The 70,598-nt window shown below is 44.3% G+C and overlaps 2 protein-coding genes across 3 annotated transcripts in view; both read left to right on the top strand.

Annotated features, from left to right (window-relative positions):
- Nucleotides 1-22,509, top strand: part of sema4c (sema domain, immunoglobulin domain (Ig), transmembrane domain (TM) and short cytoplasmic domain, (semaphorin) 4C) — a 111,217-nt gene extending 88,708 nt beyond the window's left edge. For both annotated transcript variants that reach the window (XM_080498785.1, XM_080498786.1), the window contains 9 exons: nucleotides 1-14; nucleotides 2,732-2,883; nucleotides 8,277-8,452; nucleotides 11,066-11,210; nucleotides 11,924-12,137; nucleotides 17,524-17,639; nucleotides 19,864-20,021; nucleotides 21,284-21,375; nucleotides 21,594-22,509. The exon at nucleotides 1-14 is cut by the window's left edge and continues 106 nt beyond it. In XM_080498785.1, the coding sequence (XP_080354911.1) occupies nucleotides 1-14; nucleotides 2,732-2,883; nucleotides 8,277-8,452; nucleotides 11,066-11,210; nucleotides 11,924-12,137; nucleotides 17,524-17,639; nucleotides 19,864-20,021; nucleotides 21,284-21,375; nucleotides 21,594-22,489 (1,963 nt within the window). In that variant the 3' untranslated portion in view covers nucleotides 22,490-22,509. The remainder of the gene's footprint in view (nucleotides 15-2,731; nucleotides 2,884-8,276; nucleotides 8,453-11,065; nucleotides 11,211-11,923; nucleotides 12,138-17,523; nucleotides 17,640-19,863; nucleotides 20,022-21,283; nucleotides 21,376-21,593) is intronic.
- Nucleotides 22,510-31,000: 8,491 nt separating this feature from the next.
- Nucleotides 31,001-54,639, top strand: cdca2 (cell division cycle associated 2; the record flags this gene model as incomplete). Its single annotated transcript, XM_080499219.1, has 16 exons — nucleotides 31,001-31,053; nucleotides 31,283-31,343; nucleotides 33,617-33,791; nucleotides 36,273-36,409; nucleotides 43,697-43,862; nucleotides 44,246-44,397; nucleotides 44,737-44,883; nucleotides 47,688-47,817; nucleotides 48,906-49,189; nucleotides 49,333-49,384; nucleotides 49,488-49,562; nucleotides 49,932-50,080; nucleotides 50,428-50,550; nucleotides 50,793-50,864; nucleotides 53,208-53,373; nucleotides 53,453-54,639. The coding sequence occupies 16 exons, from the start codon at nucleotides 31,001-31,003 to the stop codon at nucleotides 54,121-54,123; spliced, it is 2,613 nt and encodes an 870-aa protein (XP_080355345.1). The 3' UTR covers nucleotides 54,124-54,639.
- Nucleotides 54,640-70,598: the final 15,959 nt, after the last annotated feature.

A 70,598-nucleotide genomic window follows, 5' to 3' on the forward strand; every position in this document is an offset into this window, starting at 1 on the left:
CGCCTGGCTGAATGGTGAGTGAAGGGGAGGACGTGGGAACCACTGGGAAGAAAAGCAGCGTGTCGCCTGCCAGCTGGAGGAGAGGGACGATGGGAGGGAAGGGAATCATGTGAAAAGAGCAAATGACGTAAGAAAATGCAGGGTTTTTTTCTGTTCAAGCTTCCAGGCGTGATAAAGTCATGCTTTCCAGGCAGTTTGTAGTTGTGGTTGAACTACTGGTCCACTATTTAACCAGTTGGTAGCCAAGATAATAACCAATAGTCACCCATGTCATCATGGCTCATCGCGTCATGGATCAACACAGGAAATGACCTGAGCGGTGTGTTCAGGGGCGGAGCTTCAGAAGGTCAGGAGATCAAAGACCATAGTTTACATTCAACCTCATCATTCATATGAACGTGTTTCTGCAGGATTCTATTAGAGAGGAAAGCTGAACCAGGGGGGGCAATAACAGTTTGGGCCTTTTTCAATGTAATATATCACCACATGTATTAATTTACTAATGGTGTAATAAGATAGTTGATCCATTATTGAAAGAATATTTGACAATAGTATAAAATATATGACTGAGGTAGCGTCACAAACTGCTTTGAAAATGTAATAACTGCAGCCAATAATGTAGTATTGCATACATAGGACAGCATTTCCTGGAAATGTAGTGTTTTTTGCAGATTTGCTTTTCACAAATAGATATAGTTGATGAGATAGTCGTCATATCAATCCATTGAGGATACATGCTGCATACTCAATCATGGTTGTGAAAAATTTCTATTTCTTTAACTATTTTAGTACATTTTTGGAGCATTATTTAGTCATGGGCTTTATTGCATTCAGTATGGACAAGTTTACTACATTATGAGTTATTATTATGTTATTGGTTGTTACAGCCTGTGAAATGAACTATGACTTTGATTCGTCCTTGAGTGCATCAGTTTAAACCAACCAGTTACAAGATAAGCAAAGAAAGACGCACTCACATTCAAGTGTATTTTTGTTTTTGAAAATTGAAGAACTACCCCCCCACACACACACACACACACACACACACACACACACACACATATGGTGAACATGCAAACGCCATGCAGAAACTATCCCCTAAACCTAAACTAATCTGGGAAAATGTCTTTTTGATTTGCACCAAAAAATATAGTTCAAGTACTTTCTTATGTTAAATGTGTCCTTTCCTCTTTCTGAAGTCGACCATCAAGGGGTCCAAACTGGCCAAACCCACAAGTTTGCGTTAAGAGACGTCGTCCTGCACTGGAGCGCGTTCCGAAACAAATAGAAAAGCACACGTCGCTCCTCAATTGTGGCACTGGCTTGTATAACAGCTGGAGCTGGCAGGGGTGTCTGACCTATTTATGGTGCGAAATGCTAATGGGAACGTCAATCAAATCTGGAGCACGCCACCTCAAATTGAGCCTCTTTTTTTTCCCCGGGAATATACAAAAATGAAGAAGCTCTCCACTGTGTTTTTACGGGATTTTTAATAAAAAACCTGTACTGCTGGTTGCAGAAGGCTGGGAGTTCTGGAGAGCCTGCAGAGAGACAACGTGAACATTTGTAGAGAAATAGCAGTTCTTTTTAAGTCGCGCTTGAAATGCATCAGTTCAGTTTTAAGAGCTTTTTTCCCCCCCTAGATGCTGTGATACCGACAAATTAAATATGTATTCAAATTAAAGAATACTCGGCAGAGGTTGATAACACGGGCTTCTTTTTAAGGGAATTTCATTAAAAGAACAGGAGCCTGAAACATGCCAAAGAACAAGAGGAACCGAAATGATTGGTAGGAAATGAAGCTCGGGCCTTGGCTGCAGCAGAAGATCGTTATCTCTCCTCTTTTTCTTTTTCTTTTTTTCCTCCCAAGCTGGGGAGGTAGGGAGATGAGTGAGGCACTTGCGGAGAAATGAAGGGTAGAAAAGAGGATGAAGTCACAGCGGGAGAAATGGGTGATGAGAGAACAGACATTAAGATTGGTGATGAAAAGATAAAACGAGCGGTGAGGGGAATGGAGACGGGGGAAGGAGGAGGGAGGAACATACAGATGAGGTCGACGCTGGACTGATAGCTCTGTTTATTATTCATGCCGCTACGTCGCACTTATTTAAAAACTAGACCTGCGATGGAGCTCGTGTCGCCTTAATTTAAGCAGCTTCTGACCGGCCCTAAAAGCGTTTAATTGGCCTGGGTTTTAGTGGAGATTTGTTGTGTCTCACAATGGCTTAGAGTGCTGCTCCGGAGGATTATATACTAGAAAGGACAGTCCATCTGGGGAACCACCGAATCCTTGTAATATTAAAAAGTAAAATACTTGTGCATAAAACTGGTGGAGTTTAAAGCCCCCAGCAGTCAGAAAAATGTCTGTTTAAAAACATATAATTCAGTAACTAATGAGGACTGGATACTGAAGGAATCTGAGAAAGACAGCAGCAGCAGCAACATGAGGAAGTGGAAGAAGAAAAAACACACACACACACACAAAATGGGCCACTAATAGGGAGCATGGGAGAGACGGAGAGCGAGAAATGACTGGAGAAGACATGAGGCGAAGGAGAGTGATGACAGGAAATAGGCAAAGAGGTGAGAAGGGCCGGCAGGGACTGAGATGGAGGCGTCAAACCTGCATCAGTGTGTGCGTCATGTTCCAGTCCTGCAGCTGCAACTGCCTGTTTCTTCACAGTCTTTATCGTTTGTTTGTGTGTGTGTGTGTGTGTGTGTGTGCGTGCAGAGCCAGACTTTGTGGGCTCGGCCCTGGTGAGGGAGAGCGGCGGCAGCAAAGACGGAGACGACGACAAGATCTACTTCTTCTTCAGCGAGCGAGCGCTGGAGCTGGACTGCGACACGGAGCTGATGGTGGCCCGGGTGGCCCGAGTCTGCAAGGTAACGGGCAGGAAGACGTCCGTCGGTCGGTGGGAGGGAGGGAGACGCTCTGCACCCTGCACAGAGACAACAACTTACTCACTTACTCTCAGACCTCCCAACAAGTTATACAACATGTTGTTTCTCTGCACAGGAACGATTTGGGATGTCTCACTCTGAGGAAAACAAACTAAAACCTGCACATCATCGATTCCCCAACTCGGGGGTGTAGAGAGTGGGGGGGGGTCTGAAGTCTTCTAGATTTCAAGGGGTAGAACATTTTTTTGTTGTTTTATAACGTCAGCATTTCATTGGTTTCACAGGTTGGTTTTCTCATGATGTGTTCTTTCAATAGTAACAATGGTGTGTGAATGTGTGTGCGTGTGAATGGGTGGATGTTATTAGCGATGTAAAGTGCTTTGGGATTGCTCCAGCAGTTAAAAAAATGCTTATATAAGTAAAAATCCATTTACCATTTCATTCATTCCTGTCACAAAACTACCAAGTTTAAGGGTTTACGTCAAAAGGGTATCATTGATTTCTATATTTTCCTTCAACTAAGTATATCCGATATACACACCAGTCAGCTCGCAAAGCAGTGGGAGGAAAAATGGCCCACGATGAAGTTAAATCTGTCAAAAAGAAAACAAGTGTACCAAGAGAGTTCCAAAGAATATGGCTTCATAGAAGCAATTGACAAAATTAGAGTTGAATTGTGGCTAAAAATGGGCAAGTTTGAAACTGAAGTGGCACCAGTCCACCCAAAGAGCTCGTCCTGTTTCACACATCATGAGTTACGGGGTTCATTCGCCGTTTTCTTGTAGAGGTACGAGGTGTGGCGGGGTCGCCCAGGTTTACAAGGCCGAGAAAAGGAGGCCCTGAAGAAGAAGGTTGGGAAACACTGCGAAACGCCACAGAGCAGACCGTCGCACATGACAATCCAAACCAATCCTGGATTTAATTATGAATCAGCTTAAACAGCCAGATTCTCACTCACAACGACCGGCATCGGCGGACACACTTTAGTGAGAAAAACCCAAATTTCAAGCTGTAATCGACGATGAGTGCGGCGGGACAATTTGGACATAAAAATCAACATTTCGTGCTGGAAATCACCTGTTTTCCTATTTTCTCCAGCTGTTCTGGCAGATGTTTCTGAGCACTTAATAATGTGAGACAGCGCTTGCTCACTGTTCCAGGCTTCAGCAGGAGATGCCCGTACAAGGAAGCAGCTGCTGGGGCTGCTCGCAGCGACACATGTAGGGAAAACAGTTCTGAATTTAAAGTTGATGAAGAACTCTGGGAATAGCCTTGATGCCACTGTATTTAAGCCAAACCCAACAACACTTGTGTCTCGTTTTAACTGGATTTTCTTGTCAGGGATCAAATATTTTTTCCAAAAAAGTAATGATAAAGCTGCCAAAGCGGAGAGCGCCCACAACTTTGTAGATCCCCTAACATGGGAGCCACGGCTGTTTACTGAAATAGGTAGCTTTAGTTCTTCAAAGGACTCGTAAGATCAGCAGTGCTGGGATTAGTTTGAGGACTTATTGTTGGCTCTTTGTCAGCACTAAACTCCAATCTCAAACTAATTTAGATTAAGCTGCTTTGCTCTGTTTATCTGTCATAAAAAAAAAAAAAAATTGCAGTTTTGTTGATTCAAAAAAAAAGTTTTTCCATGAAAGAATGAGAAAACTAAAACAATCCCCACTTCTTCCCCGCCACTTGATCCACGTATGTTCTGGAGTCGGCTGTGGACGAAGGCGAATCCCACCGACAGGCAATCTTCTAGTCGGAAGTCAAAGTAAACACACAGGGACAAAATGCAAACTTTGTCCAGACGTCCTGCGGTCCCGGACTCGGACCGGGGTTCCTCTCACTGCGAGAAGAGCTGCTCACTCTGATCCAGCAAAGAACAACAAGCAAACTTTGGCCCATCCTCAGTTTACTAACAGTGCTTTTAATGGAGACAGTCACAATGACAGGGATCAATTTGCTAATTAATGCGTTCATTTGCTTCATTAATGGCCTCATTAGGTCGACTGATTGAGTTTGACACGTCGCGGGTGTTACGGCCGCACATCACAACGTCTTCGACTCTCGCTCTTTTCTTTCAATTCCGCACCATTTGGGTGACCTTTCATTTAACGCAAGAAGATTTTAGGGTCGTGCCACACTTACTTATGCAACCATATAATCTCGGCAACCTTTAAACTGAGCAAACCAGCGACACTTGAGACACACCGTTAATAGTCTGTGGAGATGTGTGTAATTAGATGCACAATATATGCACTGGTTTATGGGAAGTGCCCTTTAATGTCTGCAACAGTGATGAACAATAAAGCTCTTTGAATGAAATTAGAAACAGATGCTCTCACATGATGTGTACTACTGCGATGAATAATTCAGCACATCCTGCTGATATTGCTGCTGCAGCAGAAGCTAAATGCCTTTGTCCCATTGCTGTAATGTGAGCATTTGCATTTTTTAATTCTTTCTTTTTTGTTTTGTTTTTTACAACTTTTGCAATCACTAAGGATAATAGGAATGAGAACAAAATCTATCCAATTTTGCCTCTTTTAAACACGCGGAATAATGTGCAGGACTATTTGTCAATGCATAAGCTGTGTTAGTTGCATAAGTTGATGTGATTATCTTCAAATTCAGTGGAAGACATCAGATCCCAGCGACTGGAGGTTTTTTAAAAAGCCTCTTAAGATGACAACAGTACACTCATCCAGGCCACGTGGGGAAGGATTATTGTTGTGAATCTATAACGGAATAGCTGTAAGGGACAGGGTGAAGATGAGGCTAATATAATGCAACATGAGCAGCGGCGAGATGAGAAAGGGAAAAGGTAAGCGTGGCTCTGTCAGCTTTACAGCAGCAGCTGTGAAACACGACGGTTGCAGTTGTGATTGTGGATTTAAGCAGAAGTCATCTCTTGTTCATAAACAATCCAAAGCCTTCAGTAACATGCCTACATATAGTGTATATGTGTGTGTGTGTGTGTGTGTCCTGCAGACTGTGCCATTACACTGAGTCCATTAGGCCCATTAAAAAGACACTCATCCCAGAATGCTGCGCAGGACGCCTCATTGTCGTCTTATTGGCAACTACCTGTTTGCCCTCATTCATTGTTTGTGCTAACTTTGCAGCCCACAGCAATAACCTATAAATACCAGTCAATATGGGTTATACCCTAAAGAGCTCTCTGTGCCATCAGGGAACATAAAGACAGACAGGACGCAGTAAACTGAGCCGCTATCCATCACTGGAATTAGATTTTCAGTCCATTGAAGTGAGTTACCTGTTTGTCTGGACAATGTCACGTTATACGCTCTGACGTCTAAGAGTAAATAAGAACAACGACCAGAAAAATGGAGACTTTGCTCCTTTGAAGATGACTCATCATGTTACTTTCTGCACCAAAATGTACTCTTCGTAAAGTAACGTGACGTTTGCAGCAGTGTGATATGACAGAGAGAAGAAACAAGGTGAAGCTTTCCACCCTCGTCAGTTCATTTAGTGCTCATTCTCTTGTTTGGCATTGAAAAAGAAGGATGCAATCAAAACCTGGGGTGAACATTTATTATATTCCAGTCACTTCTCCAACAAGGGTTCATGCAAAACAATGCATGTGGAATAATTGTGTTTTGTTTTGTGTTGTTTTGTTTGTTTGTTTTATACCTGCACAAAACGAATCAAATACTTTGAAAATATGTCAAACAAAAGAGAAAAAATATTCTGGAGTGTCATCATTCACAGTCTGCTGCAGCAAGACAGACATTCTGAGCTCTGCCATGTCAACAACAGAAATAGACACCAATTTCCTTCGAAAACATGAAGAATGCCTAAAAAGAGCTCAAATGTGCTAACAGAACCATTTTATAAATACATTAACAAATATTGAATAACATCTGACTCAAACAGCAGCCTGTATTTGTGTGAGGTGCTTTTTAAATATGAGCATTATCCTGTACAGTCCGATCGCAGCAGGCAGGAGAGACTTTCTCAGTCCTGCACCTCAGACCTCTATTTCTCAAGTGCTGTGTGATGGTTCACTGCCGCATTGACAATGTAAGTGACTCATTTCTTTTAGAGAGAGACACCTGCATTTCACACTAAACTCGCCCCTCCTGTTTTGTTTTGTTTTCCACAAACTGACTCCCCTAATGCAAAAACTGCAACTTTTAATTAAACTAAACATGAGAATCTAAAGCCTAAATCTCCACTTTCCTTTGATTTGCTTGTTTTCCAGGATCCCTCTCTTCAATTCAAGTCAATTTGATTTTATTTCTACAATGACAAATATAACACAATAATTTAAAGGTTCTTTTTCAGAGGAAAACCCAAGCGATTCCACTTGAGCCAGCTTAAGTGACAGTGGAAACAAAAACAAAAAAACCTCCATTTAAACAGGAGGAAGGCTGCAGAGCCAGGCTCAGAGGGGGAGACTTTCTGCTGTTCAGGTTGGAGTTCAGGGGTAAAAGGACAGAAAAGGAGAGGCCAGAGACAGAGAGCAACAAGCAAACAGACATGAATCCACTGGCTGCAGACGGATCGGCGCATCAGGCTCAGACCACAAACTTCCTGTTTAAATGTCAGAGATCCGGCCGGGATGTAGAGAGAGGACAGACAGGTCATTCTCGTCACATGTAATTGTGAAACACGGTGAGTGACAAAGGAAATATAAGTGAACTCCATTTACCAAAGAAGCTCTTGGTCTCCCAACAGTGTAAACCTTGAGCAGCTTCACTAGAAAATGGTCCATTTGGCTCGAACCAACATGAACTATAAGCTTAATTCAACACAAAAGTCTTCAGCCTCACGTTTAAAGTCTTGAGCTGCCAACATAGAGCAATGAGTGCATGTCATTTGACACCAGCTTCATTTTCCAACAAGCAGCTTGAGCTTTCTCCTCAAAGACGTTGCTAAAACATGATTATTATTTGAGCTTCTGATCATGTTGGATATGAACATCTTAACATCGTACTAGTTCATTTGAGACCGAAAACCTGCCATGAGATCTCCACTCCAGTTTCTGAGTTTCTGTTGTGTGACCTTCCATCTGACCTGACGAGTCTGAATCGTAACGTTGCCAGCCATATGAACAGACCATAGTTCTGGAGTCTACTATCGGATCAGTTGTCGCTTGTTTTGTTTGAAAACAACAAACGCTCATGGCTCCATACTTGGTCCCCTAATGTTTAACACTTATACCAATAATTCAACTTTCTCCTGTTAATCTCAGTTTCCAGCCACATGAATACACCCTACTGTGTATCGTACATCTAAGTTTGCTGAATAAAGCAGTCCATTTCCTCACTAGTGGCGTCCCTCGTGGCTCCATACTTGGCCCTCTGATTTTTAACCCCTATGCTGACGACGCCCTGCTCTTGGCCGTGCTTCAGGGTGACCTCGGTGGCACCAGGACCCTGCAGAAGAAGTGGACTACCTTCCTGAAGGCGCGGCTGGAGTGCTCCCTGCCGGAGCGCCACGTCTCCTTCAACAACCTGCGGGCCGTCTTCACGCTGCCGGGGCAGGACTGGAGGGGCACCACCTTCTACGGCATCTTCCACGCCCAGTGGTGAGTCACAAGGAGTGTTTTCATCACTTCCTGCACACACAGTCGCTCTGCCAACATGTCAGATAATGAATCTTTTCATTAAAACGCGGGTCAGCCGGTCGCTCTGACACGGCCGCTGCAATTATCAGCTTCAAGTGACGGAGGTTTTACTGTCAAAATCCCTCCCTTTATCTCGCTGTCAGTAATACGAGTTATTTTCAGCAGATGGAACTCAAGTGTACTTGATTATATTTGATTGCTTTTATCAAAGATTAAATATCTCCTGGATTAAATGTCATTGCGACTCTTTGCTCCACAGAGTCGGGCAGATGAATTCAATTTACCCAAAAAATATAGGTCAACAATTTACTCATTAACTATTGACATTGAAAAACACTATTGATGACTGATGCCTATAACCAGCCCACGGCGGAAAAACAGGTTGAAAATGTTTTATATCAATAACGTTAAAAATATACATTTACTTTTTCATTTCAGAACCTGTATTTCTTACTTTTACCTAAATGAAGAAGTGGAATCGCTACTTTTCTTTTGAAGTCTGTTTTTCCACGAGTATCTGCACTTGAGTGAAACTCATACAAAAGGTTTTGCCAACTCTGCAGGAAAGAGACTCAGAAAAACAAACGGTTGTTTTGGCCCGTTGTTGGACGACTTCAGATCATATCAAAGGTTTCTGATGTGTTTTCATCTGGAGAAACTACACAGAAAACCAATTATGAGCGTGATGATTAAACTACAAACCAATAATTAGCCGGGTTGTGACAAAAGCCAGTAAGTTCCGATAAGTCGCCGTGGCGTCATTCGCAGACGACGTACCGGTATTCGTCGGACCCCTGTGTAACTGTAATGAGTTACTTATCGTAGCAGAAAGAGCGGCGAGGGCAGAGGGGTTGCTGGAGACGCGCTCTGTCTCCAGGCGCTGCCCTTTGATGCAAGTCTTTTGTGTTCCTCAATGAGATATCGTATCACAAACCGGAGCAGCTTTGAACTCCCGGCTTTGTTTCTTCATTCAGCGTTCCTACTGCCACTGGGAGGAAAAAAAGAACGAGTCTAATCCCTTTTCTCTGTGTGGCTCGCTGGGGATTCCTTAAACCCCCCCTGGCTTTGGTGGAGATAACATTAAGATAATTGGACATTATGTAAATGCTGACTCGGAGTGCGAGCCACTGGATGTGACTGACTGGGCTTGCTTTTAAACTTACTAAGACATCAGTGCATATCCTCTTGTGATGAAGTTCACCTCATGAAACCTGCTGCCCTGTTGCACATTAACTGTAATGTTCCAGAATGAGGAAAAAAACTCTCCGATCACATGTTGCGGAATTTGTAAAACACGGCCCCTCTTTTCCTTCCTGTTTACAGTCCTCGAAAAGCACGAGGGCAGCGCACAATTTATTTGGGGCTAAATTTAGAGTAACCTCAATGAATGTTTAGACAAATAACAGGGTTTACAGCAAAGTGGAAGTTTGACTCGTTCTCGAACGATATCAAGCCTTTATTTATGGGAACAAGCGCGGCAATCAAACATAGCTGTGAGACAGCACGGGGCTGATTCCGTGTGTTCAGATCATACGTCAATAGCCAATTTCAGTCCCGCTTGGGGGCTGAAATTGTGGTGAAATAATCAAATATAAGATTCCCTTCACCTCCGACCTGAAAATGAAATGCATTTCCTGAGTTGTAGCAACTCAACGAGGTGGACGTCAACGTGTACGTCTGCAGGAAGTACGAAGGTGGGTCAGCTCAAATGAAGGTTGTCGCTCCCCCAGTCAACCAGCTATTAGTTATATACTGCAATATGTTTACAGGGTTTGTTTACTTTACTTCAGGAGCCACAATTAGATCTCAAGTTGGCCGGACTGCTAAACAATAGCATTTTAATCTATAAGGGGCCAGATTCTGTTTTTTTATGCAGCCAAATAATACTTATATCTTTAAGAAGTTCACATTAATGAGCTATAATTTTATGACACATGGAAAACATGAGACCTGAATAATATAACACCGATTTCACCAATATTAAGTCTCAGGTCTCCAATTGCTTAAAAATGTACAGACCACGGTGGATTAGACTATTTACTTCTTCAAAGGTATGAAACATTTGGCCACATGTAGCTGGAACTCAGAAATAAAGTCATGTAGTTCATATTGTGATCAGAATAACCTGTCAAATTCCAGACATCATCATGAATAAAATACATTTCTTCACGTATGTAGATTACTACCACCAGGGGCGCTCTTTAGTCTGTGTTACATGGCGATTCAGTTCAGGTGATCGGGATTACCCGATCACCTGAACTGAATCGCCATGTAACACAGACTAAAGAGCGCCCCTGGTGGTGAAGTCAGCATATTGCATTTTACCTCATGACTTATTACATTGTGTGCTGGATTGGGCCGGCTCTGGCCCGCGGGCCCTGGTTTAAAGGCTCACCTTCACAGTGTTCACAGGCTGCACAGACCTGACATGTGAGGGATATTGGTATTTAGTTTTTTTTTTGCACACTCCATCCTGTTTAGTGTATCTCGCACGCTTTGAGTGACAGGTAATTCATCTCCCCGGCTAATACCGCCACACGCCGCTGAACCTCCCGCGCTGCTGCCATGTTTCAGGGGCGACGTGGACGTGTCGGCTGTCTGCCAGTACCAGGTCGGGGATGTGAAGAAGGTGTTTGAGGGCTCCTATAAGGAGTACAGAGAGGCGTCCCAGAGGTGGGGACGCTACACCGGCACCGTCCCGAGCCCGCGGCCTGGATCGGTAAGACAACTCTCAGTTCCCTGAGTGATTTATGGTGATATACTGCATCATCGAGCAGCTCTTTTCATCGATTAACGGAGGGGCTCTCAACGTGTTGGAGCATATATAAAACAATTATTTTAACAGGTACTGAGATACAGGCAATAAGAAGCATAATGATGAAGAGGAGACTCATTTTAATGGTTTTCATCAGAAATGCAAGGGAAAATGTTCCCCAGACAGCCAGATTTCTCCCTCCTTGATGCTCTCTGGTGGGCCCACCCCTCACTTTGAGAGGCATTAATGCATGCAGACGCTGGGATGAGAGGGACACGGTGGGGTGGAGAGACGATTGGATCGGATGAGAGCAGAACAAGCAGAAAGCGGTGGTGTGGAGTAGCGCGCTGGTGCAAACAGTGAAATCTGGCACGAGACGAGAAGCCGAGGAAGAGAGGATTCAGGACGAGAGAAAAGGCAGCAGTGGAAGGAGTGTGACGGCAGGCGGAGGTGGGAGAAAGACTGAAACCAAAAAAAAAAGAAAAAAATAAAGGGAGAGGAAAGAAGCGAGGGAAGTCGTGTTGGAGCCAGCCAACCATGCCAGCGTGTGCCAGCTGCAGCTAAGAAGTTTCCACCCTCTCTTCTCTTTCCTCCTTCCTGGCTCTCTCCCGCTCCTCCTCGTCCTCTCCTTGCTTCATTTCCCTCCCCGTCTCCCCGTCCTCTTCTCCCCGCTGTAGTGTATAACTAAATCCGACAGGGAGAACGGCTACAACAGCTCGCTGCAGCTGCCTGACGCCACGCTCAACTTCGCCAAGAAGCACCCGCTGATGGAGGACAAAGCTCTGGCTCGCCCCCTGCTGCTCGCCAAAGGTGTCAACTTCACAAGGCTGGCGGTGGACCGGGTCAACGCCCTGGACCAGCGGGCGTACAACATGTTCTTCATCGGCACAGGTACGGATTACTGCTGTTGGCAGAAACATTGCTGCTTTGATCCAAAGAATAAAATAACGTCAGGAAAGACAAAGTCAAACTCAACAAAAGCTTCTTTTCTGACACTATTTTTGTGTCTTTTATGGAAGTTTAGCTTCTGTAGTTTATTATTGTTTTAAAAAACAAACTGTTGTGTCATTTCATACACATTACAAGTGCATTAAGATGTAGCAGCTCAGTGGGTGAAAACTCTATGGTTGCAATGACATGCTGTAAAAAAAGAAACACATAGTATTTACGATTAACCTCTACGTTTAAACTTTCGATTTTCTCTGTTATGATGCAGAGTACACCTGATGAAAATGTCTATATTTTCACAAAACCAAGCAATCACTATGGAAAATTACTAAAAATCACAAGATAGGGCCATTTTTAATTAAACTTATTGTATAAAATACAGTGAAATGTCCCAATATCCTACAGCTGTTGCATTATGGGTGATTTTACAAACTCATTTTGACAGCGTGGCTTTGAGGCTAGCTTGCTGTCTTTCATGGCAGCATCATCGATATCTCAACTCGGGTCTCAGTGTCAGGCTGCGTCTGCTACTCTTAAGAAATGAGTTTTGTTGTTGGCGACTCGGCCGGACTGGAGCCTCTTGCCGGCTGATTTTGTCCCCCGGGCCTTCAGTTTGACGGCCCTGCTCCCAACTGCTTGGATTGCTGCACGTCTGTGAATTAATTAAGACATTTTACACTTAATCCATTTCACTTTCAGTCTCTCATGAGATTTCATTTTCTTAGGCTCTCATCGATTCCTCTGCAAAATATAATCACGCAGCTTTTACCCCTTATTGTTTACAGGAGAGTTTAATCACTTATAGAGTTGATAAAGTGCTGTTTTTATCAACTAATCAGTTGGAATTTAAAGTGGTTTTAATGAATTTAGTATTTAACTTTCATTTAACCATGGAGATGGAGATCTCTTTTACAAGGATGACCTGGTCAACAGCTCTGCAGCACATCTTCATATTTAAAAACCGACACATTTAACAGTACAGAACTGTTGAAATGATCAAACGCAGATTGCTATGGACAAATTTGAAAAAAATGAAATGCATATTAGGCAAAGCATATTGGAATACAGTGCAATAGTTATTGCTAATATTAAGGTGAATTAATTATTTTGTGGTCACTAAAGTGAAATGTTTACACTTTTGCACCAGTGTTAGTATTAGAAGTTGTTAATTTCTTATATTGTTTACAGTTTCTACTAATTCCACCTTCAGTTCTTTCAAGAATTAACACAGACACAGATGATTGTTGCTTTTCTTTTCAAGTGTTTCTCCTGACACTGCAGCTCCTATAAGACACATAACAAGTAGTTTATATATATTTACATTTTAAGTGTTTACTCTATTTTCACCTGCCATCAAATCGAATCAGGTCAAAAGGAACTAAACAGGCTGAATCTAATATCCCAGAGTTATATATATTTATTTATTTATTAAGTTTGAACATAAATAAGTCGAGTGGGGGGGGGCAAAATACATTGCTAAGATTTTTCTCATGAATTCAGATGAGGACGCTTTCTTAAATGAAGGCATCACAGCAGAGACTTATGTAATATATTATGTTCCTGTTAGTGAGGGTGCAGTGGTTTTTCTGTGGTTGCTCTTTTCAAAGTGGTCACTCACAGTATTTGCTGAAGAGACAGGCGCTTACAGGCCGCGGCAGCAGACAGGAACAGGTACTGGCATTAGGCACGGTGACACAAACACAACATGCCATCTGGCCACACTTCAGCTGGGCTTCAATTAACAGCTTGATTTGCATGCTGAGATCAATCTTCATGCATCAAAGGAAATGTCTGCGTATGCAAGACTTAATTAGCGTCTCCAGTCGACGGCCGTCGGGCATCGTGTGCAGGTGTCCTGCTTTTGGCTCGTAGCAGGAACCGGTTCCCCCCCTCCCACAGTCTTAATCCTGAAAAAGAGCGATCTGAGACTGGATTCCCGGGAAGGGGAATTTGAATACCGTCCATCTCATGAATGAAGAGGGACTCGGGTACTTACCATTCCCATCACTGCGGGAGTGACTTGGGCAGCAGTGACAGCGCGACAACGGCAGACTCGATGCTTTCTCTGCTGGCGAAAGGGAGAGGCCGACACACACACACACGCACACACACACACACACACACACACACACACACACACACACACACACACACACACGTATGCACGGGTGACACGCTGAGATTTGCACGCTCTCGGAGCCAAGCGCAGTCATCCCCGCTTGTCCTGCTCCGCAGCACAAACTCAACGGGGGCCTTTGGCGAACGCCGTCTCGCGGTGCCAATTGGGCTGCGGGCTTGATTAGCTATTAGCTGCAGTGAGCGACTGCTGATGTGAACACAGAGAGCCAGCCACCGCCTGTCAGGACACTTTGTTTCCACAGAATGAACCAATGGGCTTTAGGATCGAGGGATTAGCCGACACAGGTCCCTGACACTGTGTGATGATATGCCCGCTCCTTTCTCGGCCTCTGTGTGTGTGTGTGTGTGTGTGCGTGCGTGCGTGCGTGCGTGCGTGCGTGCGTGCGGGCGTGCGTGCGGGCGTTTGCTCCCTCCTCCAAATCTCCCCTTGGCTGCTAGGTGAGCTTTTCATATTATCCGTGACAGTTTGTTAATGGAGAGGACCACGGGAGAAAGCTTGATGTCAGCAGGTAGCTCCTCTCCAGCCGTTAGACACACGCACATCATCAAGGTCACCCCACCAGCTGCGCCCCAAACGCCTTCCATCACGGGGGATCTGAACTTGTTCACAATGCCCTACATGAGAGGAGCACATGATCCTCCAGCTTCGTCTCCCCACACACCAGCAGAGGAATGTCTCTCGGAGGGATTCTGTAACCTCGAGGAAGCAATGTCAAAAAGTGCTTTGGGGTAGTTGTGGTTTGTTTCTGTACTTAAGTAGGTGTATTGAAGTACTTGTGCAGTCCTTGATTCTTGAAACTGGCCCATTTGTTTTAACCTGTATTGGGATGGAGTCAGTTGTCGGAGGTCAAGCTACATGAACGATTGAATATCTATTTCTGTCTCATAGGTTTTAATTCAAATCCACGAAGGTGTAGATACTGTCAATCCAGGTTATTTGCTTGTCTTGAATTTAAAAAGGATTTATTTTCTAAATCAAAATTAGAGTCCAAGTTCACTTATGATGATAAGTATTACCATATTAAGAGCTTTGATGTGTGCAATAGAACCACCACACCAAAAATTCTGATTAAAAACATTGTGAAAACTCTAAAACGTTTGTAGTCAAAACTATACTTTATTTTAACTTTTCCCTAATTTGAGTACTTTAACGATTACTTTTACTCCCATCAAAGTATGTTTTTTTGTATTAAAGTAAATGTAATGTTACAACAACTTGCAATTCTTCAAGAGAACATCTCAAACTGTACCGCTGTTTTCAGGAGGATATCGTATATGGAAACGCAAGATCATGCCACGATGTGTATAAAAATACATTGCTAAGATGTACAAGCACACATATACGATAGATGCTGCCGTGTCAAGCTCAGGCGTCAATGATGCATAAACGGACGTTTTTTGGAGACTGGAGTAAATTTTTATAGTAATTGTTTGGTTTTAGTGGGAAAAAATAGACATTTTTATCACATACACTCAACAAAGAAAAACTTTAACGTTTAAATTTCAAGGTTATCGTGATACTATTTTACTGGTCCAGCGAACTGGAGATGAAATTGTGTTGTTCGTGGCCCCTGAACTAAAATGTGTTTGACACCCTTGTTCTATGACTTTGACCCAAATTTTGCAAAGTCACATCAAAAGTGTCTCACCTTTACGTGGAATCTCTCAGTTTCTCTCAGTTTTATGTTGTTGCTGTGCTATTAAATGGAGGTGAAATTAAACATTAATCTGATCACAGTTGGCAGAGGCTATTCAATCTAAAATAAAACAAAACTTTGTGGAAAGACACCTTTTTACTTTCCACTCTTCCAAATTCCCCTTTACATTTATCCAGACTCGGTGACTCAGGATGTTTTAGTTCCACAATTTGTGCTTCTTCAGTATCTCCCACGCGCCATACCAAACAGTCTTATTCCAGCAGTCGTCAAAAGTTTCTCAAATTGACGTTGATGACAGTTTCAGACAACCTAATGACACTCTAACTCTCTGCATTTGTTATTTTATTCTGTGACCTCAAGCTTAAATATCTGCGTCGGGCACTTTCTACTCATCTTCGACAGATCCTTTTTTCCACGGCCCGAGTTTTGCGTGGCGCTAATTAGGAAATTAAATAAAGCTGCATTCACTTCCGCCGCCTCCAGCCTCCGTGGCCTTGCTCTCCACACGCATGACTCAGCGGAGCCGCCAAATACGATTCAATTTCTTAGTTCTGTTTCACCTGTGCTTTTTCTGCTGTGACAAGGCAAGGAAGAAAAAAAAAACATTAAACCTTGAAAGTGCTTTTGCTTTAGGTTAATTTTGGACAAGCTGATAAGCTTAGCAAAGCGTAACATGAACTCAGAGCAACTGAGGGGAAACGCCATGTTTATGTCAGGTGATAAAGTCTGTGAGTTGAGAAAGTGTTTAAAGTTAAGGGGGAAAATAATTAGTCGCTGCACCAATGCTTAAAGGGTTATATAGACATAGCGTTAAAACGTAAGGACAAAGTAATACTGCTTCCAATAATAAGTGTTATAATGTTAGATAGCCTGTTATTTTCATTTAACATAGAGAACCAGCAGAAGGATGAGCGAGAACCAGAATAATCTTTATTGTGGATGTGCCGCCTTAGAAATACATTTAAGGTACAGGCTTAAATATATCCTCAGATATAAGAAACACACTGGAGGTGAAAGACATTAAAAATGGTAAATTAGCAGAAGAAATACCTGAAATAATCTACTACACACAAATGTCCTTGCTTTTTGGGTTTGTAAAGGAAGCCCTGCGCCGTCGCAGGTGTGCCTTTGTGAGGATACCGGCTCATTATTCATATTTAAGTGAAGCACCGTGCAGTCGCAGGTGTTTGCGCACTCGTCATTACTGTGTGCATGCAGCCACGAATGCACAGCATATCATTATAAGACAAACAAATTTTATGCGCTGTCACCGGTGGCGATTGGAAACCTCTTTAATGTATTTAAATGAGCCGCTCGGCTGTCAAAGGTGTGTATTTATTGGGGTTTTTTGTAACGGGATTCAACTTTGTGCTGAAGCCATCAGTTTGAAAATATATGTTGGGATACCATGAAATATTAATGAATCCCCCGGGGGACTGAGGACTGTGCTGAATCGAGTCTGACAATTGGAGGGAATGGGACAGAAATGAAGTCACTGAATCCTCCTCCTTTCTCCTGTCTGTGTGCCGCAGCGGAGGGCTGGCTGCAGAGGGTGGTGGTCCTGGGCTCCGAGGCCCACGTCATCGAGGAAATCCAGCTGTTTGACACACCGCAGCCAGTGGACAGTCTGACCATCTCCCACGCCAAGGTGAGAAATCTGAGCACAGCCTTCATCGGCTGGGAGGAATTTTCAAAACTCAACATAATAAATAATTGGGTTTTTTTCCCCCCAAGACGATAGTTTTTGGGCTGAGTTTCTCTCACGTGCATCAAAATTGACTGGATGGCAGCCGTTTGCATGTTCTTCCTGAACGAACTTCTCTTCTGACAATTCAATTAAATGCATCTTCAATTAATCAGCAACTGTAAATTGGTTGTAGGTTTGAATGCGTGCATGTGTTCTATGGTGAACTGGATGCGCCCTGTGGTGTTCGTCATGCACTACAGAACACTGCCACCTCAATGGTGGAACCAAACAGAAGAGACACTGAGCTCTGGAGCGTCACTGTTGATCATCCCTCTCCCAGCTGAGGTTGTGCAAAGTTTTGCATGTTGCCAGAGCGTAACGGAGTTCACTCAGAGTGAAACAATGGTTCACACCTCAGGCCCCGTCTACAAAACAACGTTTTCAATTGAAAACACAACACTTTCGTTGCATTTTGCGTGTCTTGTTTCGACAACAGTGGTGGACGGCGTCACTGGAAACGCTACTTGAACTCCATCCCCATGTCGATACACACACACCACGGCTGTAGTAAATAGTACTTCTGCACATGTGTGAGTAGACGGACATTAACAACAATGTTTCCTCCAGAGTGTCACGACTCCCAGTCCATGTTCTCCTGGGACTTGGTAGTTTTATGGTACCGATCCGACTTCTGCCCACATGAATGCCCGCGTATTCCCATTGTTAACGTTTATAGCATATTGTTCTATGCGTGCATGCGTGGTTTTGTAGTTAAATCAAACAACAGCACCCACTAGTGGCCCAAACAGAAACGCTAAAACGAGTCCTCAGTCGATACCAGATCCCCACTGACCTGCTACGCAGAGCGCAATTTTCACTTCGACGTGTTTCTCAAAAGTCCATCAATTTTAAAGGAGTGCAGCATTAAAAGCGATCGTCTTCACTCATTCGCCAGCCTCGTTGAGAGACAAAAATCATCCGTCCACCAGCGAAGCACTTTTCTTGGCGCTCTCCAGTGTGTCGAATCACTCCAGTGTCCATTTAGAGCACTTCACTCCAATTTTGCTCTAAGTAGGGTTTGATTTAGCGCAAAAAGGGCTGCATTAAATGTCTGTGATTTCAGCCGAGTCATCGCTGGCTGCACCTTTGTTAAGCACATGCGGACAGACGAGATTCGATCCAGCCAACCGAAGCAGAAGTGATTTTAATAAGACGAAAGCAGGCTCTTCTCTTCTCACCTAATTATTTGAGTTTGAGCGTCCTGCTTTTTGCCCATGATGGCCCCGCCATGCATATTATCACCGTGGACTCCAGATGAGTTGTTTTGCAATCTTTTCTCGAGATGAGAAATCTTAATGGTCCCTCGTGGGAAAAACTTTCTTTGATGTTGTGAAACACTCCTGTCCGCCTGCTGTGCTTCATCTCATTGTGTTCCTTCACAGCGTCATTTCCAGGTACTTTCGGCTGCCTTTTCTGTCGTGTCGCTCGCTCGTTGGTATTCAGTGGCAACAGTTTGTTGTCTTCTGTGGATCTGTTAAAGCCCTTTTTGGTCAGACACTAACATTCGCAGACGTATTGACAGAAGACAGGCGGTCAGCAGCTCGGGGCCTCGCTCGGCTTGGTGCCTCCGACCACATGTTTTCATCAACCCTGCCTTTTCTTTTTTTTTTTTTTCTGTCACCTCATGAATCTAAAACTCCCTCCACAATAACAGTAATTACAATCCTTCACCACAAAAGGGAATTGAACCCGTGCCCCCTTTTTGTTTTCCCGCCGTCTCGGCCCTGTCAGCCCAGCCTGCGAGTCGACGCCGGTCGTGTCCCTGTGGCTCTGAAGTGGCGTGTCCGCCGATCGATGCAGTTTTGACGGGGTGTTCCCGGCTCCAAAGCCCACTGCTTATCTCATTAATGCTGGCTTAGCTGCACCCAGACATTTCATAACAGCTTTCGCGAAAAGAGCGCAAACCCGATTGGATTTGAAGGGGGTCAGGGGGGCCGATGTTATTGTAATTGAGAGTGATTATCCCATTATCTCCTCTAACCCCGAAACAAGTCACTCTCTCTCTCTCTCTCTCGGCCTCCCTGTGTTTATCTTTCGTCTCCCTGGTTTCTGTCTCTGCATGGACGGCCGGATCTGCTCTCGGTCCTCATCCTTCTCGCTCCTTCTCCCTCTGCTCCTCTTGTAGAAGTATTTGTACATCGGCTCCCGTTCCGAGGTTCTCCAGCTGCCCTTGGCCAACTGCAGCCGCTATCAGTCTCAGCCGGACTGCCTGCTGGCGCGGGACCCCTACTGCGCCTGGGACAGCGAGGGTCGGGCCTGCGTCCGCATCGACCTCCACCGAGGGTGAGACGTGTGCCCCGGTGGACTCCTTCAGCACACACCAGGCTCAATATCGATATTATGAAGGACGCTGCTTTTATGCAAGCGTCCGAGTGCTGCCAGAAGATAATTCACAGATGTGAAGTCAGCGTGCCATTCACGCGTGATATAATATGTTGAAAGCATTTAAATCAAACACATTTCTAGACGTCCCCTAAATACTACTTCCTAAAAGCATCGGGTGTGAAAACCTGCACCGAGTTTGATGTGCACAATGCAGTGCTCAGGCACAGTTTTTCATAGTTTATTTATGATGTTTTCAAGTTTGATGCATCATCGAGTGAAGTGACTGGAAGGAAAACACACCGACGGCAGCCACTACCTCAGCACGGCAATTTAATCACATTATGGATGAGTGTCATCATTATATAGTTGTTTGTTTGACAGAAACAAAGAGAAATGCAGAAGTTCCCAAATATGGTCACTTGCATGATCAAACATGTATGAGTGATATTAGAGTTCTCTGTATGTAGTCATTCTGGTTAAATTGCTTTAAAGTGGAGGAGGCCTGGTTCACGTTTGTTTGACATTTTCATGAACCATTTGCTCTTAATGTAGATCACATGCTACCAGTCCTCCTGCTGTCTGAAAGCAGAATCAGTGAATCTAAATGTGCGTTTCTATGGGAGACAGAATTAAGGGTTCATTAGAAGCCACATGCAGCCCTATTTCATTTTGAGTGAGCTGGACCAGTAAAGTAGTGCCATAATGACCTTTTAATTTAAACTTGTTTGTTGTGGTGCACAGTCTACGTGATAAAAATTTCTATTTTTGCAAAGCCAAACAATTGCTACTGAAATCACGACATTCTCAACACGAAGCCAATTTTAATTAAACTTTCATTGTGGCAACATAAAGTGAAATGTCCATAAATCATCTCCTATAGTTGTTGCATTATGCATGTTGTTACAAACAATATCTCAGCTCGGATCTGGGTGTTGCTTTTTGTCCACTCCTCACCCTTGTGTTCAATATTTCCATCATTTTCACAAAGTCCATGTGTCCTTTTGAAGCGTCTTTCAAATACGTCTGCTTGACCTTTCCTGCTCTGACAGACTTTTATTTTTTGTGGCTGCACTGTGAAAATAATCTTTGGAACTGCATTGGTTTTCATGTTTTAGATTGTCTCAACTTACTTTTATGTTTTGTCTGCGAGATTTAGATGTTGCATGCACACGTGTAAATCTCTCTCCTCTCGGTGTTCACGTTGCTCTCTAACCCTCCAGGTCCACATCCTCCCTCTCGCAAGACCTCATGCTGGAGAGGTTCAGCCGGGGCAAAGCCAAGTTTGACAAACCGGTCTCCATCCCCAGCCCCGGTGAGTATGGGGGGCGCGCCTCACTAGTGTCCCCTTGTGGGGAGTGAGTGACAGTGCAGGACAAAGTCAGTGACAAGGGTCTTGCTGGACTTGGTGAATACATTTGGATTGAGCTGAATAAATTGAATTAAAGCAGAAGAGAGCCAGCTAGCGCGGAATGTGAATCGGATTTATTATGGATGACATTTAACCCCCTGCCTCCTCCTCTTCCTCTGCAGAGCACTCCCGCTTGAGGAATATAACGGTGGTGGTGGGGTCCGACATGGTGCTGCCTTGCCAGCTGGTCTCGAACTTGGCGCAGCCTTGCTGGTTCCTCAACGACCGCGAGCTCCAGCTGGGGGATCCAGAGGCGGGGGGGCCGCGCTTCGACCGCACCCTCAAAGCCCTCGTCATCCCCGAAGCCGGCCAGATGCAGGCGGGCCGCTACGTCTGCTACTCCGAGGAGCAAGGGGTGAAGTTTCAAACCGAGCGTTACCAGGTGGCCGTGGTGGCGAGCGCTCCGGTCTTCATGGAGGCCCGGGCTCCAGACAGCAGCATGGGGCTCTTCTGGGTGCTGGTCATCACGCTCGGAGCGGCGTGCCTGCTGCTCCTCGTGGCGGCGCTCTACCTGCGCAGGAGGCTGAAGCTGGCGCTCGGAAAGGGAGCCGACATGAAGCCCCTGGAGAGCACCCTGGTCTACCCCATCACGCTCCCCAAGGAGCCGCCCACGTTCGTCCCCAGCAAGATGCCCAGCGACGAAGACCGCTTCTGGGAGACGGGCGCCAACTACTACTACTCGGACGGCTCGCTGAAGATCGTTCCCGGCCACGCCCTGGCGCCCAACAGCGTGAGCAGCACGGCGTCGCCCAGCGCCATTCCCGGCCAGCCCATCCACTCCCCCAGCCGTCTCAGCCTCACCAACATCCGAGGCTCCGGTAGCAACGGCTACATCCGCCTCAACCTGAGCACAGCAGGGGAGGAGAGGGCTAGCGGGGCTGGCGCTGGGGGCGGCGGGCTGGGGGGCCTCGGCATGGGCGGAAACGACTACTCCAGCCCCTTCAAGGAGGAGCTGAGGCGCACCCTGCAGCAGAGGAGCGTGCTGCCCGACGCAAACCCCGAGGAGTCGTCAGTGTAGTCGGCGTCCTCCGTCTCCAATCCCTGAGTTGGAAGAAAAACAAAACAACCAACCTACCTCCCTCCTTTTGAGGATGCCTGCTCTCTCTCGCTCTCTCTCTCTCTCTCTCTCTCTCTCTCTCTCTCTCTCTCTCTCTCTCTCTCTCTCTCCCTATCTATCTATCAGTGACGTGCTGTCAGTGCCCCATGCTTTCTCTCTCTCTTTCTCTCTCTCTCTCTCTCTGTCTCTCACTCTGCCAATGCCTGTTTGGCTCACTGTAGACATTTATAGCACACAGCATGTTAAATAAACACACACACACACACACACACACACACACACACACACACACACACACACACACACACACACACACACACACACAGACACACCGTGCTCGCCAACATGCACTCCTGTAATTATTGTGTTTGAGCAACATGCAGTCATGATTGTGACTTTATTTGCTTCCACTGTGCAATTGCCACTTGTGTAAATTGTGTATTTAAAAAGGATGACCGCGGAGGAGTGCGCCTCACGCACGGAAATCACACAAATGGTGTTATATATTTTGAGAAGGGCACATTTCTTTTTTCCTTGAGTGGACCAAGTGAGGCTTTTAGCGCCTGTGCTGAAACTGGTTGACAAATGACAAAGGAGGGCAACTAACTGGAAATATTGAACTGATTCTTTGTCCTTTCGGTTCCTTTGAGACATTTTCAGCTTACTGCACTTAAAAACTGGGAGCTTGTATTCCCTTTTCTTTTTTTCTTTTTTTTTCTACTTGTGAGCCAAGGGTGTGAGAGCGGTATAAAAAGACTAATTAATCTCCACGCACGACGACAATCATGTCCCCATAGCCGGAGCTTTCTGTGCGGGACAGAGAGGAGACAAGAGGGAGAGACAAAGAGAGAGGAAATTAAATGGAAAATGAAGTGAACTGGAGTGAACAACGCAGAGGGATTTTTTTTTTCCAAATGAAGGACAATCTCTCAAGACTTTCTCTGCTCAATTTGTTACCCCCCCACACCCCTCCCGCCCCAATGTTGTATTTACCCAGAGCGAAAGTCTTAGATCCCTTCCACTTTAATTTGATGTGATAGTTGGTTTTCAATTAAGACGTTTTCTTCTTGTTCTTTTTTCCGTCTTACGGACTCACAGAAGTGTTCAAGTTGTTCTGGACGGACTTGGCTGCTCTCCGTGAAAGACGACGGGAGCTTAACATTTACAGTTGCTCTTCGCTGGGCCCTGCACGGTGACCTTCGAGACCAGTATACTACAAGTGCTCTCCACGGGACGTTTATGAGAGCCACCAAGTGAAACGGATATGTGGTGTTTTTTTATTGGACGTATTTTTTTCTTCTTCTTCTTCTTCTTCTTCTTCCATCTCCTTTGAAAGAGAAAAGTCTATTTGCATTCAGTCCTGTGCAGCCGGACAGTAATTGCACACTTAATTCCAAATGGAAGTGGACATGAAGACATTAGGCATGGAGAATGTAGTTGAACCGTCACTGTTGCGACCGCTGTGGATGTCTCAATAAGTGCTTTATATTTTATGTTTGGTGAGGGTGGTAACTTTTACTGCCAAGAAGAAACTAATCCCACCCACCCCCCGCCCCCACCCCCCTCCATACACACACACACACACACACAAACAAGGTCCTCTGAATCCCAACCATCCTGGACTCCGGTGTTCTTGTGATCCCCATGAACCCCCAGCCCCCCCCCCCCTTCAACCTTCCCTCTTACCGAAGCCCAGAGACTGACCCTGGGCTACTGTGGACTTATTACAGAAGAAGAGCATTGTAAAACAACAAAGAAGCCACACACAGTGTTGATGGAAGTCTGGACAGAAAGACAGACCGAGTGATTACTGCTGCGCTGACAAAACTTGTGGCTTCAGGCGAGAACCAGTGAAAAGGTATTGTTCCACCTAATTAAATTCATGCAAACAGATTTAAGCAAAGTCCTAACCTTAAAACGATTTCCAATTTAGATTTCTGGCTCTTAGTGCTGCTCAGGTGTAGTGCTGCGAATTATTCTGTGTATTTATTCGGCTCCTCTGGCACTCGCTTTGCTGTGCAAATTACTTAAAGAAGGAACAACTCGACATTTTCGGGAATTGACTTGTTTCCTTTTTTTGTTGAAATAGATGAAATGATTGATACCATTGATAGTATGCTGGTTAATGATTAACACACAACAGTTATTCTCGCTACGAAGTGCTCATAGCATTTTGCTGAAGAACAGTTTCGCCAAATAGACGGGTTTGGGGTTCGAACCAAAAGCGATGTGCTGAACATGTCAAGCCTGTGATGTAAAGCTACAACCAAGACACAAGTTGCTCAAGTTGTCCTTTCCTGAAATTCTACAATTCACCTATTGGTTCAATCTGAATTTTAAAATAATCCTGTGCACAAAAACATAAAATTGCATGAAAGAACACTGTCAGGCAGCGTAACCCACGCAGGACGTGGATATGTTTGTTCTTTAAGTTCAGATGAAATAAATAATCGATGCAGCGGTGGCCTGAGTGTTTATATCCAGGCTCGTTTCAAATTATGGAGCGGCAGGAGATTCTTTTTGTTTGTTGGGAAAAGTAAAAGCAACCACTTGTCCCCTCCCTTATTGCCGCCACTGTGAGCTCTTGAGCCGGGAAGCTAAAGCCACAGCAAGAGGCCCCCTGCTGCTCTCAGTGCGAGTTAAAACCAGGACACAACCTGACAGTCTGCTTGTGACATTTCTTTGTAAAGACAGCCGCTCCTCTTTTTTTCAGTTTGTTTTCATTTGTTTACGTGGCACAAAACTATATCGAGGCACCAACTTCGCTTTTATTGTCGAGACGTAGGACGACGCTTTCAGGCATACGAGCTTGTTTCTGAAAAATGCATTAAAAGGATGAGGGGAAAGTCACCTCGTCATTGCTGCATCACCATGTGGGCATACTTCATGTTGACATATAGGAGGAGATAGCATTACAGGACTGTACAGCTCATTGCATAATAAATCCAAAGCATTAAGATGGTGCAAGATTGCGTAAGAGGTGTTGCAATATAAAGCCTGAGGACTTGAAACTAACGTAGTCCTGCCTTCTACTCAGACAATCATCAAATTTAGTTCACCTGCTCATCTTCTCTTTACCTTGGTCCGTGAGCAAAATGTTTTATCGAAGAGCCGTCAGCCACTCTGGATGCTCGACACGGTAAATATCCTGTAACAAATCCACTGAACATCCCCCATGTCACATTAGCATTGTGATTGTGACCCCGTGCCGCCGCATTTACATGCAGGCGCCTCTCAGAGCGGCGAACATGGCTGTGGACTCTCGGCCCTGTTATATGGTAATGTGTATTCTGCACCCGTGGACGACTCCCTCATCAAAGCTGTCCTTGTGCGCTCTTTTATGAAACTCTTGAGGGGGCAGGTGCATCTCGCATAAAAAGGCTACTTTTCCTGGCGAAAGATAAGAAAAGAGTCCGTACAGAGCCCGGAGCCTCGGACGCCCACGTTTTATTAAAAAGAAAATGTTTCAGTGTGACGAGCTCCGAAATAAGTTGACCTCAGAAAGACCTCAGCCGGACTGAAACATCTGTTTAATAACAGCGTTCCGCCAGGAAGATTTAGAGTACACAGCCTATACTCCTACCTATCTCATCTGCCGCTCTGGAAGATAGAACCACAAAATAAATGCACCTCTTGCTCGCTCTCATACGTCCTTATCTATTATTTACATCCGGTTGCTTTCATCCGCGGAGAATGAGAAGCATCGAGACTGAAATATCCCATTCTTAAACAGGCCAATCTGCCTAAACTGTGATGTTTTAATGGTGATGCAACCGTGTCCTGAAAAATATAACCCACTTTCTGATCCCATTTCGACAAAAACTTTGCGCCCTGTAAGAGAGCAAGTGAAGTCATGTTGTGGAGGGGGGGGGGAAGAAAAAAAAAAAAAAACTTCTGCCAACTTTACGTAACGTTTGTCCTCTTTCTGTGCTTCGTCCATCAGGGGTGGCTTTTATTTTTGGGACGTGTCTGTCGGGGAGCAGAGGAGCACAGCGAGAAGGAAGGGAGAGGACAAAAATACTTTGTTTTGTTTTTGTTTTTGTTTTGTTTTTTCTCTCTCCCCCACTGTGTACAGAGTGCCGAGAGAGATGTAGAATATCAAAATGTTCCCAGGTGTTGAGGAGGTAGAGGCAGCCATCAGCACTCCATCCCAGTGTCGCATGATCCTCTGCAAGTGGAGTGTTCATCTTTGATATGACCATCCTCGTACAAGTGCATCGTTTTGATCCGTCACTTTTGAACTTTTACAGACGCTGATATTGTGCAACACCGATGCTCTCTTTTGAGAGAAGAAAAAAAAAATGGACACGAAATGTGTCTGATTTTACGACTCAAGTGTTGTACAGGAATTAATGGCTGCATTTTCAACATGTTTACTTTCTCTGTGCCTCTTCACCCTTTTTGGAAAAGCCAAAGTAGACTGCAGTTGCGTTTGTTTCTTGCTGAAATACCTAAATTAATTTCATTTGATTCAGGATCGATCTTTAAGTCCCGGCAGTCCGTCCACTTTGCCGCGCTCAGCTGACGTCTGCAACCTTTCCGCATATGTTCAATTCTTCCCTCAAGCAAAAGCACTCCAGACAGAAACTGGAGACTGATCGAGCTCCTGCTGGTTTCCTGAAACCCACTTCTGTCTCCCCTCACCATGAATGATTGAATAACAAACCAAAACATTTATTTAATTGTCAACACTCCCTGAAAACCAAAAACACAACTGCCTGTTGAGCAGATCAATGAGAAGAATGTGTCCATGTTTAACGTGGAATCCCCTGAAGCAGAAACCACATCAGCTCTTTACACTGGTACTTGGTTATGTCTTAATACTTTCTTATAATTGGCCTTTTATTTCACTGTAACATGTTACAAAAACTAAAATGATTAAGAAATACAGGGCAGGTTTCCAGCTTGGAAAAATTGCATGTTTATTGTACTTTATGTGCATTTTTTTCAATTTTCTTTGTATTTTCTTTCCTTTCACACGATGCTTTAGGTTCTGTTGTTTTATTATTTGCATTATTCGATTATCGACCCTGTTTTGTTTTTTTGCTCGTCTGTTAATGGTCTTAATATGTTTGTTTTTAAAGTATGTTAAGTAACTTATTTCACTTGTACAAACATGTTGATATTTATTATCATTGTACATATGTCCTTATTTTTTATATGTGTATATATACACAAATAAAAATAGAAATATACATGAGTTGTGTGATTTTGTTAAAGCAGGAGTTGCAGACAGAAATTACATGCAAACATCCTTTACCATGTTTTTATTTTTCTGTGCTTGAAACCATGAATATAACTATGATGGTGATAATATCCAAGTTTACAGCTTGGAGATTGCAAAGGAGAAAAAGAAATCTTGAAAAAGAGGAGTAACATTGAAGGAGAGATTCTGTGATTGTTTGCATGCTGGGAATTGTAAGGTCTGGAGAAATGGAGCCAGGCTTTTTGTAAAGCAGCCTCTTACTGCACAGTTAGTTTTTGTGCAAAGAAGCAAATTCTGAAAATTATTCTTTTATTGAACTGTTTTTGGACAATCTGATATGAACAAGTAGAAATTTCTTCAGAAAATCCTCTCTGCTGCAGGTTTCTCTCCAAACTAATGTTGGCACAAACAATGTCCGGGCTTTCATCGCACTTTTTTCTGCACACATGTTTTGAGAAGCTCCCTGGGTTTTGCTTGCTTTTTGTTGCTTATTGTGTTTCACCAGCGAGGACTGAGCTTTCACTGTTGCATTATTACTGAGATTTCTTTCATCTGCTGGACAGTTCTGGTCTCAGCGTCGTGTTAGCGACTCCTAAAGACAGAGGTGGTGACGAGGCTTATTTTCTTTCCTTTAGTAGAAGTAGAAAGACCTTGGCAGAAAAATCTTGAACCGGTAAAAGCAACTATTCAGCCTCTTTATTTAATTTGAAGAAGTGCAGGTTCTCCAGGACAATATGCTCCAAAAAGTGTTAACCTCTTTCAAGGCATAGTAAACCTTATTTGATGGTTGTGGGTGTTTATAGAGGCTCGTTTTGTTGAATTATTATTTGAGCTGATTTGACACATTAATTTATAAATTGAGATCTTAAATCAATGTTCTGCAGCAGAATAGACTATGTATTGACTTATCGGTAATACAAATATTATGACGTTGTAAAAAAAAACTGTCAGGAATGTACGAGTTATAAAAAAACATTTAGTGAAGATTCTTCTTCCTCTAAAATATGTTTTCAAAAGGTGAAGCCTTACATTTCAGGGAGGAGTTCATGCACACATGGTTGTTTCACCATTTGATTGTCTGGAGGTGTTTGATGCTCTCAGCTTGAGCTCAGCAGCAGCAGAAGCAGCAGCTGAAGCAGAAGCAGCAGCAGAAGCAGAAGCAGCAGAAGCTGAAGCAGAAGCAGCAGCAGCAGCAGAAGCAGCAGCAGCAGCAGCCTCGGCTGGTGTCACCAGGAGAAGCCACATGCTTCATGTGGCTGGCAGTACCCAGCTGTGGAGGGCGAATCGTGGCTGCATCTGATCTCAGTGTACTCAGCTGCACCGCCGACTCCCAAACCTCACAAAAGGAGGAGCTCTCTGTGTGTCTGAGATTGCCAGTGTGTGGGAAGGGTTTACTGAGCTTTCTCAACGGCAGACCACGGTTCACCCACCTGTTCAGGCTTAAAGTTTTGTTTTGAGCTTACAGAACCTCCCTGAAAATGATTTTAATGCACATTAAGTTACGAGAATTCATGGGTGGATGTGTTTGTATTTCTGCTTTGATGATGCTCATGTTGATTTGAGTTTATGCTAGAAGATTTTCAGCTTCTAAACAACCATCTATCCAACTTTTCAGGCCGATTCCAGCTCACCGAGAGTGAAGAAAGGGGTCCATCCAGGACAGATGCTCAGATGAAACATGCACTCAGACGCAAACTAGGGTTTTTTTGTGTCATTAAGAGTGCTAATCACTACATGACTATGCAATTACTTTATTTCAAACTGTAGTTTAAACCATATGTTATATTAGAAAAGAAAGCAACAAGAGAAATGTTCACAAAATACTTTTTGGAGGTGAAACATAACTACTTACTCACTTTTCTATTAACTTAAGTCTACATGAAATAGAGCTTTGTTGTCATTTGCGCTAAAGATTGTCAAAATATACAAGAATGGAAAAATATATCATGACTCAGGCTGGTTTAATCTAGAAAATCATGTTACTGTCTAGATAGAGCTGCTCAAGCTGGTTTAATCTAGAAAATCATGTGTGGGCTTGCTTTTTGCCCCACAGCTCATCCACCATGTGTTGAAGTTCATCCTGGTGAACGAGCGGGTCGCATCCCTACGCCTTCGGGTAGGGGACAGGTCTCTGACTGTTGTCTCAGCCTATGGACTGAACAGCAGTTGAGAGTACCCAACCTTCTTGGAGCCCCTGTGTGGGGTGCTGGATAGTGCTCCAACTGGGGACTCCATTGTTCTACTGGGGGACTTGAATGCCCACGTGGGCAATGACAGTGAGACTTGGAAGGGGGTGATTGGAAGGAACGGCCTCCCCGATCTGAACCCGAGCGGTGTTCTGTTATTGGAGTTCTGTATTGTATTGTCACTGTATGTCACAGTTTGTCCATAACCAACACCATGTTCAAGCACAGGGGTGTCCATAAGTGCACGTGGTACCCGACACCTGAGGCCAGAGGTCAATGATAGACTTTGTTGTCCCATCATCTGATCTACGGCCGTGTGTCTTGGACACTTGGATGAAGAGAGGGGCAGAGCTGACAGGTATCGGCAGACCAAGCATATCACGGCCCGGGCCACGACGGAGACAAAAACTCAAGTCTAGGAGGAGTTCGGGGAGGCCATGGAGGAGGACTATTGATCGGCCCCAAGGAAATTCTGGCAAACCGCCTCAGGAGGGGGAAGCAGTTTTTCACCAACACTATTTACAGCGGAGGTCGGGAGCTGTTGACCTCAACTGAAAATGTCATCTGATGGTGGAATACTCCGAGGACCTCCTCAATCCCACCACCATGTCTTCCACTGAGGAAGCAGAGGCTGGGTTCTCAGAGGTGGACTCGTCCATTACTCAAGCTGAAGTCACTGAGGTAGTTGCTCAGCTCCTTGGTGACAAGGCACCGGGAGTGGATGAGATTCGCCCCAAGTTCCTTAAGTCTCTGGATGTGCAGGGACTGTCATGGCTGACATGTCTCTGCAACATCGTATGGCGGTCAGGGACAGTACCTGTGGACTGGCAGACCGGGGTGGTGGTACCTCTTTTTAAGATGGGGGATTGGAGGGTGTGTTTCAACTACAGAGGGATCACACTCCTCAGCCTCCCCAGGAAAGTCTATTCCAGGGTACTGGACAGGAGGATCCGGCCGTTAGTTGAACCTCAGATTGAAGAGGAACATTGCAGTTTTCATCCTGGTTGTGGAACACTGGACCAGCTCTATACTCTCCACCATGTGCTTGAGGGTTCATGGGAGTTCGCTCAACCAGTCCACATGCGTTTTGTTCATCTGGAGAAGGCGTTCGACCGCATCTCTCAGGACCTCCTGTGGGGGGTGCTACGGGACTATGGAGTCCAGGCCCTTTGTATTGGTTTGCATTGCCAGCAGTAAGTCAGACCTGTTCCCAGTGCACGTTGTGTCATTGGTTCTGTTCATTACTTTTATGGACAGAATGTCTTGGCAAACCAGGGACCGGAGGGGGTACAGTTTGGGGACCACAGGATCTCGTCTCTGCTTTTTGCAGATGATGTGGTTCTGTTGGCTCCATTGAACCAGGACCTACAGCATGCACTGGCTGGCTTGCCCCCGTCACGTCAGTGGAGTGTCCTTGCCACAGGTGGGGGAGTTCAAGTATCTCTGGGTCTTATTCACGAGTGGGAGGAAGATGGAGCATGAGATCGACAGGCAGATCGGTGTAGCATCTGCAGTCATGCAGATATTGTATCGGTGCATCATGGTGAAGAAGGAGCTGAGCCAAAAGGTGAAGCTCTCGATTTACCAGTCGATCTTCGGCCCTACCCTCATCTATCGTCATGAGCTTTGGGTCGTGACCAAAAGAAGGAGATCCTGGACACAAGCGGCTGAAATGAGTTTTCTCCGTATTGTGGCTGGGCGCACCCTTATAGATAGGGTGAGGAGCTCAGTCACCCTTATAGATAGGGTGAGGAGCTCAGTCATCAGGGAGGAGCTCGGAGTAGAGCCGCTGCTCCTCCACATCCAGAGGAACCAGCTGAGGTGGCTCGGGCATCAGTTTCGAATGCCCCCCGGACGCTTCCCCAGGGAGGTGTTTCGAGCATGTCCCTCCAGTAGGAGGCCTCAGGGCAGACCCAGGACACGCTGGAGGGACTATGTCTCTCGGCTGTCCTGGGAACGCCTTGGGGTTCCACCAGAAGAGCTGGAGGAAGTGTCTGGGGCGAGGGAAGTCTGGGCATCCCTGCCTAGACTTCTGCCTCCGCGACCCGGCCCTGGATAAGGGGTAGATAATGGATGGATGCCTTGTGATGGATGCCCAGTCTGTACAGGATGTTTCTATATACAAATGGCTGTCAGGGAAACGTGCTTTGAATGTAGATGTGTTACTTAAAACTAAATGTCAACTAATGGCTACCAATCATGATGCAGTTACATGTGGATGAAAAATAACTGATGCTTTGACGCGTTTTAGAGAGGAGTGCTTTGTTCTCCTCAGTGCTAATATAGGTTGGTTTTTTTTAATGTAATTGACAACAATTTAAGCTATGTAGTAGCAGTGTTTTAGCACAATCTTTTCAACATAGAGTGGTAGTATCTGAGTGTGCCATGACAACCAGCCGGCTGAGGTTAAAAAACATGACATAAAACACGCAGAAAAAACCCCATTTAAAGCACATCTAAGGTATTATTCACTACATACAACACGTATCCAAGGATATGTGGACCTCATTGTAAAACACTACTTCAGGTTACTCATTTGAAAAATATTCCCCCTGAAGAAGCAGAAAAATAAAACCATGGACAGCAGTGCATCATATATCTATATCATATATATATATATATACAGGAACATGTAACAATAGGTACCTTCCCATTCTTCACATCATTGTTTCTGACTTTTTACAGGGAATAATATGCATCAAGTTAGTCTTCTTATATTAATTAGCAGGCATATCATAAAGAGAGAATATAATCAATACACCTAAATAAATATGAAACATCAACATTATTGAAGGACATGCGAGCAGCCATAATATTGGAAAAAAAAAGAAACAACTGAACCCAGGTTCAACACGATTGTTTGAACAGGAGGAACTTCAAAACCTCTCGGGAAACACTTAAAGTGTTGATTTAACGTGCTTTTGTCAATCAATGTGTGTTTGCAACTCATTTTTGATCAGATCAAAACGTCAACACGTGTTAATCCGTACGCTGTCACGTGCTGTGACGTCTACATTTCTATTGGCCAATTCATATTAAATGAGCTCCGGTCACCTCACAAACGCTTCCGCACACGGAAGTTAGATCCTCACAGTAAACCTTTTATGCAGTTTCAGCGACCTCAATTGAGAATACGATGCTCGTTTCCACCATCACATTTCGAAGAATTGTCTATGATACAAATCATTTAATTTTTGATTTGGTCATTGTTATGAACGAACGTTGCAGAGTTCGTCGCGGAGGGATCCACCGGTCGGTTGCCTGTTCTGGTTCGGACTGCGGAGGGAGATTTTGAAAGTGTTGTGACTTTTAAGCGTTGACAACCTTCCATTTTTAACACATGAATCGGCGATAAACATTCACCCCCCCCTTAAAGTTCACTTATTCTACTTTTACACGGTAAGTGGGACACCTTAATGTCACGTTGCTGTTCTAAACGTTGATATTGCTGCGGTGAGCAGACGTCCCGTCGTAAGACACTTAGTTCGTCGTGCTAACCCGCTGAACTTCGAATGCTAACATTAAACTGCTTACGGACATTTTGTGTTCATTGTGTATTAAATGAACAAATGTAGATTGGGAGTTTCTTGGCGTTAAGCACGAAATAGACTGGTTACACGCGCGCTTGTTGCTGCTACGTTATGTTATGGCCTTGATAAACGCGTGTGTTTTTCTGCGTCTCCATACTGGATGCAGATGTCTGCGGAAGACACGGACGTCGTTGGTCCTGTCGGGGACCAGCAGGAGGGAAAGCCGCTCTCCCTCGGCCGGGAAGAAGGCCCGAACCCCCTGGATTTCTCTGAGCTCACACCATGTCAGTTTGGCATCTCCGTGCAGAGTTTCACCCCGAGGTTGTCATCAAACTGCAAAGGTGAGAAGACGGAATATTATCTGCTGCCCTGACGTCACCTTCAGAGAAGAAGCGTGTTTACCTGCTCAGCCACCCGAGGTGGACAGGACGAGGCTTTAACTGCTGTTCTGCACAGCAATACTTATTATTTACATCTACTGATGCAGGTTGTTGGAACGACACCCTTCATATAGTCATGGCGGTCACCAACATACCTGGACACGGTTCAGTATGGGCCACATACCTGCAACTCGTCCATTTAGTTCAGGACATCTTGTCCAAGACACTTGGATTTCAATGTATATTTGACACATTTGGAAGTATTGTTCAGTATATTTGACACAAAAACATGCTATTGTATCCAGACAATACTGTGGGTTTTTTGTTTTTTCCATTGATATGGCAAACAGGATTTTTGCAGCATAATAATCAGCTTGATTTATGAGTCTAATGGCCTTCTGAAGTAAAAATCGGCTCAATGTTTGTTTTGTAATTATTTCCCAATATTTCTTGCTAATTTTGACTTTGTGCTATTTATATGTGGGTTTCAACTGAGCTTCTCGTCCAAAGTCATTCCTAAAAATGCATTTAAATGCACTTGTGCAGTTTGTTTACCACAAAGAGAATGGTCAACAAAGCCATATGATATTATATTAAATGTATATGGACATATACTAGATATATAAAATATCAATTACTATTGACGATATGTAAAATTACATTATACAGGATTTGTTTTCTCAAAGAAATTCTGAGATCTCCTCCATGGATGAGTTGTCCTATAATCCCCCTGAGAGCCGCTCCATGTGGCTACTACCACTGGGTCATTCAGTCAAAAACTGCTCATTAAATCTCATTGCATCTCGTTATATTAGTGATAAAGTTGAAAATCCATTTCACTAATTCAGATATTCCAATTTATTGAAATGAAATTGCAGTCTTTCATACGGAGCGAACATTAATGTAATGTGATTGTTAGTATTCATACACTCAAGCTCAACATAAAAAAGAAAAAAAAAATCACGTTGATTTGATTTCAATGAAGGCTGTCGCCTTTTTTTTTCTTCCAAGTTTGAACAGGTATGAGGTGAAAAGTTCATGTTTGAGCTGTAATTACCTGTTCAAAATGTCTCCAGAGGTGCTTCAGACTATTTTCCTTGTGATCCAACAGAGGACAGGCTATCATGTTGACCTATTGTGTGCCTTACCAGACAACGTTCATCACAGTAATGTGTTGTTTCGCTGCAAAAATGGAGGACAATGGCGAGCACAGCTGTACTGGGTGGACAGATGCCAAAACAGAGAGGCAGCGTTTGGATAGAGTTTTCAACTTTATTCATGTAGCACCTCATACGACGCCGTCATTTCTAGGTGCTTTTAACAGACAACAACAAATCGCATTTCGGTTCCACATTTTGGACATGAAGTTCCAGATAAAGATGGCTCGTAATCATTATCAACAACAAACTTCCGGGCTCACCTCTAAATATAAAAAGTGAATTAGCTTGCGGTTATATTTTTTACCCACAGTTCCTTTTCCAGTCTTGTCAGAGCTCCTCGTGTTGCCTAGTTTGTACACTTTTGCTGTTTCTTATATATAATTATTCCTTATTTATCCAAATGAATTCATTGTAACTTCCTTTTTTTTGAAGAAGCGGCAGGTTTATTTTGTACTGTTGAAGGAAAGCTGAGCGCCTGAGAGAACCTAGCATAATGCAGGAAGACCCCAACTCTTAGGAACTTGGTATATTTCTCACTGTAAATAAGTTTGTCAAATGAAACCACAGGTGAGAATAGACCTCGATGGAGCTTTCACATGTAAATGAACAGTTCTGAAAAACGTTCTACCTAATGACTCAGGGTCGTGGTAAAAAGCGACAAAACATAGGGTCCATTGAGCTTTTTACCTGTAAACAAGTGCAATTAATTAACTAATGTAAGTCTTGACATTAGATCAAACAATGTACAAATATATGAAATGTATTAATGCTGTCAGTTCGATACAATTTCTTTATGACTAAGACTGAGAAATGCTGGCAGTAGGGGAAGGGGATAAGTGCCCGATGAATCTATTGAAGATGAATACGCCTTCATTAAGAGCCTGATTTAGGAAAGTACTCAGTCATAGCGAGCGTCGCTGAATTATATGGTGCCGCCACAGATGCCAGACTGTTCCTCTTGTGCTTCACCCTCTGAAGGCACTTAGTGGTTCTGCCTGTGGCCTGGCCTCCAGGGTTCCGCATGAGCCCAAGTGGTGTTTTCTAAAAACTGACACCACTCGCAATCAAACTTTTTGCTGGAAAAACAACCATTGGACGTAATCCCGGCATGCACGATTAATGTTTCCATTTGCACCTTTGTTTTTTTTAAATTACATGAATTCTGCACACTATAGGAATACGTTATTTATCTAGTTTGCTCCTCTTGTGTGTTGTACTGATCCTGTGTGACTGAGTCTCTCTCTCTCTCTCTCTCCCTCCCTCTCTCCCTCCCTCTCCATAGATAAGTCTCGTATAGCACAAATTAAAGCGAGAAGGAGATCCGCCATTGGAACCCGGGGCTCCCCAGAGACAAATTCCCTCATCCGGTTCATGGCACAACAGAGGATGAAGACTCCCAAAGCTTCCCAAACTCCAGAGGTGAGCTGCTTCCTGTGGCCGCGAACCCGGCGTCCCTGTCACAACGTATCGGGCTGCAGGCTGTGCTCACATTGCCCTTTTGCTTTGGTCCCTGTGATGAGAACCTAAAGTGGCACACATTACGGATATGGTGTGCGAGTGTACAACATGCTGCCTCTGCTTGTATTTATCAGGTACACACAGGGGCTGTCACTGCTGCAATCTGTACAATCTGCTAGTTTTTATACCCTTCTAAGACCTGGTTCTAGGGTTTATTCACTATCTGTGTGGAGGAAACGGAACAGGAAGTTTTCATCATTGGCGCTATATTTAAACAAACATAATTGTTGAGCTTGGGCTGTTTCACAATATTTATTCCAACGTTGTAATTTGCTAACAGCGCACCCTGTAACCTGAAAACATATTGTGACCCGGGGGTGGACTGGCCATCATTTCTGACTCGTACAACACGTGTAACGCACAATTGCCCTCACAGCTATATTGTTCAGCTGCAATCAGGCTGAGTAGTACTCTCAAGAACTGTTAATATCAGCAGTGGCTTAATGCATCAACATTAGCTTAATGCGGCACTGGAGCAAAGCTGAACAGAGTGATGGAGCGCCTGCTGCAGCACTGCCATTTGAATGACAGAAGGACTTCCGCGCTGGCGACTGGTGTTAAATAAGGCCGTGTTTTGTTCGAGGAATGACTGTGGCACTGAAGGGCTTGGCAGTCGGCCACATGTGAATGATTAAAGCAGGAACACTACATTAAAACGCACTCTAACTCATGTGTCAACGTATAAGCCTGCACCAGGTACCATCTATTATGCGAGGGAGATCATTTAAGGGTGCAGACGGCCGTCGGTTCGGCTTCTCTCGTCCACGTTGTGCATGGTCTGATGAGAAATGACTTGATCAGTATGCATGTATTTATTGATTCAGTCATTTACCAAGATCAGCTTGAATTACATTTTTTTGTTTCAATCTTGATGTGATTTATTACAATTCTATTATTAATTCGTTTTTCTAAGTTAGGGTTTTTCCCCCTCAAAAAAATTCTGTCCACACACAATGAACACGAGGCTTCAGGGCATGTGGTACACATGCCAGGCCTGTAGGGGTGCTGTGACTCACCAAAAACACAGAAGAAGACAGAGGAAATAGACATTTCGAAGTAGATTCCTGCTCTAAACCTCTGTACAATTCTAGTGCGTGAGAGACGTGACTCCACCCATCCTGTCTGGAACAAAAATGGCGAGAGGAGGTTCAGAAGTTGTAGCGGCTGCTGCCGTGGCTGAAGTGAACGGCTTTAGAAGCCGTCAAAGCAAATCGTCCGTATTTAGAATCAGAATGACGGAAGCAGAAGTGACACGAGCTGCAGGAACCTGCGCCTTCATTGCAGGCAGAGCGCCTTGTAGCGACGCGCTGTCTGTCGGGCTGGACGTGAAAAGTCATTTTACACACAAACTATGTCCGTTCTGTAAGGAGAATTAGGTTCGATTGGTCTTTTTTCATAGAACTGTGGAGAAGTCCCCTGTTTTCAGCTGCAATACAGACGAAGTCACGTAGGGATGCACCGAATTGAAAATTTTTGGCCGAAGCCGAATAAAAATCAAACCCTTGGCCGAATACCAAATACTGAATGTGGTTAAGTTTTTGATTATTGTTTTTTAAATATTGTATAAATAAAATACATTTTTAGACATGATTTTCAAACAAAATAAATGTTTATTTAATATTCTGACATTTGAATATTCCAGTAGTTTCACATTTATTTTAGTCCTAAATAACTGAGTTCAGAAATATCTATATATCTAAAACCTGCATTAGAAGTGCATTCCCAAAAGAACTAAAGTGCACAAGTGGATAAGCCCACAACAAATGAATTATTGTCCTTTTGGCACAAGTCTTCTTAGTCACAGTAGGCTAGTAATGTAAACAGAAGGCTCAAGTAAATTACCATAAGTGTGCTTGTAACCTCATACATTTATACAGATACATAACATATCCCAGACCAGAACAGATTTGTCAGTAACAGTACTTTGACAAAACTACGACATCTGAGACAACCCTTCAATTGTTTTATACAAACAAAAACACTAAAACAAACAACTGTGCCTGTATAATGTCAAGCCGACATTGCAAAAATAAAATTAAAAAGTGCAAACAACAAATGAATGATTGTCCTTTGGCATAAGTCTACTTCGCCTACTCCTTCAGGAACAGTGGCAGGTTCTTCTTTATGAACAGGAGCTTCTCTGCTTTGTCACATGTCAGTCTGTTCCTCCTCTCATCAAGGACATGAGATGCAGCACTAAACAGCCTCTCACTATCAGTGCTTGTGCATGGAGCAGCCAGGGACCTTGGAATGGAAACAACATTGTAGGTCCAGTTCATTGTTATCAAGCAATTAAGAATAAATTATAAAGAGAAAAAGAAAACCAATCCCTTTCCCATTATATCAGCTTATTGTTTTAAATGTTACTGTACGTCACCATTGCTCGTGTGTACTTTCATTGTAGTATTCCTATATTGTTTTATACTGCATTAATTACATTATACATTTTGTTTTTACCACTGTAAACCACTTTGTAAGTATGTTTTGAAAAGTGCTGTATAACTTATTGACTGTTATTAAGCACACGTCCGAGAAATAGCGCCTGCTCAGCAACGTGTAACGAGGCTCAATGTGCTCAACAAGCCTCCGAAAGCCAATGTCCCCCACAACACTAAACGGTTGATCATCCAAAACAATGAACTCCATTAACTTCTTCGTGATTCCGTTTGCTTTGGCACTGTCCTTTGCAAACTTTTTTGTCTTTTCGAAGACGTCGGCCACGGACGGAGTGGGGGTGCTGGGACACGGAGCTTTCCTCTTTGCTGCTGCAGACGTCTCTCTCTCATACTGAGCATGCTGCTCGGGGTGTTTGGCTTTTAAATGATTAACTAAAGCCGTAGTGCCAAAGGTTTTAGCAGAGGCCCCCCCCCTCTAGATATTTCGGCTGAGCACTCGCTGCAAACCGCAATTCTTTTATCGTTCTCCGAAACTCTGAAGTTTGTCCACAAAGACATCTTTGTTTATGTTTACCACGTCACTGGACGTAGTTTGATTGCGTCAGTAAAACGCGCCGCTAATATTCGGCCTTGTGTTTTACTCATTCTACCGAATACCGAATGTGGCTATTTTTGCAATATTCGGCCGAATATATTCGGTTACCGAATATTCGGTGCATCCCTAAAGTCAATATAATATATAATCCGCTCTGTCCTTCTCATTTCAAGTCATCTGTGCTCATCAGCTCTTCAATACATCTTAACGAAAGGTACTTAATTTGTATTTTCTTCATTTATTTTCAGACAGTGTAGGTTTACAGTCCTTTAAAGTGGCAATAAATAGGTCCAGGGGAGTCAGGTGGCGCAGTGGGGTCGTTATTGTCCATTTATCGTTATCGGGGTGAACTGATCAATATACCATGATATTGATTTGAGGCCATATGTGGATGGCCCCTAAGATTCTTTGTTTTTGAGGGGGAAAAAAATATATATATTTTTTTTAATCTACTTTTTCTTTGAAATTGTAAAAATTTGCTTGGGCTGGCTTGGAGCCCCGAGCAGGCAGGGTTGGGCCCCTGGCCTCATGTTTAACACCAACTGATTTAGACAGTCTTTCTTGGGATTCTTGTGAGGTCTTCAAAGTATTGAATTTAGAAATCTGCATTACCTTAAAAAGTATTTGAAAGATATTAAGTTTGATATTATAGGTCTTAAATGTGTAGAGCTGCCACACCGAACTGTGCCCCGTGGCAGCTGCGTGTTGAACCTCTTCCTCTTCTCCTTCACTGTTCTAATAGAAAAATGCGGCGGCAGGTGCGGTGTAGCCACTAAAGCGTGCCAACCAGTGCGTGGCGTCTATTTACTCAATGCCGTGTGCCGCAGCATGCTCCAGCTCGCTGGTGAGGGTATATGTAGCAAGCAGCAGTCCGAGGAGTTGGTGCTGCGTCTTGATGGGCAAATGCTCACGGGGACCTGCGCTACTCTGCCTCTGATTGGCTCATACTCGCTGCATGAGGGCTGAGGAGCCAATCAGAGGCAGAGTAGAACGGCCCATTACGAAGCTTTGACAACTGCTGTATTATGCTGCCGTTATTGGGCAACGAGCAAATATTCTCCATGGATTTTCACTAAATAGTCTCTCGTGGCCACTGTTCCGGAAAAATTGTGTTTCTGGGCTGATTTTAAAGAAATCAAAATTGGGTGTGTTGTCACTTCACCAAGATCAATAACTCACTGAGCATAAGTATATAACTACTAATGAAACTGCAGGATAGGCTGTACTTTTTCATAAGCCGGCTACTTAGGCTGTTTAGATGTAATGTTTTAAGAAAGGCAGTTGTATAGATATAAATATAGTTCTTATTTATATAAAATGTCTACATTTGTAAACTTAGTTGTCGATTTTATTTGTTTGGTATTATTAAATGTATACTTTACCTTTGTCATTGTACAGGTGAGCTTTTATGTTTTGGCTCCTGGGTTGTATTCAAAATAAAATTAACACAAAAAATGACAACCATTTGATTATAAAAAAAATTTGAATTAGTTGATTAATTAGAAAATTAGTTGAAAGATTTATTGTTTCAAAATCTGCCATCAAGGATGGCACAAAAGTTTTGTTGCCATACTTGTATTTATTTTTTTCTGTAACTAGTGTTCCAATGTGCCTGGGAAATGTCCAAACTGCAAAGCAAGTAACAGTGTAGCAGGTTTCAATTAGCAACCAATTTGATGTGACTGAAACATGGTTTGAAGTGGGCATTAAATTGTGTTGTCAGTCTTGAAAAGGTCTTAAATTGAAGGTATAGATACCTGTAGGGACCTTGATTTCTTATTACTCCTTTTTTCCTATCTTATCACTATTGACAGGATTTAGCATAGATACTTCTCATGACCGAAACCACTTGTGATTTCTAGAATATTGACAACCTTTGTGCTCGTATGAGTCATTACAATTCCCCTCAGGACTTCTCAGTGTGACTCCAATCGCGGGCAAAAATTCATCAGTTTCTGAAAAACTGACTCTTTGCACATTTTTGAAAATTCTACAGCCAAAAGATCAGAAGAAATTAATCTGGTAGTAAAGTTGTTAAGAACAATGTATTTTTTTGTGAAATGGCGTGACTCTGTGTGACTTGTCTCTAATGAAAAGTACACAGAATAAAGCAAATAATGACCTCTTTTCAGACATGGAATATTTAATGTTTCCACTGAGTTAAGCTGTTTAAAGTGAGGATTTTTGTCATTTAGTCACGGGTGACTTTTAAATGAACGTCTCTCTTGAACATATTCAAATATTCCCAGGCAGTTTTGGCGTCCAACACGCGGTGCATCGCAGAACAAGAAGTTGCATGTAATGTATGTTAAGCTGTTAAGCTGCCTGGTTATCTCGTCTTTGGCGCCGAGAAGGAGCAGCCGTCTGATCTCCTGGAATAATTAGTCAACTTTTGTTATCACTCCCCAAAAAAATCCCAAACAATCGGGATTATTTTCCCGCCTGCTACATGTGTAGCAATGTTTAAGCTATTCATGAAGATGTGACTGCTTTCATTCAGCGACGGTGTCGAGTCCTGTTAAATAAATGTCAAGGTGTGAACTGTCCTTACAAAACGGGCGTTGAAAGATCAATGTGGAGAAAAAGGTCAAACTGTGTGAAAGTGTAATGATGCTTAAATCCCTTTTTTTTTTTTTTTTTCCCTCCTTCGGCTGCCATGTCAAATTGCCATTAACATAGTCCAGCGCATGACTGCTCTTTTTATCAGAGTAAAGTAAGAGCCAATGAAGAACTCATTACATGGACACATAACTCAATATTTAATTATCAAACACTCGCACCGTGGAGGTCAGAGAGGTTGATATTAAATGTTGCCATCTCATCTGGGCAAATGTCAGTAGCAGTTAAACTACACACAAAAAGTGAGGGAGTTTCTGTTTGCTTGATTATTCCTTTGTTGTTTTTGTGGCTGTGTTTGGTTCACACGCACTCCGAGGCTCCTTCTTGTTGATTTAATCAATTGCTAATGATTTTAAGTGAAAACGGAAAACTTTTGTCGCATTTTGAGTGTCTGTTGCCATGACAATGGTGCTCAGATCCACAGAAAACATGACTTTTTGAAAGCTGCCCCCATGGTGGAACTTCTTGAACGTGCTCTGACTTGGTGTCCATGGAAACCGCGGCAAATGCAGTATTTTGAAATGCTGCTGCTGGTCATGTGCACCACGGCCGTAGTGAATGGTTCTTCTGCACATGTGCAAGCGATTTCAGAATCCGAAATACTTTATAAATCTAAGAGGGAGATTCTTGAAACATAGCTCCGCACATAAAGGAACACAGAATGAATAGAATACGGGTTGAAGGATCAGTTTTGCTAATTAAAGTTAAATATGTAATATGAGATTAAATGTTAATATCATATATATAGGGCTACTTGAGTCACCCGTAATAACAACTGAACTTTGTCGCCTGTCCATACCAATGTCCAGTGTCCAGTAGTGTTTCCTGCACACGTGTGTGCTTTTATTACAAAAATAAACAACAGCAAAACTTTCAGCTGTTCTTCCTTTACCATATAGGGAGACATTGTTTTTAAGAAATCGCTATGTAAATGGCAGACTTTTCTGAAGCATAAAGGCAAAAGTTATGCGTTTTAATTTAAAATGTTTTTGTGTAAATGAAATAAACAGGATTTCTAATAGTTTAGGATTCATTTCCAAAGAGAAATGTTAAAATAAAGGAATAAGTCACCAAATGGAAATATCCTGAGCTCGGTAGTGCGTCTCAAGAACCATAAACAGTTGTACTTTACACTGAATATGACTTCTGTGTTGTTTGCCTTCTGTTGTTTAAGATAGCAGATCGGAATTGACCAATGGGGTTAAAGAGGCGGGCACTAAAAGTCCTGAGCCAATCACATGACTGCTCGAAAGTGTCAAGGATGAAAGCTCTGCAGTGGGTAAAGTCACACTGAGCATGTGATTGACAGGAGAGCTGTGCAACATGTTGCAAAGGGGGATGAAGAGGTTTTTGTGGACTTTATTCCACTTTGAAAACTTCCAGGTCTCAAGTTTGTGTGAGGTGAGTTTCATATGGAGAGCAGTCCTCCATTCAGTTAGAAGAACAAGAGAAATATGACCCCGGGGGGTGTTTGTGTGTGTGTGTGTGTGTTGCCTCTCATTAAATTTTGTGATGTATTTTGAAGTGTCTGACCTGTCGAGCTGCAAAGACGCGTCCCTTTTCTTTCTGGACCTCCAGCTTGTCAGAAGTAGCCCCTTCCTTCCCCGGGTCTCCTCCACTCTGAGGCAGAAGATGGCCTCCTTCCAGAATCTGATGGATGTGGAGGAGAGTGACGCCTGTGATCCCAAGCCAGCGCAGGACGGCGACGCTGAAGGATGCATCAGGACAAGAGATTATCTGTCTGGTGAGACCGCCTCATTGCCACAGGATTAATAGTTCCATTCCCCAATGAGGATCTATGCCAGCAGGATTTCTTTATGATGTCTGGAGGCAGTGGATTAATGCGTCGCACCGTCTAACCCGACTCCCAACAACATCTCACAGCAGTCAGGTCTTCTCGTCGGCCTCTCGGATGTTTTGAAGCAGTTTGTTGCTGAAGTGAGACTTTATCTCACTTCCTTTGATCAAGTTTCTTTTTCTTTTTTTTTTTCTTCATAACTGTTTATTTTGATATAGGACTTTTGCTTAAGTGACATGTCCCCAAGTCCCATTTGTTTTTGTATGTTTATGTAATGTGCCTTTTTGACTGATGTTATTTATTTATTTATTCATTTTCCTCCCACTCAGACGGGAGCAGCCATGATGCGTGCAAAGAGAACAAGCCACCAGTGACACCCGCACCCAGCAAGAGGAGGCGTCTGGGCCCCCAGGAAGGCTGCAGCCAGGAGATTAGAGAGGCCGGCGCTCCCATCCTGCACTCCAGCTTGAAGGAGCAGGAGGTACGCTCACTCTGACTCACTCACTTAACTTGGCTGCTGTGAATAATTTAACTGAAAGGTTTTTACCGCTCTGTACTTGCTTTCCATTGACTGTGCAGCGTATTTTTAACTCCTCCGTTCATGAATTTGAACTGCAACCAACTCAAATGATGAAAAGCAAACAAACCCTCTCAAGCAAAGCAGATTTTGCTCCTTACTGCAAACATCTCGCTGTAATTTATTCATGGCTGCATATTGTTTGATTTTAACTTTTAGAGTCTGAACGTTGTTCTATCTAATTTGTTTTCATATTCATTTGGTACGGCACATTGAAAGCAAGTCCTTTCGTCATCTCCTCAGGTGGATGAAGACCCGGTGATCCAGGATGTGACAGAAGCACCTCTGCCATCCAGTGGAAGTGTGGAAGAGGCTCACACTGTGCTTATTCTTCAAACCCGCGATGCAAACTTTAATTTCAGTGCCCACTCGCCTTCAAGGAAGCAACAGGTACCCGTGCATGCTGCATGCATTTAAGAGCCTAAAGGAAGTTTATATGAGAAACCTTTATAGCAAACATTGAGAAATGACAGCATCCATCTATCGTCTATAGCAGTCATTCCCAACCGGGGGGGTGCCAAGGATTGTTCTCAATTAACCATGTCACAAAACATACTAAGTTTAAGCTCCTACATTATAAAGCCCCACGTTTCCACCGCACACAAGTGCCGGTACGGAGCGGTACGGAATAGAGGCCCCCGACCGGAATTTTGGGTCGCATTTCCACTGCAGAGAGAAGCTTAAAAAGTGGGCGGGGCTTATGAGCTCCGCAGAAATGTGACATTACAACAGAAAAGAAAGTCGTCAGATCTAGATCTTGTGAATCCTCTGTTGTTGTTAACATCCTCCACTTTGCACTGTTATTTTTTGCAGCGGGAAATAAAAAAACAGTTATTTTTTGCAGCGGTTATTTTTTGCTGCAGCCGCAAGTTCCTTGTTCTGAGAGAGCGAAACCTCCGGCCACTTGGGGCCACTTGCCACTCGAGCGCTCGGGTGCGTGGCAAGTGGCCGGAGCGTTCCCCCCGGTTGGCTGAGGCAGACACAGGAGTCTGGAGCTTTCTGCTCAAACGCAGGAAGCACTCTACTCCGGCGCTGATCGCGGTCCGTCCCCACGGTATAGCGCCACTGACCGCCCTTGACCAGAACACTGACCGCCTCTGGGGAGTGCGATCAGCGCCGGAGCCGAAAGCTCCAGACTCCCGTGTCCCGGACGCGCATCCACGCCACGGCGAGCGCTATGCTGCAAACAGAAAGCTCCAACGCGATGCAAAGTCCCTCCCCCCGGTCTCCCCCTGCCTCAAGTCGCTCTTTCACCACAAACACTAAAGTTGAGCAGCAAAGAAAAGAAAAGGAAAATTAAATTAAAACAACCAGAGCAAAGCTGACCACACTGACAGCAGAGGCTTCGTCCAGCCCACGCATTAACATATTGAGGGCGTGTAGTAAATCACTGACCAATCAGCAGACAGCAGCTCAACCTCAGACCCGTTCCATGGTCCCCGGCACCCCAACGGAAGGGGAGCGGAAAAGCGGTCGCCTTTGGAGCGGTTTAGACCCCATTCCTGTCGTGACACGCGAACCGGAGCGGTTTAGACCGGTCTAGGCCGGCACTTTTCGTGCGGTGGAAACGGGGCTTAAGTGTTTAAAAACTGTTGGAACATGGAGATGATGAGGAAGATCGATCAAAGAAATACAGTGTACCAAGGGAGTTACATTGAATGTCTTCATTGAAGCAATGAACAAAATTAGAGCCGAGGTCTCAAGTGTTTAAAAAAAAAAAAAAAGTCTGCCCCTCAAGGAAAAGGTTATGATTAATTCATGTTGCAGGGGGCTGCAGACATATCCAGCCGGCTTTGGGTGCAGGGAGTGTTACACCGTGAACAGGAGAGCACATACAAACTCAACAGTCAGACCCGCAAGCCTGAACTACACCCATCAGCACTCCCACCTCATAATGACAATACCCCTGATTCTAGTGTGGGCGGGGCAGGGGGGGCTTTCTGTGTGGAGTTTTTATGATCGTCCTGTGTGTTCGGGGATTTTCTCCAGACATTCAGTCCAAAAACAAAGCTGAAAACTTTCAGTTTGTTTTGGGTTTATGTTTATATGAGGATGATGCTCAGAGTTACAGCAAATGCAACATGTTGACAATCACCATGACAACAATCCAACTCTGTCTGTCCACACACACATGCCATTGTTCATGTTTATAGGATATTGTTCTCTGTGAGCATGTGTGTGGTTTCATTACAAGAACAACCGACTCGTGGCCCTACAGTAAATCTACATTGTTTTCTGCGTTGATGCCGTTTCCATGTAAACTCACCTCGTTTTCAAAACGTTGCTGTGTAAATGCAAACGTTTTCTGAAACGGCAGGGATCAGGTCCAGTGTCTCACAGCGGTGCATAGATGAACTATCAATTATCCTGCTTTTAAATAACTTGATCCATTTGATAGAGTCTGCTGCAGAAGGGTTGACGTCTGGAGCTCTGTAGACTCTTGTATGAACTTCCCCTCTGATCAAGTCATTCCAGGATCAACACCACTCTTCTGACATTACCTGTATTCTTACTGGACGCGGTTACAACAGCTGTTTTGAAAAAGTCTGAAAGTGGAGCTGTGACTGTAACGTTGGTTAACCGAGATCGCCTTCTGAGCATGCCCAGACGGTCGCAGGCGGGCACAGAGCAGTAATCAGACGTCTGGTCTGTGGCCACACAGCAGGCAGTGACAAGGCAGACCTATGATATTATTGCCCACGAGCTGCAGAGTCGCTTCCGTCCTCATTCAACCAAGTGCTGTCTTGCCTAAAGGCCTCGGCACGTGTTTGTCATGCTGGCAACTCGGAAGAATACCCCATATTTAGAGGAGTTCCAGTGCCTGTGTGGGTGGAAGCTTTTCTCCCCCCCCCCCACCCCCCTTCCCAGATTCCTGTACTTACTTTAAGTGAAATGCTAGTCTTGAGTTTTCAGCTGCAGCACTCCGCCACATCACTGCCTGTGCTGAGTATTTACTGCTCCGCTGATCAAGACCAAGCCATTTTAACGATTGGAAGGAGAGAACTGTAAAGGACACCTGCAGTGAGTTGATTAGATGAGGTGATTCAAGAATATTTTACGCTTCATCGTCTTCGTGCAGGAATGTGTTCTGGTGCTGAATGAAATGCTAATGTGCCTTATTGAACACGTTGCGTAAAGCTGCATCGAGCCACAGTCCAGCGGAAGGAGGGATCTCACATTTTCTCTCTTCACAGGACGGTGTGTTTGAAGTCCAAAGCCCCAGCCGCCCACCACCTGTTGATCCTGCAGCCGCCTCCCCGCCACCACCAGCCTCCCCCTTCCGCATCCCCTCTCTGCCTTCACTGCTGGACATGAAGCTCACAGGTAAACACGCTGCTTTCTGTGGCCTTGCCATAGTAACTGCTCTTTTATCTTTGGCTCTGCCTCGGCTTTGAGGCTGTGTGCCTGTGTCTCGTCTGCTTGGCTGCATTGTTGTCATTTCAGAGGAAAGGTCTTTTAACGTGTCCACGGGTCAGTTTTCGGTGTACGAAAATGAGTTTTGAAGTCGTGCATATTTTGTCAAATCAGTGTTTTGGTCGAAGGCACACGGTACAACATGGAGCAGCTTCGTCCACAGTGGAGGGGAAAACTAGCGTCCAGCTCAACGGCAGCAACTTTCTTGGGTTTACATCAGAGGTGTCAAACATAAGGCCTGTGGGCCAACCCCACCATGCCCCCGGTCACTTTTTCAAAGAAAACATTCATTTGTTTTGTTTTGGTTTGGGGTTTTTTTCTTACAACTTTAAGGTGAACAAACAACACCTGAAGTATCAGTGCCTTGTTAACTAGCAACTTCATTGCTAGCAAACAAGCCTCACAGCCTTGCTGCCAGGGTGAGTTTGTGAAAACTCCCAAAATGCAACAGCTATGGGAGAAATTGGTCAAACTTTTCACTGTATTTTGCACCAGAATGTTTCATTAAAATTGACTTTCTGTTTAGATTATAGTCATTTTTGGCTGTAATTGGATGTTTTTTGGGGGAAATCTACACCATTTCTTCAATAATACTCTGCCACAACAAAGAAAAACTGTCAAGTTTAAATGTAAAGATTATTATGGAATTATTTCACCAGTCCAATCCAGTCAAGATGAAGTTGGGTGGTATGTGGCCCCTGAACTAAGATGTGTTTGACACCTGGTTGAGAGGATAGTACCAGAGAAAAGGACAAGAACAACAAACTAGTTTATGTAATGCACTGACATAAGCCAGGATCTGAGCACTGAGTCCTGAAGTGAAGCTGCCCGTCACTGCTTAACTCTCTTCATTCATGTCTTGTTTTTTAACTCCCATAAAAAAAAAAATCACAATTATTTAAGTTTGATTCTATTTAACAAGGAGTTCTGAGAGTCTGCAGCCCGAGTGGCTTTGTTATTCTGCTTGAAACGTCTTTTGCCAAATAAATGTTTTGCAGAAGACGACGGTTCGTTGGTGGTGAAGAAGAAGAAGCAGGTCCACTTCGGAGGGCCCCTCTCCCCTGAGTTCTTTGATAAGAACCTTCCTCCCAGCACGCCGTTGCAGAAAGGAGGCACGCCGGCCCACGCAGCCACGCCCGGCGGGAGTTTCCAGCGGCGCTCGCTGTTAAAGACGCCTCAGAGGAGCCAATCCAAGCCGGAGCAATCTCAGCCGGACCTCGACGGCTCCACCGACTTCGGTGCTTCACCGACATTTTCACTTCCCCACAGACGGGGGTCTGAGGTGAACGATGGGTCTCGTTTATGAGAAAGACATGGTTTTGTTCTGTTAGTAGTTGCATATGTAAGTGTGATGTCTTTCACTCAGTCTGAGTCAGATTGTAAGTATTAATGAAACAATATTTTCTTCATCCCTTTTCTCCTCAGATTGTTTCGCCTTCAGTGGAGGAGAAAGACTCTGCAGTGGCGATCGACCCAGGTTGAGTATTAGTTTGAATACAGTCCTTGTGAAACATCGTCTTATTTCCTCTGTTGGTCAGTCCAAACAGTCCAACTCCAACCGCTCTTTCCATTTATTCCAGAGTGTATGTGGGACACCCGGCCGCTGAATTTAAACAACGCCTTCCACGAGGAGTCTCTTTCCCAGTCTGAGACGGGTGAGCTGCTTTCTTCTTTTTCATCGTCACTTAACCTGCTGTCGTCTCTTGACTTGTGCTGTTCTGCTATCTCCTGACAAATCACGGGGCTGTGTGCAGCTCAACATTCTCATTTCGAGGACAGAATAAAAGCATCTGAAGTAATTGCAAGTCTGCGTTTACAGAAACTGGTGGTTTCCTGCCACGGATATTTGAGGATAAAAGCCACATTGATATGTAAATGATCTTTTTCGAAGCGCACAACGATGATTTCGGCGGTCAGCATTATAAATGCTTCTTACAAAATTAGTTGTTTTTTAAAAAAAATATTATCATTTGTTGGCAGAGGCTAAACATTTCGTTTGTTTGTTCAAACGCGTGTCATTCCAGCTGTTGTTTCCTTGGAGGCTGACCTCCAAACCAGCACAAGCTGTCAGACGAATACTGAGGAGCAGCCTGGATCCTTCCCAGAGACAAAGGAGCAACCAGAAGTAGCTGTTGAAGATCCATCTTCAGCAAAACCCAAACGAAGAAAGAAGGTCAGCCACAAGTTTTGGAATTTGGGAAAAAATGACATTTTTTATTTCTTTGTTGTTATGATGCTTCCTGTAATTGTGACACTGCTGGAAAGGTCGTTTATTACATTATCACTGCTGCTCATCCCATAAATGCATGTTCCTTACAAATCAGGAAAAGTGAAAGGAGTTCAATAGTGTAAGATTAATTAATAAAGAACATTATTGCAACAAATACTATGCCAAATATTGTTTTTTTTTTTGTGTTTAGCTTTTAATAGGCTACATTAACAAAATACCATCTTCCCAGTGTAACATTTCAGAATCAGACACATTTAGTTCTTAAACCTTGTGGATGTGTTTCCTTCCAGGCGGGGCCGGAGCCGGAGCCGGAGCCGGAGCCGGAGCCGGAGCCGGAGCCGGAGCCGGAGCCGGAGCCGGAGCCGGAGCCGGAGCCGTCCTCCTCGGTCTGCTCAGGCAGCAGGAAGAGGAAGGTCTGCTAACAAACCGCTCTCACTTGTGCCAAACGCCAATTACCAGACATCTCTCTCGCTCTCTCTTTTTTTTCTTTCTTAATAATTTAGGGGTCATAACATGTTCCTATCTAATCTACTGTTTAATTCCTCTGGATGTGAACTTAATCACGTCCAAGGATTTCTGCTTGATGTGTGCAAGAGAGTGTGTCAGGGAGGCCGTCAGCGTAACGTATCCTCAGGCCAGCTCTCTGTTCCCCCAGCAGCCGGAGGAGAGCCAACCTGTGAAGAGGTCGGCGCGCTGCGCTGCCAAGTCGGCCTCCAGGAAGATGAAGGTGAGTTGGCCCGGTCCGCTCCTCTGAGGACGCGTCTTTCCTGGAGGGAGTCGTTCAGCTGATGGCTGCTTTCTCTTGTCCAGCTACCGAAAAGATTTACGTTTGTCTTCATTCTCCCGAGTGTTAGACCTTCATCGTGACGCCACCTAGTCTGCTATCACGACTGCTGTTCTTGTTTTATTATCATGTTGCTGGAGCATGACAATACTCATGCTAAACCTATTTGATGAAACCCATGAGACCCGCACGGTTAGTGTCCCGTCTTTGTAATCAGACTCCCAGAACAGAAATGGAAACACTTTAAAAGCTCGTTTCCTCCTGTTGCAGTTACTGTATGTGTTAAAAGTGGGTGTCAAACGTAAAGCCCGTGGGCCAAAACCTGGTCTGCAAGAGGCTCCAAACCACCAAGTCAATGGTGGAAATTTTAAAGAAAACATATTATTTTTCCCCCAAAATGGAGTTCATAAGAGTAGCAGACATTATGGACATTTCTCTGTATTTCGTACCAGAAGGTTTCATTAGAATTGGCTTTATGTTGAGACGGGCACCTGTAGTCTGGTTCAGTGGCGTTTCTAGATGGAAATACTTGGTGGGACAAGATTTTTGCTGCATGTGCATATTGCGAGGTATTTTCACCTGCACATTTGTTGACAAGGAGCAAAATAAAGAACACCACTAGATAGACATCCTTTAAACCACTCAGTCATTAATAAATGAGATCATCCAAACAAGTGCAGCTAATAGGCCATAAGTGAACCATGAAAAAGTGGCAAGAAAATGATTTTGGTTCCCATGACTGAGCACTGCTTCTTAAATGCATTGTTGTGTAGACTACCCTTAAAGGTTCTCCACAATATAGCCTGCAGTTGTTTTGTCACACGCCTTAAATTTATACAAGTATAAATTTAAAAAAAAGAAATTCTGAATTCACTTGTTTTATTCATCAATATACATTTTAGCAACATGCAACCTCTCACAAATTAACAGTTATATATCCATGATAACATTTTAGACGAGTCCGTTATTATTGTTACAATGAAATGTGAATTCAGGCCATGAAATCTTGAAATTTGTGGAAAAATGCTTTAGCTAATGTCATATTAACTATGGTGAACTTTGACACACAATGTAACAGCATTGCTTTTTATTTACAGCTATTTACGTTTTATTTTAAGCTGTTTTTCTTTAACACAACTTGTGATGAAGCTGTTAGATGGCCAACAGTTAGACCAAGACACAGATGTGGATGTCTGCTTCCGGCCCTCAGTAGCAGGATAACCTCCATCTTGACACCTTTAGACTCAAGTCATGCCCTATATTGACATAACATGCTAGTGTGGGTTCCTCTGAAGCACCAATAATCCCAGCAGATTATACAGTTCTAGTGACTCGACAGATTTGGCTTCAGTCACATTTGGGTCATCAGATGTGTGCATACATGTCTAGTCAGCGATGGTTCAAAAGTTTTGGGAGTAATTGTGTGGTTTTCCATCACGTTTAATAACTTTTACTGTTAAAAGTTATTGAGGCACTATTGGACCATTCTGGCCCCCTGGAGAAGAACTGGACTGAACGTGTCCTCTAAACTAGAACGTGTTGGACACCTCTGATCTGGACTGGGTTGACGGCGCCGAACACCTCCACTAGCGTTTATATTTTTTATTTATTCTGTTTCTTTTAAATGTAAAGACTGTCAGCCATAGATGGTTTGTTTTATGACCTGAAGGTTTTGCAGATTTCCAGCCGCTAATATTGATTTGAAAACACTCCCATGATGAAGCCGTGGCAGCCTGGAGGCGAGAGCAGGAAGCTTGTGACTACACCGTCATGATTCCATTCCCAAAACCGAGAAACTTTGTGCCAATCAGCCCTGCTGATCTCAGCGTGCAGCACGAGGCCGACACGCTGCACGTTGACGTCCACTCCTTAAAGTCAGTGATCACAACTTAAATCTGTATTTGTCATAAAACTTTTATTTCTTCTTTTGAGAATTAAATTCCTCAACAACTTTTTGCCGTCGCTCCTGTGTGAAGGTCTCGACTCGACTGGTCCTGCTGGACTGGAGCCTCGTCTGGACGTTTTGGCCCACAGGCCTAATGTTATGTTTGACACCCCTTGTTTATGCCATGAAATACTAAAGCTGTCGACTCCAGATGTGTTTATATACAACAAAAGTAGCGAGAAATCAATGGAGGATAATCACCTGGCAAGAGAATGGGCTGATATTGACTTGATGTAGAGGAGTAATTGCTCTGCGTATTACAGCGTTGCAGAAAACAAGTGAGCTGACAAATTAAATGTGTGACCCCCGTCGGTACAAACTTTCCAAATCCTGTCCTCCAGACGGCCTCGGGAGGAGCTCGCCGCTGGAACAAGGACGTGGACCACTCGCTGTACGGCTCACGGGCCTACGCCTCCAAAAACCCCAGCCTGACCCCCATCACGGAGAACCTGTCCTTCATTAGCGAGTCCCCAGCAGCACCACTGGCTCCGCTGCCGGACCGCGCAGGTACAAGACGACTGCAGCGGGAGAGCAGCAGGAAATTACTCTGTTCCTCAAATCCTCTGCTTTTCTTCTTCCAATACAGCCACGGGAGTGGAAGTCCAGCAGAACCCCCCGACTGACACCAACACGGCGGCTGAAGTGGGAAATGCAGCGAGGAGGAACAGGAGGCTGTCGGGGCCGAGGGCCCGAGGAAGAGCACTGAGGAGGAGGAAGGTCGGCGGTCCTGACCGAGACCCGCCGAGTGAGGAGAAGGAAAACTGTGAAGACCACCCGGCGGCACCGGGAAGCCAATGGGAGCACGACGCCGGCCGACAGGAGGACGCCGTCCCTTCTGAACTCGCACTTTGCTGCAACCTGGACGTGAAAGGAGACTCTGCTTCCTGTGGAGAACCCGGCAGCGCAGAGCGCAGAGGCATCGTCCCGGTCCTGCAGGAGCAGCAGAACCAGGAAGCGGAGGGGGGGCCGGGGGCCCGGGCAGCCCACCAGCAGGAGCCCGGGCCGCCCGGCCAGGTCCTCGCCCCCTGGCAGGCCGAATTCAATTTCGAGGATGTTTTCAAGCCGGCCGCCACCAGAGGGCAGCGCTCTGTGCGCCGCAGCCTGAGGCTCCGCTGCGACCTGGACCTGGACCGTGACGGCGCGGGGCTCGCCTGGTTGCCTCGCACCTCCCCCGACTCCTCCAGAGAGGCTCGCCGGAGGACCCGGGGCCGGCGGCTCAGCGCCGCGCTGCCCGAGGAGACGCAGGACGCCTCGTGAGACCTGCCGCCTGCTTTTAATGGACTCGGACATTTATTCCACGGCACACATCACTACTCTGTTTTCTCAAAAGACTATCACATGTTTTTGGTTATGATGTTGATGTACAAAAGTGAGGCTTTCGTTCTGTGAATTCTCGGGGCTCGCCGGTTGTTTGGAACCGGTTTCCCCTCCAGTAACCAAGCCGGTCAGTAAACCCAGAGACAAATCATCTTTGCTGACGACTGCTGATCATTGTCCACCCTGACAATCACTGCATCTCCAGTCCCCTCCTTAGTCACTGGATCCAGCGTTTCCCAGTCCATATCTGCTCCTGTGGAGATGAAGATACGTCGGACATTTAGCATCAGTCAGGTGGAAGAGTCACGGACAGAAATCAAATTAATACACTGAAATAATCCTTTTTGTGATTTTGTTTCCTTCATTAAAAACAGTTATTGTGTGTTTTTAAAAGAGTCTGAGTTGACTTGTCTAAATGTGTCTCGCCTCTGACTCAAGGCTGTGGCTCCCTGTTGAGACGACACGTTTTTAGACTCATTTCCAATGAATTCATCCAAATAATAAAACAGCGACTGTTCTCCATAAGACTGGTGTTGCAGCTGTGTGGTGACTCGAGTTCAAGTACAGCGGCGTTCTCTGCTTGGGGCTTTTGTCCTCACCGAATGAAACACTGTGTATATTACCCGTCTCATCTGCATTTTGAATGCGGCCCAAATGCCTGGAAGTAAATTGACCTCCAACCTGGAGCTGCGGCAGATTCAAATCAGCTGCTGGTGACCAAATTCATCCATCTGTCAGAACGGGACGGCAGGCAGCACTAACAAATTGAGTTTCAAATTCAGTTCACATCGGAGGAATTGGCTCCCAGAGTGATGCATGACTGTAATCTATCCATCATAGGGTAATTGATTCCCTCCTCTTTTTTTTTTTTTTAACATGGAGTCGGAGTCGCTTGGCTGAAGGACACCGGAGGACTCTGACTCCCCCCAGTTTGTGCCACAGTCCCTTGTGTGTCCCCGACTGGGACACCGGTGGACTCGGATCATACAGCCAGTAATGTGTCCATGTCGTGGGGGCGCACTGCCACCTGGTGGCGGTTGTTATAAGTTGCATGTAACCAGTTGGAGATGGAGAGCCGTCTAATCCAGGGGGGTCAAAGTGATTTCAGTTGAGGGGCCACATCAACCTCATCTGACCTCTGGAGGCCCAACACGTCAAACATCACATGTTAAACTGCAGATATGGACAAATGCAAAGTCTTTCCTTCTTTTGATCCTTTTGTAACTGCAAGAATTTGCCAGTCTAATCTGAAATATACATATTAAAGGAAATCAGATGTTATTATATTTGCAATATAAAAACCCTCAGTCACCTCTATCTGGATATCATATTTTTATTCAGGATTAACACAATTTGTCATCATCTGGAAATTCTTTTGAGTTTAGGTGTCTAAAGTATAATTTCACATAAATTGGACTCATTGTTTTATTGTGAAAGACGATGCGTCATGTGACCTCCACAGATGCATTAATGACGGGGGTGAAATTCTGAGCAAGGGCGGTTTTCAATGTCATTTTTGCCAATCTAGTGTTTTTAGATCAGCCTCTGTCAGTTTAAATTTTTATACTTCACACTTCAAAAATCACATGGCGGCCGGATTAGATTCTCTGGCGGGCCGCTTCTGGTCCCCGGGCCGCATGTTTGACAGCCCTGGTCTAGTCTATATTGCTCAATCCTGTGCAGGAGCCAGTAACAGATTACGACGGGTGAGGGCAGGTTACACCTTGGATGTGTCGCCGGTCCGTCACAAGACAACCGTACACACTCACAGTCACCCCGAGGGGAAAGTCAGGGTGGATCAGTTCACCTCACATTTCATGTCTTTGGACTGTTGGACATGGAACCTCCACACAGGGAGGCTGGCGTTTTACCAATGTTGTGGAGGTGAAAGGTTTTATTACTGGAGGAGGAAGGATGGGTTCTTCTTCATGTCAGTCTGCCTGCAACTCCTCTCTAAAACCTGAAGCGCTTTTTATGTCGGGGGGGGGGGGGGGGGGGGGGGGGGGCAGTTTTTATTGTTGGAGTCTGCAGCCAAACTCCTTCACCTCTACACAAAGTGTGTGTGTGTGTGTGTGTGTGTCTCCGTGGCAGACGGGCATAGTGAAGACGGCTTAACACGAGAACAATGGGGTCCTTTGACCAAAACGACGCCCCCAAGACATGTGGCCTCCTGTCACCGTGGCAACCCCCCATGGGACAGAGCGAGGTGACAGCTGGAGAGGAGGACTTACAAAAATGGAGTCCATTTCTTTCCACTGAAGCTCCCCTCGCTCTATATCTTTGCCCTCTTCTGCCTGTCCTCCCCGGCTCTATGTCGCTTATGGATGTGGCTTACATCTCACTTCACAGCTTCATGTGATTGACCTTGTGGGGTCGACGCCACTGCAACTCCCCCAGACAAGACCCGGAAGAATCAGAAAAGAATTGGAGGCAACCGTAAATCAGGTCTTTATGGGCTCTTTGCCGCCGTCAGTAATAAGAGAGCTTTGACATAAAATGGGCCTAAGCCACATGATTTCACACTCACTGTACACTTGATTTTACGCCTCATTTTAAGGCGGATGAACACTTTCTGTAGCGGCACAAAGAGGCCATAATCACTTATTTGTGCTTCCAGATTCACAGACCTCCGTCTTTCAATTAGTTAATTAGGAGCTGAATGGTATTAAGTTGTCGTGCTGCCTGGGCCTGTCTGCGCCGTGAGCCTCCTATTATTGATGCCCGGTGGCATGATCTGTAAGCCGCGCGCTGCGCCGCTCTGCCACGGAGCTCCAGACGGCAGGAGGAGGCCGGACAAACAAAAGGCAGGACCACGAGAGCCGGGAGCCGCCGCCTCTGCTTGTTCTGCCCCAGTGTGTCTGTGGCTGCAGACCGCCGCCTGCCCAGTCTGCTATTAGGCTCCATTGCAGTGTCGTCATTTTGGGGGGGGGGAATCATTGCCGTAGGCTTGTTTTCTGCAAAGTCACCCACTGCATGAAGTTGATGTGAAAAACAATTAGAAATAGTTTTTTTTCGTAGCTGTGTGACTAAACGGGATAAAGTGGGAGAGAAGATGAGTGGATGGATGGTCTTCTTAGCGCTTCATGGTTTGATTATTTCCTTTGAGTCTTTATCTCGTTAATAAACTGCTGATACGTTTTCAGAGTCAGTGAGGAGACGTGGTTTTTACCAGGCAGCTGCTTGAGATCAAATGTCCATGAAAACAAAAGATGATAGACAGAATAACAGAGAAGAAATAAAGAAAGTCCTGAATTAGGTTGTGTGGTCCTGTGGAGGAGAAAAGGAGCTGATAGGATCCTGAGGAGGGAAACAAAGACCACAACAAAACATCAAAACACTCAAACAAACATGAAGAGCACAATAAAACATCCTCACACTCCAACATAGGTCATTAAAAGTGTGTGTGTGGTGTCAATACAAAAACAAATGACAGCGCCACCCCATGGCCTGGCATGCCAACTGCATCATTTTCAGGATTCCTTTCATGTAAACAAACATTATTTTCATGCGTTTCCACTTGAAACGTCATATAAACGGTGCCTTAACTTCACAAAGAGTCTCTTTAAAGAGCCGCCGTCTAATAATAAGTCGGTCTCCTCTCGTCTGCGTGCGAACAGCGACTGCTTTGATGTGACCGCAGATTCGTCCCCGGAGGCCTCGTCTTTGTCAGAGTGTTGTTTGTTTGTTTGTTTGTTGTTTGGCTGAAGATTTAGAGACGTACTCCTTCTTATCAAAGACTGGAAACATTAACCGGCTTTGGGAAAGGAGGCCGAAGTGGAGCTTGGGTTGAACTTGGGCTCTCGGTGTGACGGTGTGATCCCGGTGAACCCTCGCTTATTTCCTGCTCCTTTCTCTCGTGTCAAGAGACCAAACTCCTGCAATTTCACACTGGAAAGTCTGTTTGCGGCGCGTCTGAGAATCAAGCCGTAGTTCTGAAGGGTTTGTGGCTTCGAGAGCAGCTGAGGAGCACGTTACCATTTCCAAACCAGTAATCAGATTAAAGTTACTTCTCCAAGTCACTGTGTTACTGTTGTAGCGTCCAATAAGACGAGTTTCTTCTCCGGAAAGCCGCTTTATTATTAAACAGAACCTGCTGCACACATGGATGCAGATTAGTGATGATCAAATTTGAATGAATCGTTCAAAACCCGCGAGTCACTTTACTGAACGGTGACTCGCGAGTTTTCACATTCATTAACTGGTTCACTGAGTCATTCTTGCTACAGCCTCCAGCCGTAGAGAGGAAATTATAAATGTCACTGTTCTGCAGCTCGTCTAACTCCATTACTCACTTTAGTCGCCCTGTGAGAAAAGCAGCTGTAATGCTAAAAGAGCTGCTAAAAGAGCTGCTAAAAGCAGCTTGTAGCCGAGCCGCTAACGCTAGCTGCTAAGCACAGCAGCTTCCGGCTCCTTACATTCACATGAGGCTTTCAACACGCTCGAGGCAGCTTGTAGGTGGAGTTCAGCACGAATGACTGACTCACCTTGTTTCCGTCGTTCAGCTCACATGCCCGAGTCAGCTCGAAACTCAAAAGAGTCGTTCACTGAATGGGTCAGTAGCACTTCCGCTGTGTCGTTCACCTCATGAACGGTGAACGGTGAGGCTCCGCCCCTCCCTCACCTGAAAATCTGCAGCGGCGCTCCGCTCAGAAAGTTTCTGAGTGACGGCGGAGAAAAAAAAACACACATTGTTTGTTTCACAAAGCTTGTAGAGATAAATAATGAATAATACATGAATAAATACACAATAAACAATGTTAAAATACCACTGTAGCGTGTATTGTGTTACATTTAATATTGTCCCCTATAATTAGTTCTGCCCTATGAACGTCACATTATTTATTGATACTTTAAAAAAAAAAACAACAACTATAAAATCATATGTATATATCAATATATAGTGTATATCTGCCATTCTGGATGCCAGGTATTTATTCAGTTTAATCATTTATCTAATTTATTTTCTGATTCAACTAAACCTCAAAAACAACACACATAATCTAGAATAAGGAGACCAGGACCACTAAAAACTAATGTATACTTATTGTTTATTTTCCTCAGAAGTGTTTCATCATTTTACTATGAATACATGATTCTCCCCCTGGTTCATGTCGCAGTTCAGCCTCCAGGTCCTGGAGCGGGTGGAAATAGTGCGCATGCGCAACTGAATCAAATGACTCAAATGACTCAAATGATTCACTTGGATGAACGACTCAAAAACCCGTGAGTCCGTTCAAGGAGTCGGGTTTCTCGTCACGAATGCAGATGCAGCACTGCTCACCTGACTCGCCCCCTTCTCCACTCTCAGCCAATCACAGGCCAACCCGCTCTAACTGTTCAGGGAACACAAAAGAATCAGAAGAAAAAAACATCATCACTAAAACTTAATATTGGATCAACAACACCACTAAAGAGATGTGACATTTTTGTAATTTTCCTGAGTAGAAATGTATATTGTCAAGAAACCACGCCCCCTTTTTTCAATCAACCAATCAATCAATAAAATATTTTATTTATCTCCAGGGGGGAAATGAAAATGTTGCCTAGAGCAAGCAGTGCAAATAAATAAAGAAACAAATAAAGAAACAGTGCAACAACAGACTACAACTACATCACCGAGTAAATAAATACCAGTAATGGTAAAAATCCGATAAGAAAACAGTGAGTCAGATATAAATACAACAGAGAATGAAGGTCAAAGGTTAAATATGTGCCAGCAGGAGGTCAAAGGTTAAATATATACCAGTAGGAGGTCAAAGGTTAAATATGTGCCAGCAGGAGGTCAAAGGTTAAATATGTACCAGCAGGTGCAGGAGGCAGGGGTCAGAACTGAGTTTTTTTATGTTGAGCTCGGGAGGCGTGTTGTCGACATCTGCTGGAATCTAACTTGGCTACTTTTATGAAGAAGTCATCAGTAAAGTAACCAAACTAATTTTAGAGGAGGAACCAATAATCAATAATTCGATTACTTTTTCAAGATAACTGTGGCAACACCGTGATTGGATGATCTGTGTGGTTCATGAAGGTAAACAAGTCGCTGCTTCCAGTGGGCGTGAAGTCGCCGCTACTCGCTAGCATACCGAGTCGTGTCTGAACACGTCCAGTCCAGCAGCGCTGAACGCCTCCACCCTCACACTATGGTCATCCTCCACCCTCACACTCTGACAGCATGGTCATCCTCCACCCTCACACTATGACACTATGGTCATCCTCCACCCTCACACTCTGACACTATGGTCATCCTCCACCCTCACACTATGGTCATCCTCCACCCACACACTATGGTCATCCTCCACCCACACTATGGTCATCCTCCACCCACACACTCTGACACTATGGTCATCCTCCACCCTCACACTCTGACACTATGGTCATCCTCCACCCTCACACTCTGACACTATGGTCATCCTCCACCCTCACACTCTGACACTATGGTCATCCTCCACCCTCACACTGACACTATGGTCATCCTCCACCCTCACACTGACACTATGGTCATCCTCCACCCTCACACTCTGACACTATGAACATCCTCCACCCTCACACTCTGACACTATGGTCATCCTCCACCCTCACACACTGACACTATGGTCATCCTCCACCCTCACACTGACACTATGGTCATCCTCCACCCTCACACTGACACTATGGTCATCCTCCACCCTCACACTCTGACACTATGAACATCCTCCACCCTCACACTCTGACACTATGAACATCCTCCACCTTCACACTCTGACACTATGAACATCCTCCACCTTCACCGTCTGACACTAAAGTCATCCTCCGTCAGCTCTGTGATCTACGTCCAGTCCGGAGACGACTCTCACGACGTAGTTTGGCAGTATTTTGAAGATGGATTTCCTTTTAATGACCGTCACCTTGAAAGCTCTATCTGGAGAGAATGTGCTGATTTGTGTTTTTTTGTTAAGTTTCGAGGAAAATCGTTAAATTAATGATCTGTTATTACCGGTTTTACACTCAACAAAGACTTGCTGAAGCTGCATAAACCATAATGACGGATCTTTGCGGTGCGCGATGAGCACTTTTCTCAAATTAAAGACGTCCTGCTGGGTCTCAATCCCGTCTTTTGCAGGCTCATATCACGTTCTTTCACCGCTCACATTCGTTTCCCTGCACACTTCCCCCTCCGGGCTCCTCGTCAGGTTGTCTTTGTGGCGCTGCAGTGTCGAGGACCGCATCTCAGCCAGTGTGTGCAGAAGAAGCAGGTAATGTGTGTTGAGCAGCAGTTTATGGAAAATCAACAGAATGGCAAAGATCCACGCCTTTAATGATGTTGTGGGTGTGAGAGGTGGATCTCCTGGAGCAGCAGAGCCGACACCGTCAGGAGGCTCTCAGCCACGGCAACTTTTCTTAAAAGACGTCCCCGAAGAGGCGCTCCATCTTCAACTCTGTGAGCATCCATCCGCCTGAAGGGCACTGAAGGCAGCTTCCTACTTGTTCTGGAAAAAGGGGGCTGCAGAGATTCGACTTAACAAGTATATATATATATATATATTTTTTTTTCTTCTTCTTCTTCTTCTTCTTCTTGAGAGAAAAACACAGAGTAGTATCCAATCCTGCAGCTGATATTTTAACTGCTGGATGAATTTTAATGTTATTATTTTTTGTTTCCCAGGCTTCAGAGCTCTTGGAAGATATTTCCTCATTATTGTTTCATTGAATTCTGTTGCTCTTATGTTTTTGATGAAGGTGTTTCAGTATTGACACGTGGATTAATCCACCATACTGCAAACAGAGACACACACATTCACCCCTATGGGCGCATTGTGGGTTCGTCCATTAAGCTCACGTTTCATGTTATTTGGGAGCAATTCGGGAAAACCCATCTATCGTAAGAGCATGCAAACTCCACGCAGAACAGACAGTTCAGATTCATAAGGTACAGGTGTGTTTGAGTACGAAGCAGCAAATGTTAACATCCAAAACATTTTCATTAGTACAAAAACAGTCTTTGACCTCAATATTCCATCAACTATCATGAGAAGCAGATTGGAAAATGGTGAAAAGTACCTGGCACTGGCTTCTCCTTGAAGCGCCGTCACACACTGAGCAGAGCTGAGGTTTATTGTGCGTTCACGAGCGTCTCGAAAACAAAATGATCCAAACGATGACTTCCTCACGCGCTCCTCAAACTGACTGCAACTGACATTCAAAATGTTCCTTTCTATAACGCAATAATGCGACCCGCGACAAAGGGTTGATCTTGGTTTCCAAGTTTATTACAAGCATTGTTTCACATGCGAGATGACGACTCTGTCGTTTATCTGTGGGATTACGCGAGAGATGACTTGCTGGCCGTCTCTTGTCGTCGTGTAAATCCTCTTAAAGTCTGCAGAGGGAATTTCCCAGCCGGCAACCTCCTAAAATTATTACCTGCACGAATGCGCCGCCATTTACTGAAGCTTATCCCGAAACGCGGCGAGGAGAGGGAAGAGAAACAGTTGCTGCACATTAGTGAGAAGCTATTATCAGAGCGCCACGAAGAGGTCGTGCTGGTGCCTGTGAAGAAGCCACTGTGAAGCATGTAATACATCATTTTTATACCCGTCAAACCGTTCAGTGAGCCCCCCTGCCCTCTGGGGAAGCATCTGTATTTGTGGCATTCCTCTCCTCAATTATTCAGTGTTTTCGCTGCAGCTTGATATAATGTATTTAGCAGAGCGTGGCGTTTTTACACCTACCGTACGTACGCGTGTCTTCTGGGGACACGATCCTTGTAATGTTGGAACAATCGGAGAACAGTCAATGCCGCTTTGTGATTTAAGGCATGATTCAAACACTTTGCCATCATTCAGGAGTCTGTAGATCAAAAAATTTTTATAAAAAGAAAGAAAGAACCACCAGTCAGAGCTAAAGCACGACTTGCACTCAGCTGTGTGTTTTCTGTGTATTCAATGTGTATTAATTTACTCACTAAAGCCCTCTGTGTGCCGGAGGTGACCCGATCAGGATCAGCAATGGCTGGCTGGCTCCTCTGTGAGGAATGGGCCCGGCTGACATGTGTCAGCCGTGATAAATGAGCAGGTGTTTGGGTCGGTGTTAAGTAAATGGAGTCATTATTGATGACCTCAGAGCTCGCAGTGTGTTGCCGCTGTCTGTGATGGCTTCCAGGCCCCGGCTGCGGTGAAAAGGGGGTCTTGTGTCTCGGCGCTGCGGGTCAGGGAAGGACTGGCAGCCCCGGGGCCGGGTCTGCCACGGCGGGGTGAAGCGGAGTGGCCGCGACTGATGACCTCAACTTGAGCTCTTCCGCAGCACACAGCGGCTGTTCGTCTCATCTGCTCATTGTGATGGAACCTGAGAGCTGAAACACCAGTTGAGCGCTGCTTTTTTGGGGGGGAAACTGACAATTTAATCGCATGTGACAGCAAAAAGTCATGAGCTTGTTGAGGATTGTGTCCAGTTTGTCAAGGAAAGGTTGTTGTGTAAATTACAAGAGTGACTCAGTGATTCATGTTTGAAAGGTTCACTCATCCATGTACCAATCACTTCTACGAATTATGATGTCGTGGAAATATATTATTTCCTATCAAACCCATCCATCCATCCTTCCACCGATCCATCCATCCATCTATCTATTTATTTATCCACTGATCCATCCATCCATCCATCCATCCATCCACTGATCTATCCATCCATCCATCCATCTATTTATTCATCCATCCATCCATTCATCCACAATCCATCCAACCATCCACTCATCCACCAATCCATCCATCCATCCATCCATCCATCTTCTACTACTTTATCCATCTCAGGCTGTACAGTTGATGAAAAATGGCCAAATTACCTAAACTCGGCTGAAACCTTTAATTCTGTTTCTTCTTTGACCTTTGGCGTCCTGCTCCTTTAAGCCCCTCCCACATCATGAAACTCCTCACTGGCCTTAATCTCCTCCTCTCCCCCCCCCCCCCCCCCCCCCCCCCTCTCTCTTCCTCTCTCTCCCACCAAACTGTCCAACATGACGTCCCTCTCATGCACTCATTCTTCATCCTGCGTTAAAACCTTCACAATGTCCCCTGGTGCCATCGTCTCCAAAACAAACAGCTCTCCTCTCCTCTCCTCTCCTCTCCTCTCCTCTCCTCTCCTCTCCTCTCCTCTCCTCTCCTCTCCTCTCCTCTCCTCCTCTCCTCTCCTCTCCTCCCTCCCCTCCCTCCCCTCCTCTCCTCTCCTCTCCTCTCCCCTCCTCTCCTCTCCTCCCCTCCCCTCCCTCCCCTCCCCCTCCCCTCCCCCTCCTCTCCTCTCCTCTCCCTCCTCTCCTCTCCTCTCCTCTCCTCCTCTCCTCTCCTCTCCTCTCCTCTCCTCTCCTTCCCTCCCTCCTCTCCTCTCCTCTCCTCTCCTCTCCTCTCCTCTCCTCTCCTCTCCTCTCCTCTCCTCTCCTCCCCTCCCCTCCCCTCCTCTCCCCTCCCCTCCCCTCCCTCCTCTCCCCTCCCCTCCCCTCCCCTCCTCTCCCCTCCTATTTGCATCCATCCACCTGCTTCAGTGTCACATAGAGTTTCTGTGGCTGTTGGAAGAGACGGTCGTCTTCCCAGTCTCGTTATTCTCTTTCACCTTGATCCATGCAGACGATCTGGTTGAGACACAAGTCCTCCTTCTCAAGAGAGACCTGTTGAAACATAAACACTTGGAGTTCATTGCCCCATCACAAACATCGATGAGTCCCAGTACCCTTGAGCAAGACACTGAACCCCAGAATTAGTCACAGCTGTGATATTTCAGGTCGGGCGCATCACGCAGGGGAGCCGTCACCATTAGTGTGTAATATGCTATATAGTACAGTATTTACCAATTACTACATGATAGGATTCTTAAAGGAGGATTTATCCATCAAAGCCTGGAACTGGAAACAGTCCTGAACACTAACAAGTTAGCAGTCCATCACAGATTAATCCCACACACTCACACGCCATTTTGACTTAAACTGTAGGTTTCTGGACTGTGGGAGGAAACGACTGTACCTGGAGAGAAAAACACAATCCAACCCAACTCCAACATGAAGTAACCAAGTCCAAGAGAAACTTCTGTCTCTGGGACTCGTCGTCTTTGGACGTTTGGAAGAACTGGTTTAATTGTCAGTATGGACTGACGAAGTCTTTGATATTAGACTCAATGTGATTGTTTCCATGAACGTCTGCGACGGACAAGTCCTCACAGTGAAGTCTGAAGGTGACGCCATTCACACCCTCCTCACCTCACTTCCACACCACACAAACGATCGGATTCATTTATTTTATGTATGACTTGTTTTCCCTTTCTGTTTAAATGGAGTGCTCACAATTTCACATTGGAAGACTATTGTTGAATTAATTGTGCTTTTGTATTTGAGTTGCCGTGCTGGTGGCAGGCGTCCTCCTGCAGTGGAAATGGATCAGAGGCTCTTTTATACCCACACCCAAGTGACCAGCCACACCATCTCTTGCCATGGCAGAGGTTTTTTTTATTTTTTTAGTTTTAGGTTGTTTCTCCATCATTAGTTTTGTGTGGTGTAATTTGTTTTCCCCCCTTGTGTCTGACTTGGTTTTACCACTGTTTAAAGTCCCTCATGGCTCCTTCTGTGACGTCAGTGTGTTGTGTTAACCCATCAGCTCATTCTGTTGACCTCTTTTATCATCAAAGAAACTTAAGATGTACATTTTTGTATTTTTTGGGCTAAATCAAAAAAAAAAAAAACCCTTTTCAGAAAACACATACACAGAAAAAGCATTCTTCTCGTTGCTTCACCACTTGGTCCCTGGCGATGTCCTTTTCCCATATTTTAAAATGTAGAACGTTGACGCGAATCTCCATAAGGAAACTAAACGCTGCTATAATTAAATGCCCTTAAACTACCGTCTACTTTGCATATGAAAAGTGATTCAACATGTATTCAGCCTGCGCTGCGTCGCTGCAGACGCTGCTCCCAGGCAGGAGATGTGGACGTGGAGAACCTGATGGATGAGACGTGATGTTATCATCATTCTCATTTTTCTTCTCTTTCTCCACATGAGAAATCCGAGCAAAGCCCCTCGGTCAGTGTCACCTGGACGAGATACTGTTATCCACAAGAAGTGAAGGGATTTATCACCTCCGGCATGATATATCTATATTTATATATGTATGGGCATGTCACGTTATTACATGCCTCTCAAGATAATCTGTGATTTTCATTTGCATCAATATGGTTGTGTAACACGCTCCATCTGTTGCCTCTTTCTGGGAGGGAAGGGGGGGGTGCAGGTCTTTACATAGACAAGAATCTAATTATTCAATTAGAGAGCATATTGAATGAAAAGTGATTCACTGCAGTTTACGTAATAACAACAAGGATTATTACTGCCTCTGTAATAAAAATTTAGTGCCGCCATCGAGGGCTCATCATTCATGAGAATGTATACATTTTACTCCCATTACCCTGCAGTAATCTTAAAGTGCTATCATTAATATAGATGACTGTGAGGTGAATGGCTTTTAATATATCTGCGGGGAATCACACATCATTTAAGATCATCCACCCATTAGCCAACATATAATTTTTTGACATAAATCTTGTTCCTGGTTCCTAATGGAGCTGATTGAGGAGGTTTTTCATGTTCCGGTGAAGAGAGAGGAAGAAGAAAAAAGAAAAAGAAAAGCTTGTTGTGTAAGTAAATGAACAAAAAGGTGGGGGGAGAAATAGACAAAGCCTGCAGAGCTCCAGAGGTTAGCCCCCACCCACCTCCTCCACCACCAGGCCCACAGGAATGCGTGTGTGTGTGTGTGTGTGTGTGTGTGTGTGTGTGTGAGTCCTGGAGGCTGCATTGTTGTCTGTGGTGCATCCTGCTCTGCAAACACTGCAGAGCCGCTCCACTCCGGCACTCCGAGGCTTTAGACTTGTCGACTCGGGAAGGAGTTTTTGTGATGTGGGAGGTCTGGATACCGAAAACTTTCAAACAAGGAATCAAGTTATGTAGTTGCTGTTTATTGTGCGAAAGCTCAGAAACCCTTTGTGGCAAAGGTATTTAGTCCGGGATGAACTCGCGCTCCTTTGGGGGGGGGAAATGTTTTGATGATATTGATCAACGGTAAACCCAACAAATCTCCAGAACAAACAGATACACAAAGTTTGTACCTGCAGCTTCACTTGTTTCTTTCCCATCTTTCCATTTTTTTTATTATGTCAGGAACAGAGTTTCTGTGTTCTAACTTGATTGTTCAAACTTGTCTTGTTTCACGTGTTTTCTGTGCTCAAAGGTGAAGGTGCAGAGAAGTGCAAAAGTAAACTGACGAGACACAAAACGCTTCCAACTTTTTGTAAGTTATTTAACATTATAACGTTTTGTTCTTGTAGTTTTTTCATCAGAAATTGTTTTAGAGTGTTTTCATTAGTTTTTTCCACATTTATTCTTATTGTGAGTTGATTGTCTGTTAAAAAATGGGCAGATTAAATATGTTCATTCTTGCTCATTGTTGCCTTTCATTCTAAACTTTTGTTTTGTATTATAATGAATTGTTTTGAAATTAAACTAACTAACTAATCAACCCATTTACACAGGTCATGGTTCATCTCAACATTCCTGTATTTGATATAAAACGTCCTGAGTTTCCATTTAAAACCTTCATTCTTCAAATAGAAGAAATATCATCTCTGTGATGTGATCTCTCTTTAATTCACCACTTTCTGCAGCTGCAGTGGAAAACTGTCACCATCAGCTGCTTGATCCTTCACCGTAACTCTGAATCATTCACACAGGAGAGAATAATACACAGAATGAAAAGAGAGGAGAGTACAGGTCATTCTCCTCAAATGCAGGGAGTAAAAGTAAAAAGCTGTGAGGACAAAAGACGGTACAGATACATGAACAACTGATACAAATACTCCGCCTCTGCTCGGTTAGTGTTATTTGAGTAAAAAGAACAGTTTGGACCTGAGGGTGTATGGAGGCCTGGGGTTTATGTGAATACAGTGACGTGTGAAAATTACACAAATCATGATCGGGGTCGGAGAGAGGACATTTAAAAAACCCAAAAAACTGTTATACAAAACCGTGGGACAAAATATTCAGCTTACCTGAGATGAATGACCATCCCTTCATGTGTGAAGGAAGGAGACAGGTCATCAGTCCATCACAGGACAGACAGTCAACTTAGTGCCATTCATCTAAAACATTCTTTGTTCTGTGGAGGAAATACAAAGTCTACACTCGCCACGTACATGTTTTTAAGTGCAGACAGAAAACCTGCGCTACACGACATCAGTGCTCAGAGCCACTGAAAACGCAACTTTTTGAAAACGGCTCTCAGGGTGGAACTTTTTGAAAAAGCTTCGTCTCAGTGGAAACCAGGAGGAAACCACTTTTCGGAAACGCTGCTGCTGTGCATGTCCACCGTGGCCAGAGTAAAGAGTTATTTTGCACATGCTAAGTAGCTGTACGATAGCAAGGTTTCCTCCAGTGTCATAACTCCCAGTCCAGATTCTCCAGGGACTTGGTACTTTTATTTTGACAGTCAACGTAATAACAATTCAACTGGTTCATCTGTCCACTAGAAAGTCTGTGTTCTCCCGTTGTTAATGTTTATAGCGTGTTGTTCTCTGTGAGAATACGTGTGTGATTTACTACAAAAACAAACAACAGCACCTCCTAGTGGCCCAACATAAATGTATGTTATTTTCAACTTTTCTGCAGTTTTCGTGAAATCAGACATCATTTTCAAAATGTTGTATAAACGTGAGACTTTTCTGAAACGGAAAGAGTCAAGCCACCTCAGACATCCATCCTTTTGATCATTGAAAAACCAGCCATCAAATGTCAAGTTCAATAAACCTTCCTGTTCCTGCCAGCAAACACATTTTACATATTGGTCATGTTTTCTCCACCAGAACTGCTTTGTTTGCTGAAATTAGCCTCGTTTGGATAAATACAATAGGTGTATACATTTAAGACATGAGATGGGCTTGCAAACTCGTCTATAGCTTTAATTAGGATACAGACATTCAAGGTCAATGGGCATATTTTTTTATTTCTCCCTGCACTGTCCTGTAGAGTGTGTCACAATAATACCCCATCGACTCTTTTTCTCCATTCCTTCCAATCTGGCTACAAGACGTCACCTCACATGCAACAATATGCAACCTATACAGGAATGATGCTATGCCGGCTTTTTTTTATTTATTTGTTTTATTTCAAATACGAGAGTATTTATTCTCCATGATGATCTACCCTGATGATCTGGGGACTGGTAATTTAAGCTCGCGTTCCGTCAATATAGCTGCAGAAAATTTATACTCGATCCATTTCTCATTACATTAAAGTACATATGAAAACATAAATCTGTTTAATAAGGCCTTAAAAGGAATTTTATGTAGATGATGTTCGACATACTTATTAATTTAAAGCAATATTCAATGAAACCTATAAATATCACTTTCTTATTCCTCTATTACTTTTTATGACCTACTTAATCTTGCACATTCCACAGACATCCACAAATTTCCTATTTCCTCCAGGTGCTCCATTTATTAGTCCATCTTTTATTTCCACTTTATCCGACTTGAGGTCACGGGGATTTGATCTTATCCGATCAAACCTTGAGCGAGCGGGAGCTGGAGCTAGCGCCGACTGCCTGCAGAACAGAAAGTTTATCTCAGACCGTTCACTGTCACTCGCGGCTGCAGCCTACATTACCAAAACAACACGCAAACAGCCTCGGAAATAAAAACGTACTCTTCTTATTAGAATAAAACTTGATTTTTCATCAACTTGTATTTGACATTTACGTTTTCAATTTGTGAATATTATATTTTATGAATCACATTTGATCTATTGTTTGTTTGTTGTCCTACTTTAGACATGATGCTCTTTTGCAGTGCACATATATTAATGGTTCTCAACATATTTCTTATATGGAAGGACAAAAATGTTTTCAAAATGAAGTTGTCCAATAACTTCTGCAAAATATTTGATGCAGCTGTAACAAGAAAGATGGAAAGAGTACCAGGTTGACGGTGTCGTGTACGGATAAGCAACTTATATCACTGCCACAAAGGTGTAATTCTCACTATGAGAAGGCCAAATTGTGATTGAGCTCATCTGTCGCAAGAATCTATGATGATTATAGCCGCTAATGTCATGAAAGGGACTTTAATACTTTTGCCCTGAAATAAACTCAGTAATGCAATAATGACACAAGTCAGTTTTACCCAACTGATGATTTCAAAGTGCTGCCATGTAATTGTGAAATTTTTCTTAAACAAAAAGGCAAAAATGATGCGTTTTCACCTGAAACGTTTTGGTGTAAACGGAGATTAATTCATACATTTTTTTTTTTTTTGCAAATTGTCTCACAGGCGTCACTGTTATAGAAACAGGCGCCACATGAGGTCGCCCAGGTTCGGCTAAAAGTAAGAATTACTTTTTGTCAAGACAACAGAAAGGATT

This window comes from Blennius ocellaris (genome assembly GCF_963422515.1).
Source record: "Blennius ocellaris genome assembly, chromosome: 7".
NCBI lineage: Eukaryota > Metazoa > Chordata > Actinopteri > Blenniiformes > Blenniidae > Blennius > Blennius ocellaris.